Source organism: Rutilus rutilus, assembly GCF_951802725.1.
Source record: "Rutilus rutilus genome assembly, chromosome: 23".
NCBI lineage: Eukaryota > Metazoa > Chordata > Actinopteri > Cypriniformes > Leuciscidae > Rutilus > Rutilus rutilus.
In genome coordinates this window covers 8,613,894-8,685,982 of record NC_140233.1, presented here as the reverse complement: position 1 = coordinate 8,685,982, position 72,089 = coordinate 8,613,894, and the positions used below count along the sequence as shown (strand labels likewise).

General features: G+C 37.5%; 3 protein-coding genes across 3 annotated transcripts; all 3 read right to left on the bottom strand.

Annotated features, from left to right (window-relative positions):
• Positions 1-4,402: 4,402 nt before the first annotated feature.
• muc5.1 (mucin 5.1, oligomeric mucus/gel-forming) lies at positions 4,403-21,846 on the bottom strand. The gene is made up of 19 exons (XM_084397193.1): positions 11,164-21,846; positions 10,855-11,012; positions 10,422-10,596; positions 10,048-10,283; positions 9,687-9,870; positions 9,234-9,414; positions 8,764-8,948; positions 8,575-8,644; positions 8,339-8,469; positions 8,211-8,242; positions 7,929-8,076; positions 7,658-7,750; positions 7,200-7,240; positions 6,951-7,070; positions 6,744-6,842; positions 6,505-6,624; positions 5,802-5,841; positions 5,057-5,174; positions 4,403-4,820 (listed from the first exon to the last, which is right to left on the bottom strand). The coding sequence occupies exons 1-19, from the start codon at positions 21,506-21,508 to the stop codon at positions 4,640-4,642; spliced, it is 12,657 nt and encodes a 4,218-aa protein (XP_084253319.1). The 5' UTR covers positions 21,509-21,846; the 3' UTR covers positions 4,403-4,639.
• Positions 21,847-26,618: 4,772 nt separating this feature from the next.
• Positions 26,619-36,753, bottom strand: LOC311282798 (mucin-5B-like; the record flags this gene model as incomplete). Its single annotated transcript, XM_084396806.1, has 22 exons — positions 36,645-36,753; positions 36,491-36,553; positions 36,112-36,144; positions 32,500-32,764; positions 31,994-32,105; positions 31,812-31,899; positions 31,439-31,518; positions 31,073-31,283; positions 30,574-30,699; positions 30,049-30,166; positions 29,826-29,964; positions 29,539-29,646; positions 29,312-29,381; positions 29,086-29,220; positions 28,808-28,966; positions 28,556-28,650; positions 28,330-28,459; positions 27,989-28,241; positions 27,693-27,733; positions 27,465-27,562; positions 27,046-27,197; positions 26,619-26,805 (listed from the first exon to the last, which is right to left on the bottom strand). Exons 1-22 carry the CDS (start codon positions 36,733-36,735, stop codon positions 26,619-26,621), a joined length of 2,754 nt encoding a protein of 917 aa, XP_084252932.1. The 5' UTR covers positions 36,736-36,753.
• Positions 36,754-42,119: 5,366 nt separating this feature from the next.
• On the bottom strand, positions 42,120-50,454 carry LOC311282797 (intestinal mucin-like protein; the record flags this gene model as incomplete). The annotated part of the gene is made up of 18 exons (XM_084396805.1): positions 42,120-44,123; positions 44,870-44,987; positions 45,117-45,156; positions 46,147-46,266; positions 46,368-46,466; positions 46,646-46,765; positions 46,844-46,942; positions 47,120-47,239; positions 47,338-47,436; positions 47,556-47,675; positions 47,764-47,862; positions 48,439-48,558; positions 48,662-48,760; positions 49,041-49,160; positions 49,255-49,349; positions 49,432-49,609; positions 49,692-49,723; positions 50,358-50,454. 18 exons carry the CDS (start codon positions 50,452-50,454, stop codon positions 43,934-43,936), a joined length of 1,965 nt encoding a protein of 654 aa, XP_084252931.1. The 3' UTR covers positions 42,120-43,933.
• Between the last annotated feature and the right edge of the window lie 21,635 nt (positions 50,455-72,089).

The window sequence follows — 72,089 nt, the reverse complement described above, 5'->3', positions numbered from 1 at the left end:
TACAAGGATGTGACTCTTGACTCATCCACACTATGAAATATAAATCACTTAGCTATTTAATTGTCTAAGTAAAATTTGCCAGTGCACTGAAAATGTTTTCATTATTATTTGTCAAATTTGCTGTTTCTGCTGTTCTAATAATGGAATAGCGGTAACACTTTCATTTGTTAACATTGGTTAACTACATTAGTTAACCTGAATTAACAATGAAAAATACTTCTGAAGCATTTATTAATCTTAATGTTGACTTCAACATTATTAATATATTCAAATCAAAAGTTGTCTCTTAATATTATTTAATGTAACTGAACTAACATGAGCTAACGATAAGCAGTGTTATTTTATTAACTAATGTTAACAAAGATTAATAAACTCTGTAACATATCTATTGCTTATTGTTAGTTAATGTTAGTTAATTATTGTAAAGTGTTACCAGAATAGCTATCAGAATTAAATGGCAATGAGTCATATTCAATTAGATATATCTATATTCTGCATTTATTAAAAGAAATAATGAGAACAAATGTATAGCTGCAAGAAATAAGTATGGGGCCAAGCACACCAAAGCCATAAATGACAAACATTTTATTGAGTATAGCATCCCTAATAATTATTTTAGGCAAGTGGGATTAAAAGCCATAAGTACAATTACTTATAACATCATATAATTGTTATTATTACACAGCTCTGTGGAATACTTGATTCTGATTGGTCAATCGCGCCATCCAGCAGTATGTTCTTCCCCGATAACAGCCGGTAAAAACTGATAACAGGCTCATCCAGGTAACTAAAGTCAGCGCTATACGCTTGCTTGGTACATTTTTTCCTGGTGGAAGTTTTGCGTTTGGTGAGCTAATAAAATTTTAAAACTCAAATCAATATTTTGTGTACAGTTATTAAATTGTCATCCTGTATCGCGGACAAACGCAGCTGCTGCCATTTTGCGACGATTGTTTTGTACACGGTAGTGGATTATAAGACAACAAACAGGTACAATTTTAAAACAGCTTAATCTCAAATCAATATCTCTTATCGCCATAATTATTTATGTACATGATCCCTTACATAACATTTGACCAATTAGTTCACTGTAAACCTGAATAAGTTAGCAGAACTCAAAAAATTTAAGGCAATCGATTGCCTCAATTTTTTTAAGTATTGAAATTCAAAGTTTAAGTAAGCAGAACTTAAGATTTTAAGTTTGTACTTAAAAATTTCAAGCTAAGAACAATTAAAATCAGATTACACTATTTCATACATTTAACTTAAAACCTTCATGTAATCTCAATGTGAACATTTTCATTAGTATTAACTTATAGTTTTAACAAGCTAGTTTGCTAACATACTATTATGTTATCATGCTAACAATAGTATGTTATACAGTACTTGCTGTATGAGTACAACAATATAAAGATTTTATTTGCTCACAAATCAAGCCGCATGCACCACTTGTCACCATGATGGTAACTATCCTAAAACCAACATTAACAGAAATTCTTCTAAATTAGCATAACAAAACATTAATCACTACTAAATCTCCCACTTAACATTAATCTTGCACAAAAAAAAAACACATTATATTACACTTAATTTTAGCATTTACTTTCCCATTCAAGTGCCATCGGCAAAGCATGCTGGGAAATAGACATCCCTGCCGTTTCAGTTAAACTTAAGTTTGTTTAAATTAAAATAAATCATTTCATAAAACTCAAAACAATGAAACAATTCAGTTTACTTAAAATATATCAGTTCTGTGAACTTGAAAGAAAAAGAAAGTGCTAAATACTGAACTAATTAGTTTCATTTAAGTTTGTCCTACTCAAACCAATTAATTATTTTGAGCGTTAGGGTTTACAGTGTTGCGTTGGCATCAAATTAATATAGCCATCAAGGCATTGCTACAGGAACACATCAAAACCTTCAAATTCATTAAGTCGGCATGACTCTGAAGAAACTAAGGAGCCCAGGTTCACAACGATTTAACAAATTAAGGAAAATGTATATTTTTATACATTTTGTTCAATATTTTTTAACCTCTTGGTGGCACTGTGCCCATTTTTCCCAGGTACGTTTGGGGCATGATTCAGATGATATGAACCAAGTTTCTTCTCAATGCACCAAAGCGTTGATGAAATACAATGTTTTTTCATGGCAAAAACAAAATGGCCATCAAGCACTATGGCTGACCCAGGAACACTGGGAATGACAAACTAGTCGTCCTGTGCTTCCGTGCTAACAAATTTTCCTGCCTTCAGAGCAGTTCAGGCTTGAAGTGCCACCTCCATGTTTTGTTTAATTGTGATTATTTTGATTAATAAATCAGCTAAAATGTAATTGATTCAATTTAACATAAATCGATTGACAGTCAACCAATGCTTATGTCTTAAATCAACACCATGACATAATCCAAAGGCATATAGGAACAGTACTTGATTAAATAACCTTTCGGCAGAGTTGTGTACTTAGATCTTCATCCCGGCCCGTTTGACATGTTTGATGGTTAGTTCTTTGAAACCTCTTACGACTGAAGATCTTTCTGGATGCAACAGCAAACATTTGGGAAGCATTTGAATATGTAAATATTTATCTTTTCTGTTTTCACTGTTTGCTTCACGTCAGTACTGCTCATATTGAAAGATTAATTTGATCCAAGTACCATATTAAAGGTTCCTTAAACAACAGACTATGTTAGTCAGGTACACTTTAATATAATGGGTATGTCTTAGTATTACATGTCTGAAAATGTTAATTATTTAGCATAAAATGATTAATCGTGGATGGGTGTGCAAATATATTTGTAGGTCTTGTTTCAGTTCAAGTTGTCTTTTAAAATGTAAACGTTAAAATAAAAGGATGAATGCAATGCATGTTCAGAGACGTCTTGTGTTGGCTTAGATTTACAAAGTAGGCTTTTTACAGTCTAAATTCACTTCAGTTTTTCAGTTTTGAGCTTCTGGGTTTCCTTCACAGTATTTATTGAGTGCATTGCATGGAGGTTTGATGGTAATTTGGTAACATTAAAGGGGTGGTTGATTATGATTTCACTTTTTTAACTTTAGTTAGTGTGTAATGTTGCTGTTTGAGCATAAAAAACATCTGCAAAGTTACAATGCTCAAAGTTCAAAGCAAAGGGAGATATTTGCTTTTAAAGAAATTGCTTTTTAAGGACTACAACAAATGACTACACAACATTCCTCCACGGTTGAACATAAAACACTAAAAGTTTTTGAAATTTTCAGTGCATGTCCATGTGAGTGCAAGCTCTTGAAGCTCCGCCTCCTGTGCCACAAGCAGCAGCTCATTTGCATTTAAAGGAACAGACACAGAACTGTGCGTTTTTGCTCACCCTCAAAACGTGACAACTTTAACATGCTATATAAAAATATCTGTGGGGTATTTTGAGCTAAAACTTCACATACACACTCTGGGGACATCAGATACTTATTTTACATCTTGTGAAAAGGGCATCATACCACCCCGTTAATCCTGTTCCTGGAGATCTGCCTTCAACTTCAACACACCTGTCTTAAAATATCAAATGTTTCTGAATATTTAGCTGGTTATCTGGTTCAAGTGTGTTTGATTAGGTTTGGAACTGAACTTTGCAGGAAGGAAGATCTCCAGAAACAGGATTAGTTATTGCATTAGGTATCATGTACTAAAAGTTAGGGTTATTTGCAACATTTATCCATCAAGGTTAATGTTAATTTATCAATATACTATTGTTCATTGTTATTTCACGTTTGTTCAGAAAGTTTAAAATGAGAAGGTAACATTTTACAGCAAGTCATTTTAGTTAATGATTTAACTAACAAGGAACAACACACTTGTTACAGTATTCATTATTATTTTTTCATGTTCAACAGTTGTTATTTGTTAGTTCATGTTAGCTCAGGTCTATTAAATAATATTAACAGATGCAACTTTTGAATGTAATAATGTAGTAAATGTTAAAATTAACATAAGATAAATATGCTAATATTTATTTACTAAATATTTACTAACATCTAGTTAGTAATGAGAATTGGACCCTAAACTAAAGAGTTTCTGAAATGTATATTAACAAAGAATTAATGAATATTAATAAATGCTGTGAAAGTATTTTTTAAAGTTTGCTGATGCTAACTAATGTTAAAGTGGCATGAATTGAGAAATCCAATTTTCCTTGATCTTTTGAGTCATTGTACTGTAAAAAATCCTGTATGTTTCAGAACTCAAAACTTCCTTGTTAGTCCAAAAACAACTTCTATTGAATCCAAGCGGATAAAACAACTTGTTTCTGATTTTGTTTCAAAGAGAGAGTAAAAAAATACCCCATTACTTCTAAATTATGTTTTCTGATATAAAAATCTTGCTAACATTATTAGTGGATGTCAGAGAATATTATAAAATATAATAATATATAATCCAGTATACTGTTTTATTGCCATTTAATTTTGCTTTATTATAGTCATCATTCATTTCATAAGAAGGAAATGTTAAGAATCACATTTTGCATTGTTAAAAAAGAAACAAAATGTTCAAAAAGCCCAGAAAATGCCCTGAGAGATAATAGTTATAGAACAAAAAGAAATCTTTCACCAAATTATTTTGCAATTATGCAATTTCCTGGAATCACAATTAAACTGAACAAGATCTTTTATCCAATGCTATTCTGGTTTTCACACTCAGTTGGAGTACATTTGCAGGTGTCTATGAAGACGTAGTCATGAAGGATCTCGCTGTTATCTGAACACTTCAGCTTCACTTTTTTAATGTGGGTTTTCGTCTCACGGCAGCAAGAACAGCTGTGCTCCATGATGTTCGCTTCCATTGAATACCTGTGCAGGTTTACAAGAAAACAGTCAGATTATTATTAAAAAAGCTTATCCTAATCTATTTGCAAGGCTTGGATAATCTAAACATATTTAATGTTTGGAGACAATCAAGCAGCAAAATGTTTGGCCTAATACTGCTCTAAGTGTACACTTGGAATTAACATGCATTCAGTATGATCGTGTAAGTGTGAACTATATTTCACAGGTCAGTGATCAATTAGATGTGCACGTGCTCTCACATTGAAACGGTGTCACAGTTGCCACTGCAGGACGTCACTTCTATGGGTTGGATAGACTTGCAGCCATTTACAATAACGTCTTTGGTGTCCTTCTTCACAACACAGTTCTTGTGTTCACCTGATATATTAGAGGTAATAGGAGATCATTTGAATATTACATATTTTTATCAGTTAAACTGGACCTTATTCATGAAAAGCAGAACCAATGTCTGTGTGAATCATTCATGAATGTATCTTAAAATGCTGCGTTATTGTCACGATCACCAGGGAAGTGCCACTTGATTACTATCAGACCATTATCACTCTAGCAAAGACTACATTACCCATAACCCACTGCCCAGACTATCAGCCATTATTGTATTCAGCTGTTGCTTGTTAGTTTCTGCCTATATAAACCTGGTTAATTCAGTCACTCTTCACTTGGTCTTGTTAGTATATAAGTACTGCATTTCTGAGCCTTGTTCTATGGATCGTTGTTATTTCTGTTCCCTGGATATACTTGGTTTTGCCTTAGCCCTGGACATTGTCTTTGTTTGGACTGCTCAGCTGTGTTTCGACCTTCGCCTGGCCTTTGTGTATGTCTGTGGATTAACCCATTAAACTGCGTTTGGATCCTAAACGCTTGAGTCTCGGAGCAGTTATGTTACAGTTATACTGAATGTGACCGTTTACAATAAACACTAGTTCTGCTTGTTTCATGGATATGGACCATCAGGATATTTTGAACAAGGAAACAATTTCTTACATATCTCGCAACATCCATCTGCATCGAGTTGCATTGTTCCCTGTGAAGACAAATAGAGCCTTGTTTAAACGTCAACGTGTCATGCTCATAGTTAAAGTAATAGGTCACTCAGAAATGTACACTGTGTGGCTTCAAACCTGTATGACTTTTTTTCATTCTGCAAATATTTTGCAAATGTGTTTGTCTATGCAAAGTCAATGGGGCCCTAAACTTCCACAGATGAAAAAGTCATACAGGTTTGGAATGACAAGGGTGAGTGGATGATGACAGAAGTTTAATTTTCGAGTGAACTAATTCACTCGTTTTGAGGTAAATTATTTATAACATTTAAAAAAGACATACTTTAGCTTTAAATCTGGTCATCGTATAAAGTCTCTTCAGAAAATTTGGACTAAACCACTCAATTCATATGGATTAGTTTTATAATATCTCTTTATGAACTTTTCGAAGCATCAAAGTGTTAGTTGTGTAGCTGTCAAAAGAGGGACAGAAATCTCTCTCAGATTTCATTTAAAATAACTTAATTTGTGTTTTGAAGATGACCGAAAGTCTTACGGGTTTAGAACGACATGAGGGTGAGTAAACAATGACATTTTTTTTTTTTCATTTTTGTGTGAAATATGCCTTAAGTGTTAGCAGGGAGCAACAGCCACACAAAACAAACAACAAATGCTTCAAATTTTGCTTAAGATATTGAACCCACGGGCACACAGTCATCTTGATCGATGTCAGGGCAGCTTGTCATGGTCTTCTCTATCATGAACGTGCCATTGACTTGAAGACATATCACACTTTCACATTTGTAGTCGAAGCTCTCTCCATCCTACAAAAAAAAAAAAAAAAAAAAAAAAATAGAATGATAGGCTACATGAGGATCAAAGAATAGAGCAGATAATTTGCCTGGTGAACTGAAAGTGTAAAGGAAAGTTTGATCATATATACCTTGAGATTTTTAGTGGTGTTGTCTGCCGCAGTATAAATACAGGAATTTTGAACGCATGTTCCACAGCACTCTCCTTTTTGTTCCACATGCTCATAGCCCTTGGAGTACAAAAACACTTTAATAATTCAGATATTCTTCTTATTAAGAAGTTTCAAATCAGTTGTTTGATAAAATGATGGTTCACAGGCCAAACTTTAAATTATTACCTCAGGGCAATATGGACAGATTATAGAAACACAGGACACAGACTGTGGTCGAGTCTTTGGGTTACTATCCATTTCACAGGAACATTCAACACAAGGCTCAGGGGTGATTTTAGCCCCAGGCTAAAAAAAAAAAAAAAAAAAAAAAAAAAAATTCAGTGTCAGAAAAGTGGAAAATATTATCACTATTTCCTTTTGCTTTATTTTAAATACCAAGATTTTCCCAAATTTACTTTATTAATGTGAACTCACCTGGTACTCAGTGTTATTGTACACACAGACGTCTTTGGGCACTGAAAATCGGAAAAATCCATTTTAAAACTCATTAAATCAGTTCAATAATAATGTACGCTAATTTCATTGTTTTATGAAAAATAAAAAAGGGTCATTCATGTTATGCAGTACATTTCCATGTCTTCATAAAATATTAATCTCTCCATTTGTAAGGATAGAAATCATATTATTTAGCATTGTCAGTTAAGTGAACAATTACAAAATAACATAAGTAATTACATAATAATTACACTACTACTTTGAGCTGATGTCATCATTATTGCCACGTCCTTTTAACGTGAAGAACTGGCCATTTATCTCATATTCTAGGATTTGGACTCAAAAGTTGCTGCTTAACTGGAATGACTCACAAGTCCGTTTTTGTATGACAGCAAAATTAGTAATTATGTTTAAGATTTTAAACCACAGAGACTTACCACAGGGTGGACAGCAACTGCCTTCAGTTTTATTTGCTGCTAACTCAAATCCAACATCACATTTTTTCTGAAGACACAGCTCGAGATCACACACTAAATGGGTTGAGATGAAATGGGGAGTCCTTTTAAATTATTTTTGCATGCATTTATGTACGGACAGTTCAAATGTAGACTGTGTGTGCTATCAGCAGGATGTATTTTTAGTAAGTCATTCAAATTCATTATCTAGGTTGTAATGATGCACCATCAAATACATTTAATCTTGACTCACCACAGGTAGGGCAGCAGTTTTCAATGATTAATTTTTGTTCTGATCGACAGGGCTTTTGAATCGGACAGCTGACAGGCACAGTTTTAACACCAAAGGTCTCATTGGAGCATGTGTATTCAGAACAGCCCATGGTCCATGTATCCCCAGGCTGCAGAAGGAAAAGCAAGTAGATGATGGTTAGGAATCATGGTGATTTTGCAAGGCAAATGCATAGTGAAATGCTTTGGACACCATTGACTTTCTTGAATATTTTTCAAAATATCTTGTTTTGTCTAGACATACCATTCTAGGTAATCCATCAGGGCCGATACAATCTACATGGAGGGAATCAAAACCAAATCAATGAAAATAAGACACGAAGGTGCACTCATCTATAAAACAGGGAAAGTAAATGAAGCAGCATGTCTTACCGCAGTAAGCTGTACATTTATCTATCATTGAGCTAACTTGATATGTGTTATCAGGACAGAAACAGCCTTCCATAAATGTTTGAAGACACTCCACGCTGTGACATTCTTTCTCCACAAACAAATCATTGTACCTAGTGGTGAGTTAATAGAAGCACATCAGACATGAAGTATTATGATTCCAGCACTTGTTAAGGACTGTTGTTTTGTGGATATCCAGTATTGTAGAGTGAGATTACCTTGTGCTGCAGGTTTTTTCAACTTTAGGCCCACAACCCTTGTAGACTTTGTGACTGGGGCACTCATAATCTGTTATAGAAAACAATGACAATCAAGTTTCAGACTCTTCTCAAGTACAACATGTAGAAGATAAATAGCTTTAAAGTACAATAAAAATGTAGTCAAATGGTTAGGTTTATTCTACTTACCACACATTTTTTGGAGTTTATCTGATGTTCTCCAGTCCACACAGATACCCTCCTTGCCACATAGCTGGGCATACGCTTCCAGACTGGTACAACCAGTAGAGTTCTTTCCCATGTGGCACACATCGTATTTGCATGCCTCATAATAATTTTCATAAGGAATGACCTCATGGCATTTCACAAATATACTGTGGAGAAACAAATACAAAACTTTCGATTTCAGGCATCTGAAAGGGATAGTTCACCCAAAAATGACGATTCTGCCATCTTTTACTCACCGTGATGTTGTTCCAAACTTGTATGACTTTCTTTATTCTATTTTCCACAGAATACAGAAAGTCAAAACACATTTGGAACAACCTGAGGGTGAGACAATTCAAAAAAATTAATTTGATGGCGTGGACATTTAAAAGGGAAAACGCTTTGTACTAATCAGTGTTACTAAATGATTAAACTTAGTGGCTTTTCCTTACTCGCTCTTGATGAGTTCACAAATCTCTGGGTTGCAGAAGGGTGGAACTGTAGGTGGAGTTATAGTTGGAGGGATTTTGCATCCTGGTGGGACCATCCAAAGCTGTGCCATGTCCACACACGATTGATCGATTTGTCCATCAGGACGTCTGCAGTCATTTGCACGGTTGTTGTCGCAAACCCCTGAAAAAAAATATTTTAATTATATTAAATCTGAATTTATAGTTTTAAAAGAGTAAGTAGAGAATAAGTAATGTAATTATTCAAAATAAATTCATTTTAAATGAATTTGTTAAAGTTCATTTATAGTAATTGAAAATCTAATTTATTTGTTGCACTGGTAAACATGACTTGAAACTGACACATATTGTACTTTGTACACATCTCACAGACAGAAAACAAATTTAAGTTGTATTTGTAGCGAGTGAGACATGAGATCTCTGATCTGTACTCACCGCACTGTCCCTCTGTATTGCCATTGAAATAGGAGAATGGGAGACTGATCTCAAAGCCTTGATGATTGACCAAAATCTCAACTTTGATTTCAGTGATGTTCACAACTACTGCCATGCCGGAGGTGGTAATGAAGAATTGGTCATTCATGTAAGTTAGTTGTTTCAGTTCATCATTAACATAGACCTGTGTGAAAAAAAAAAAGTCTTTCTGAGTAATGATGAAAATTGTTCTCTAGAGTATGGTGTTATTTTGCAATGTGTCATGATTTGATGTGAAATTTTTAGTACTTTTGTGTTAGATTTGAAATTTTGCTTGTTTTTCTGGAGTCTGTGAATGTTTTGCTGTAGTTCTAAGACTTACCTGGACATCTTTAGTGTTGCTTGTCAGCTTGATTTTATAGGATTTGTAGTTCACAATCACATACTCTGGGCAGGCGAGATTATTTTTAACATCACAATAATAGTTTTTAACATGGACACTGATATTGTATTTCGGGATGATTTCTTGGAACAAAACATATGTACAGTTTCCTTGGAAAGCGTAGTATGTTCCATCAAAAGTTTTGTAATGTGGGTCACCCCAGCCACTGCATTTACCTGTCAAAACCAAGTTACACCATATGTAAACTTAAGGCAATGGCTAGGACAATTGTTTCTTTTTTTAATATTCATGAAATTTACTTAATATAAATATTTGATATTAATGAATTGTCCATGAGCAAGACTTAAACTTACATTCGCACTCATACTTGGAGCAGCATCCATTGTTATAAGGCACCTTCTTAGCTTTAATTCCATTAGTACATTTGGGAATAACATTATCAGATTTGCCACACGTTAGAGGTATTGATGAAACGCTGCCATTTTTACATGTTTTGTTTTTGCAGTCTTCAATCCAGGATTCCATATGCTGAAGGACACAATCAAATTGATGAACAGAGATTATTATTCTTTCTTTTGCTTACCAATTAATACTCCAGTCATCTAACAGAATTATACAGAATGTAATTAATTTTGTGTTGAATACAACAGATATTATCATATCAAATAACCATTACAGACTTGTTATTGTTTGTCTTGAAAAAAAAAAATACATGCAGAAATTTTGTAGAAATTGTACACGTGTTACTGCATTAGTGTACTTCTACTAAACTCCTTTTTATATTACCTTTCTGCTGATATTTTTACAGTCTGGTGAATGTGAAGGTGGAGTTGTAGGTGGAAGGGTTGGGCATGGCTTAGACGTTTTCTCAATACCACAAGAGGAGTTGCAGTAGGCAATGAAGCACCAACCTGCTTTATCCGTTTGATTATAGATTATTGTCCCTATAATTATAATTAAAGGACGTGCGAGGGAGGAAAACATTATGAGATATTTTTTACGTAAGTGGAACCTAAATGTAATGTTAAGGATTAAACAAACTGTAAATTCAGAAAATTAAAACATTTGAATAATTACTGTTAAAGCAGCACTTACCTGGTGAGATTTCTGATTTTAAATATGTGCATTTACATCGTTGAGTTGTATGTGATGTTTCTGTTGATGTAGATGTTACTGTAACAGTTGTAGGTGTTGTTTCTGTTGATGTAGGTGTTATTGTAACAGTTGTAGGTGTTGTTTCTGTTGATGTAGGTGTTGTTACTGTAACAGTTGTAGGTGATGTTTCTGTTGATGTAGGTGTTATTGTAACAGTTGTAGGTGATGTTTCTGTTGATGTAGGTGTTATTGTAACAGTTGTAGGTGATGTTTCTGTTGATGTAGGTGTTGTCGTAGCAGTTGTAGGTGATGTTTCTGTTGATGTAGGTGATGTTTCTGTTGATGGGGATGTTGTTGTAACAGTTGTAGGTGTTTCTGTTGATGTAGGTATTGTTATTGTAACAGTTGTAGGTGATGTTTCTGTTGATGTAGGTGTTGTTACTGTAACAGTTGTAGGTGATGTTTCTGTTGATGTAGGGGTTGTTACTGTAACAGTTGTAGGTGATGTTTCTGTTGATGTAGGTGATGTTTCTGTTGATGGGGATGTTGTTGTAACAGTTGTAGGTGTTTCTGTTGACGTAGGTGTTGTTATTGTAACAGTTGTAGGTGATGTTTCTGTTGATGTAGGTGTTGTTGTAACAGTTGTAGGTGATGTTTCTGTTGATGTAGGTGTTGTTGTAACAGTTGTAGGTGATGTTTCTGCTGAAAGGCTTGATTGATGTGCTGTGATAGGACTACTGGTATTGGACGTTGGCCCAGTATACATAGTGAAAGTACTTGTAGATGTTTCTGTTGATGTAGGTGTTGTCGTAACAGTTGTAGGTGTTGTTTCTGTTGATGTAGGTGTTGTCGTAACAGTTGTAGGTGTTGTTTCTGTTGATGTAGGTGTTGTAACAGTTGTAGGTGATGTTTCTGTTGATGGAGATGTTGTTGTAACTGTTGTAACAGTTGTAGGTGTTGTTTCTGTTGATGTAGGTGTTGTTACTGTAACAGTTGTAGGTGTTGTTTCTGTTGATGTAGGTGTTGTCGTAACAGTTGTAGTTGTTTCTGTTGATGTAGGTGTTGTAACAGTTGTAGGTGTTGTTTCTGTTGATGTAGGTGTTGTTACTGTAACAGTTGTAGGTGTTGTTTCTGTTGATGTAGGTGTTGTCGTAACAGTTGTAGTTGTTGTTTCTGTTGACGTAGGTGTTGTTGAGGTAGTAGTGGATGTGACTGTGGACGTCTCGGTTGATGTGGTCGTTGTATGGGAAATACAATTGCCTTCACCTTCACAACATTTTACACGGATTTCATAATTATAACATAGTGGTGGCATGCCATCTGCGTTGTCTTCATTTGAACAAGAAAGTCCAAATGATGTATTACAATACACTAGTTGACCCAAATCGTCCAGGGACTTTTGTGGATAATTTACTGCCCTACATTCAATCTCTCCAGGGCTTTGACAGGTAATCTTTTCTGAATTCCACAATGCATTGATTGATTCAGTTTCGAATCCTTCGGGTTCTGTACTGGGTATGTTGCTATCAATCCAATCTGACCATTTGCAAATATCATAACATGTAGTTGTTGTTACTGTTGATGTAGGGGTTATTGTAACAGTTGTAGGTGTTGTTTCTGTTGATGTAGGTGTTGTTACTGTAACAGTTGTAGGTGTTGTCGTAACAGTTGTAGTTGTTGTTTCTGTTGATGTAGGTGTTGTAACAGTTGTAGGTGTTGTTTCTGTTGATGTAGGTGTTGTTACTGTAACAGTTGTAGGTGTTGTTTCTGTTGATGTAGGTGTTGTCGTAACAGTTGTAGTTGTTGTTTCTGTTGACGTAGGTGTTGTTACGGTAGTTGGTGAGGTAGCAGTGGATGTGACTGTGGACGTCTCAGTTGATGTGGTCGTTGTATGGGAAATACAATTGCCTTCACCTTCACAACATTTTACACGGATTTCATAATTATAACATAGTGGTGGCATGCCATCTGCGTTGTCTTCATTTGAACATGAAAGTCCAAATGATGTATTACAATACACTAGTTGACCCAAATCGTCCAGGGACTTTTGTGGATAATTTACTGCCCTACATTCAATCTCTCCAGGGCTTTGACAGGTAATCTTTTCTGAATTCCACAATGCATTGATTGATTCAGTTTCGAATCCTTCGGGTTCTGTACTGGGTGTGTTGCTATCAATCCAATCTGACCATTTGCAAATATCATAACATGTAGTTGTTGTTACTGTTGATGTAGGGGTTATTGTAACAGTTGTAGGTGTTGTTTCTGTTGATGTAGGTGTTGTTACTGTAACAGTTGTAGGTGTTGTTTCTGTTGATGTAGGTGTTGTCGTAACAGTTGTAGTTGTTTCTGTTGATGTAGGTGTTGTAACAGTTGTAGGTGTTGTTTCTGTTGATGTAGGTGTTGTCGTAACAGTTGTAGTTGTTGTTTCTGTTGACGTAGGTGTTGTTACGGTAGTTGGTGAGGTAGCAGTGGATGTGACTGTGGACGTCTCAGTTGATGTGGTCGTTGTATGGGAAATACAATTGCCTTCACCTTCACAACATTTTACACGGATTTCATAATTATAACATAGTGGTGGCATGCCATCTGCGTTGTCTTCATTTGAACATGAAAGTCCAAATGATGTATTACAATACACTAGTTGACCCAAATCGTCCAGGGACTTTTGTGGATAATTTACTGCCCTACATTCAATCTCTCCAGGGCTTTGACAGGTAATCTTTTCTGAATTCCACAATGCATTGATTGATTCAGTTTCGAATCCTTCGGGTTCTGTACTGGGTGTGTTGCTATCAATCCAATCTGACCATTTGCAAATATCATAACATGTAGTTGTTGTTACTGTTGATGTAGGGGTTATTGTAACAGTTGTAGGTGTTGTTTCTGTTGATGTAGGTGTTGTTACTGTAACAGTTGTAGGTGTTGTTTCTGTTGATGTAGGTGTTGTCGTAACAGTTGTAGTTGTTTCTGTTGATGTAGGTGTTGTAACAGTTGTAGGTGTTGTTTCTGTTGATGTAGGTGTTGTCGTAACAGTTGTAGTTGTTGTTTCTGTTGACGTAGGTGTTGTTACGGTAGTTGGTGAGGTAGCAGTGGATGTGACTGTGGACGTCTCAGTTGATGTGGTCGTTGTATGGGAAATACAATTGCCTTCACCTTCACAACATTTTACACGGATTTCATAATTATAACATAGTGGTGGCATGCCATCTGCGTTGTCTTCATTTGAACATGAAAGTCCAAATGATGTATTACAATACACTAGTTGACCCAAATCGTCCAGGGACTTTTGTGGATAATTTACTGCCCTACATTCAATCTCTCCAGGGCTTTGACAGGTAATCTTTTCTGAATTCCACAATGCATTGATTGATTCAGTTTCGAATCCTTCGGGTTCTGTACTGGGTGTGTTGCTATCAATCCAATCTGACCATTTGCAAATATCATAACATGTAGTTGTTGTTACTGTTGATGTAGGGGTTATTGTAACAGTCGTAGGTGTTGTTTCTGTTGATGTAGGTGTTGTTACTGTAACAGTTGTAGGTGTTGTTTCTGTTGATGTAGGTGTTGTCGTAACAGTTGTAGTTGTTTCTGTTGATGTAGGTGTTGTAACAGTTGTAGGTGTTGTTTCTGTTGATGTAGGTGTTGTCGTAACAGTTGTAGTTGTTGTTTCTGTTGACGTAGGTGTTGTTACGGTAGTTGGTGAGGTAGCAGTGGATGTGACTGTGGACGTCTCAGTTGATGTGGTCGTTGTATGGGAAATACAATTGCCTTCACCTTCACAACATTTTACACGGATTTCATAATTATAACATAGTGGTGGCATGCCATCTGCGTTGTCTTCATTTGAACATGAAAGTCCAAATGATGTATTACAATACACTAGTTGACCCAAATCGTCCAGGGACTTTTGTGGATAATTTACTGCCCTACATTCAATCTCTCCAGGGCTTTGACAGGTAATCTTTTCTGAATTCCACAATGCATTGATTGATTCAGTTTCGAATCCTTCGGGTTCTGTACTGGGTGTGTTGCTATCAATCCAATCTGACCATTTGCAAATATCATAACATGTAGTTGTTGTTACTGTTGATGTAGGGGTTATTGTAACAGTCGTAGGTGTTGTTTCTGTTGATGTAGGTGTTGTTACTGTAACAGTTGTAGGTGTTGTCGTAACAGTTGTAGTTGTTGTTTCTGTTGATGTAGGTGTTGTAACAGTTGTAGGTGTTGTTTCTGTTGATGTAGGTGTTGTTACTGTAACAGTTGTAGGTGATGTTTCTGTTGATGTAGGTGTTGTAACAGTTGTAGGTGTTGTTTCTGTTGATGTAGGTGTTGTTACTGTAACAGTTGTAGGTGTTGTTTCTGTTGATGTAGGTGTTGTCGTAACAGTTGTAGTTGTTGTTTCTGTTGATGTAGGTGTTGTCGTAACAGTTGTAGTTGTTGTTTCTGTTGACGTAGGTGTTGTTACGGTAGTTGGTGAGGTAGCAGTGGATGTGACTGTGGACGTCTCGGTTGATGTGGTCGTTGTATGGGAAATACAATTGCCTTCACCTTCACAACATTTTACACGGATTTCATAATTATAACATAGTGGTGGCATGCCATCTGCGTTGTCTTCATTTGAACATGAAAGTCCAAATGATGTATTACAATACACTAGTTGACCCAAATCGTCCAGGGACTTTTGTGGATAATTTACTGCCCTACATTCAATCTCTCCAGGGCTTTGACAGGTAATCTTCTCTGAATGCCACAATGCATTGATTGATTCATTTTCGAATCCTTCGGGTTCTGTACTGGGTGTGTTGCTATCAATCCAATCTGACCATTTGCAAATATCATAACATGTAGTTGTTGTTACTGTTGATGTAGGGGTTATTGTAACAGTTGTAGGTGTTGTTTCTGTTGATGTAGGTGTTGTTACTGTAACAGTTGTAGGTGTTGTTTCTGTTGATGTAGGTGTTGTCGTAACAGTTGTAGTTGTTGTTTCTGTTGATGTAGGTGTTGTAACAGATGTAGGTGTTGTTTCTGTTGATGTAGGTGTTGTTACTGTAACAGTTGTAGGTGTTGTTTCTGTTGATGTAGTTGTTGTCGTAACAGTTGTAGTTGTTGTTTCTGTTGACGTAGGTGTTGTTACGGTAGTTGGTGAGGTAGTAGTGGATGTGACTGTGGACGTCTCGGTTGATGTGGTCGTTGTATGGGAAATACAATTGCCTTCACCTTCACAACATTTTACACGGATTTCATAATTATAACATAGTGGTGGCATGCCATCTGCGTTGTCTTCATTTGAACATGAAAGTCCAAATGATGTATTACAATACACTAGTTGACCCAAATCGTCCAGGGACTTTTGTGGATAATTTACTGCCCTACATTCAATCTCTCCAGGGCTTTGACAGGTAATCTTTTCTGAATTCCACAATGCATTGATTGATTCAGTTTCGAATCCTTCGGGTTCTGTACTGGGTGTGTTGCTATCAATCCAATCTGACCATTTGCAAATATCATAACATGTAGTTGTTGTTACTGTTGATGTAGGGGTTATTGTAACAGTTGTAGGTGTTGTTTCTGTTGATGTAGGTGTTGTTACTGTAACAGTTGTAGGTGTTGTTTCTGTTGATGTAGGTGTTGTCGTAACAGTTGTAGTTGTTTCTGTTGATGTAGGTGTTGTCGTAACAGTTGTAGTTGTTGTTTCTGTTGATGTAGGTGTTGTAACAGTTGTAGGTGTTGTTTCTGTTGATGTAGGTGTTGTTACTGTAACAGTTGTAGGTGTTGTTTCTGTTGATGTAGGTGTTGTCGTAACAGTTGTAGGTGTTGTTTCTGTTGATGTAGGTGTTGTCGTAACAGTTGTAGTTGTTGTTTCTGTTGACGTAGGTGTTGTTACGGTAGTTGGTGAGGTAGCAGTGGATGTGACTGTGGACGTCTCGGTTGATGTGGTCGTTGTAGAGGAAATACAATTGCCTTCACCTTCACAACATTTTACACGGATTTCATAATTATAACATAGTGGTGGCATGCCATCTGCGTTGTCTTCATTTGAACATGAAAGTCCAAATGATGTATTACAATACACTAGTTGACCCAAATCGTCCAGGGACTTTTGTGGATAATTTACTGCCCTACATTCAATCTCTCCAGGGCTTTGACAGGTAATCTTTTCTGAATTCCACAATGCATTGATTGATTCAGTTTCGAATCCTTCGGGTTCTGTACTGGGTGTGTTGCTATCAATCCAATCTGACCATTTGCAAATATCATAACATTTAGTTGTTGTTACTGTTGATGTAGATGTTGTTGTAACAGTTGTAGGTGTTGTTTCTGTTGATGTAGGTGTTGTTACTGTAACAGTTGTAGGTGTTGTTTCTGTTGATGTAGGTGTTGTTGTAACAGTTGTAGGTGATGTTTCTGCTGAAAGGCTTGATTGATGTGCTGTGATAGGACTACTGGTATTGGACGTTGGCCCAGTATACATAGTGAAAGTACTTGTAGATGTTTCTGTTGATGTAGGTGTTGTCGTAACAGTTGTAGGTGTTGTTTCTGTTGATGTAGGTGTTGTCGTAACAGTTGTAGGTGTTGTTTCTGTTGATGTAGGTGTTGTAACAGTTGTAGGTGTTGTTTCTGTTGATGGAGATGTTGTTGTAACTGTTGTAACAGTTGTAGGTGTTGTTTCTGTTGATGTAGGTGTTGTTACTGTAACAGTTGTAGGTGTTGTTTCTGTTGATGTAGGTGTTGTCGTAACAGTTGTAGTTGTTATTTCTGTTGATGTAGGTGTTGTAACAGTTGTAGGTGTTGTTTCTGTTGATGTAGGTGTTGTTACTGTAACAGTTGTAGGTGTTGTTTCTGTTGATGTAGGTGTTGTCGTAACAGTTGTAGTTGTTGTTTCTGTTGACGTAGGTGTTGTTACGGTAGTTGGTGAGGTAGCAGTGGATGTGACTGTGGACGTCTCGGTTGATGTGGTCGTTGTATGGGAAATACAATTGCCTTCACCTTCACAACATTTTACACGGATTTCATAATTATAACATAGTGGTGGCATGCCATCTGCGTTGTCTTCATTTGAACAAGAAAGTCCAAATGATGTATTACAATACACTAGTTGACCCAAATCGTCCAGGGACTTTTCTGGATAATTTACTGCCCTACATTCAATCTCTCCAGGGCTTTGACAGGTAATCTTTTCTGAATTCCACAATGCATTGATTGATTCAGTTTCGAATCCTTCGGGTTCTGTACTGGGTGTGTTGCTATCAATCCAATCTGACCATTTGCAAATATCATAACATGTAGTTGTTGTTACTGTTGATGTAGGGGTTATTGTAACAGTTGTAGGTGTTGTTTCTGTTGATGTAGGTGTTGTTACTGTAACAGTTGTAGGTGTTGTTTCTGTTGATGTAGGTGTTGTCGTAACAGTTGTAGTTGTTGTTTCTGTTGACGTAGGTGTTGTTACGGTAGTTGGTGAGGTAGTAGTGGATGTGACTGTGGACGTCTCGGTTGATGTTGTCGTTGTAGAGGAAATACAATTGCCTTCACCTTCACAACATTTTACACGGATTTCATAATTATAACATAGTGGTGGCATGCCATCTGCGTTGTCTTCATTTGAACAAGAAAGTCCAAATGATGTATTACAATACACTAGTTGACCCAAATCGTCCAGGGACTTTTGTGGATAATTTACTGCCCTACATTCAATCTCTCCAGGGCTTTGACAGGTAATCTTTTCTGAATTCCACAATGCATTGATTGATTCAGTTTCGAATCCTTCGGGTTCTGTACTCGGTGTGTTGCTATCAATCCAATCTGACCATTTGCAAATATCATAACATGTAGTTGTTGTTACTGTTGATGTAGGTGTTGTTATTGTAACAGTTGTAGGTGTTGTTTCTGTTGATGTAGGTGTTGTTACTGTAACAGTTGTAGGTGTTGTTTCTGTTGATGTAGGTGTTGTCGTAACAGTTGTAGTTGTTGTTTCTGTTGATGTAGGTGTTGTAACAGTTGTAGGTGTTGTTTCTGTTGATGTAGGTGTTGTTACTGTAACAGTTGTAGGTGTTGTTTCTGTTGATGTAGGTGTTGTTGTAACAGTTGTAGGTGTTGTTTCTGTTGATGTAGGTGTTGTCGTAACAGTTGTAGTTGTTGTTTCTGTTGATGTAGGTGTTGTCGTAACAGTTGTAGTTGTTGTTTCTGTTGACGTAGGTGTTGTTACGGTAGTTGGTGAGGTAGCAGTGGATGTGACTGTGGACGTCTCGGTTGATGTGGTCGTTGTAGAGGAAATACAATTGCCTTCACCTTCACAACATTTTACACGGATTTCATAATTATAACATAGTGGTGGCATGCCATCTGCATTGTCTTCATTTGAACAAGAAAGTCCAAATGATGTATTACAATACACTAGTTGACCCAAATCGTCCAGGGACTTTTGTGGATAATTTACTGCCCTACATTCAATCTCTCCAGGGCTTTGACAGGTAATCTTTTCTGAATTCCACAATGCATTGATTGATTCAGTTTCGAATCCTTCGGGTTCTGTACTGGGTGTGTTGCTATCAATCCAATCTGACCATTTGCAAATATCATAACATGTAGTTGTTGTTACTGTTGATGTAGGGGTTATTGTAACAGTTGTAGGTGTTGTTTCTGTTGATGTAGGTGTTGTTACTGTAACAGTTGTAGGTGTTGTTTCTGTTGATGTAGGTGTTGTCGTAACAGTTGTAGTTGTTGTTTCTGTTGATGTAGGTGTTGTAACAGTTGTAGGTGTTGTTTCTGTTGATGTAGGTGTTGTTACTGTAACAGTTGTAGGTGTTGTTTCTGTTGATGTAGGTGTTGTCGTAACAGTTGTAGTTGTTGTTTCTGTTGACGTAGGTGTTGTTACGGTAGTTGGTGAGGTAGCAGTGGATGTGACTGTGGACGTCTCGGTTGATGTGGTCGTTGTAGAGGAAATACAATTGCCTTCACCTTCACAACATTTTACACGGATTTCATAATTATAACATAGTGGTGGCATGCCATCTGCGTTGTCTTCATTTGAACATGAAAGTCCAAATGATGTATTACAATACACTAGTTGACCCAAATCGTCCAGGGACTTTTGTGGATAATTTACTGCCCTACATTCAATCTCTCCAGGGCTTTGACAGGTAATCTTTTCTGAATGCCACAATGCATTGATTGATTCAGTTTCGAATCCTTCGGGTTCTGTACTGGGTGTGTTGCTATCAATCCAATCTGACCATTTGCAAATATCATAACATGTAGTTGTTGTTACTGTTGATGTAGGGGTTATTGTAACAGTTGTAGGTGTTGTTTCTGTTGATGTAGGTGTTGTTACTGTAACAGTTGTAGGTGTTGTTTCTGTTGATGTAGGTGTTGTCGTAACAGTTGTAGTTGTTGTTTCTGTTGATGTAGGTGTTGTAACAGTTGTAGGTGTTGTTTCTGTTGATGTAGGTGTTGTTACTGTAACAGTTGTAGGTGTTGTTTCTGTTGATGTAGGTGTTGTCGTAACAGTTGTAGTTGTTGTTTCTGTTGACGTAGGTGTTGTTACGGTAGTTGGTGAGGTAGCAGTGGATGTGACTGTGGACGTCTCGGTTGATGTGGTCGTTGTAGAGGAAATACAATTGCCTTCACCTTCACAACATTTTACACGGATTTCATAATTATAACATAGTGGTGGCATGCCATCTGCGTTGTCTTCATTTGAACATGAAAGTCCAAATGATGTATTACAATACACTAGTTGACCCAAATCGTCCAGGGACTTTTGTGGATAATTTACTGCCCTACATTCAATCTCTCCAGGGCTTTGACAGGTAATCTTTTCTGAATTCCACAATGTATTGATTGATTCAGTTTCGAATCCTTCTGGTTCTGTACTGGGTGTGTTGCTATCAATCCAATCTGACCATTTGCAAATATCATAACATGTAGTTGTTGTTACTGTTGATGTAGGGGTTATTGTAACAGTTGTAGGTGTTGTTTCTGTTGATGTAGGTGTTGTTACTGTAACAGTTGTAGGTGTTGTTTCTGTTGATGTAGGTGTTGTCGTAACAGTTGTAGTTGTTGTTTCTGTTGATGTAGGTGTTGTAACAGTTGTAGGTGTTGTTTCTGTTGATGTAGGTGTTGTTACTGTAACAGTTGTAGGTGTTGTTTCTGTTGATGTAGGTGTTGTCGTAACAGTTGTAGTTGTTGTTTCTGTTGACGTAGGTGTTGTTACGGTAGTTGGTGAGGTAGCAGTGGATGTGACTGTGGACGTCTCGGTTGATGTGGTCGTTGTAGAGGAAATACAATTGCCTTCACCTTCACAGCATTTTACACGGATTTCATAATTATAACATAGTGGTGGCATGCCATCTGCGTTGTCTTCATTTGAACATGAAAGTCCAAATGATGTATTACAATACACTAGTTGACCCAAATTGTCCAGGGACTTTTGTGGATAATTTACTGCCCTACATTCAATCTCTCCAGGGCTTTGACAGGTAATCTTTTCTGAATTCCACAATGCATTGATTGATTCAGTTTCGAATCCTTCGGGTTCTGTACTGGGTGTGTTGCTATCAATCCAATCTGACCATTTGCAAATATCATAACATGTAGTTGTTGTTACTGTTGATGTAGGGGTTATTGTAACAGTTGTAGGTGTTGTTTCTGTTGATGTAGGTGTTGTTACTGTAACAGTTGTAGGTGTTGTTTCTGTTGAAGTAGGTGTTGTCGTAACAGTTGTAGTTGTTGTTTCTGTTGATGTAGGTGTTGTAACAGTTGTAGGTGTTGTTTCTGTTGATGTGGATGTTGTGCTTGTAGTTGACATAGTAGCTGTGGTCAAAGTTGTGGTTGTTTTGCTAGTTTCAGGTGTGAAAGTGAAAGTTGTTGGTGTTGGGCTTGTTGGACTTGTTGTGGTTATGCAGTTTTCGTCAATAATTCGTACTATTTCCCCATTTGAATCACACAGAGCAGTTAAACATGTATCGTTCCCATCTGTGGTGTTGTAAATGACAGATCCAGGTGGAAATAACTTCCCGTCATAGAAACATTCATCACATGTTTTAACACACTTCATGGTCTCCTCCCTGAGATATGGCCTCTCAGAAGGGCACTGAAGAAAACAACCTAAAAGTATAAATAAAAAAGCAAAGTAGGAATAGACAGAAAAATAAGATATGGGTATTCTAAAAAGATTTGAGACACGTTGGTACCTAATGTACGTAATAGTGTTATTCAGCATTATTAAGTTAAGTATATGTATTTTTGGGACACTCATACCACATATTTTCAAAATATGCTTAAATGCTCAATTCTTACCTTCAAGAGTAGGAATTTGATCAGAGCAAGTGCTTGAGGGGTTTTTGCAGGTTTTCATGCAGGTTGATCCACAGGTTTTATAGCGCCACTCACATTCACCTGGAGCATTGTAGTAGTCACAGAATACAGCTGCAAGAACAATCACTTGAGTCAGGACGATGTCTATATTTGAGAGTTGTTTCAGCTACAGGCACATTTATGCCCCAAGTGTTTTTTTAAGCTAAAAGATTTAAACTTTTTTAAAGGTCATTTTAAATTTATTTTTGCTATTGTAATCAAATCTATGTGTGTATTTTGTTTCCTTATTCCAGACACACATTTTAAATATTTAAATCCATCCAAAAAAAAAAAACATTTTTAAAACTATGATAAAAATACTCCTAAAGAATTTCATATTTACTGTGTGACAATGATTTATATATTTCTTTTTACAAAAAATTGAATGTCCCTCATTTCCATAATAACCAACAAATTTCAAATGTTATTGTTATTAGTTACCAAGATTACCTAGATAAATGTGTCACTGAAGAATATAAAATACTGTATCAGACATGTTGCGTGAAGAAAAAGAAAAATCAGGGAAAATATCACTTATATTTTATATATATATATATATATATATATATATATATAAATCAGTGGCGGCTGCTGGTCTTTCATAGAGGGGAAGCTCATTTTCGGACTACATCATAAAAATTGTCCATTTATTTATACGTAAATTTCCTTTTCAAGAAAATGCTCTGTGACCCTCTCAAACCAACTAGACGTCTTTTCCAGTGACTTGACCAGTGTCCTCTCAATGGCCAGCAGAGTTAGGTATAATTGTTTAAATGTAATAATATAATAAAGGTATAAATAATAATATAATAAAGTATAATAATACTACTACTAATAATATATTTTAATAATTATTTTTAATTATTACTAATAATATATAATAAAGATATAAATGTATAATTGTGTGAAATGTATTATGAAAATTGGCTAGCAATTTCGACAAGCAAATAAAAAGAAATACGTTGCAGCAGTTTGTCTTTCGACTACACTTGAAAAATCCGCGATGGGACTGAGCTCAAATAGCTTCAGCATCAGCGATTTTTTATTGTATGAAATCGCTTTCAATCAAAAGGAGATGCAGCCTTTCGACAGACCCTCCAATCAACACGCAGAAGCCCGAAGTCCAGGCCAGCCCAGTCCTCATTCACCCCAGAAACGCAGAGCCTCCGTGGGCGGGACATAATCGCAGCATTTATCCAATGACCATCTAGTTTCGAAGCACTGAAAAAAACTGTTCAGAGCAGCCCCATTGAAGTCAAGAGGGAAGCTTCAAGAGGGAAATGCACTGTAACGCTACGGGAATGTATGAGAAGGAAATTGAGTCAGCCGACCTGCTATATGTAACTGATTCTGAACGAACTCGTCTTTGAGATGAACGTGTTCTGATGCATTTTTAGTCAAAAAAATGTTAACACAATAGTACATATTTGACCATTATTTTTTTGACATTATGGGGAAGCCAGGCTTCCCTTGCAGTCTTAAAGAAATCCCCACTGATACTATATGTATTACTATTACTATATACTATGTATATATACTATTACTATGTACTATTACTATATGTATGTTACTATATATATTTCTATTGTGTCTTGTTTCCAATAAAGTTATATATTAGTCAACATATGGAATTTTTTTTTTTATTATTAATTATATTTAACTGCAGTGTTGCAGTGAAATAAGCCTTAGTAAGACCATTGAGTCATTTTCTAGAAAAGCACTAATAAAAAAATAACAACATTAATTTATAGTGGATGACATGACGTGTTTGTGATAATAAAATAACTTGGAGAACAATAAATGCATTCTTCCCCAAGTACATTGGCTGCAGTGTATGTTTATAGGCAAAATAAATGTTAGAAATATTTAAACTTACGGCAAAAATTTGGCCTTCTCCATGCTACACAAACTCCTTTTTTACGGCATTCGGTAGCATAAGCTGCCACTGTAGTACAGAGACAATCACAGTCACCTCCGCTGTCACATGCACAGGTGTCCCTTACACAGGCGTCATAGTATGGGCCAGAGTCCACCTAGAGACAGCAAAGTCAGACACACAGAACCTCACGGGTTATCATGATACAGTAGCTACAGGGTATTACACCAGTACACCAGTTCAATTAGGGTATTTAAGTAGCTTTTATAAATATGCCTTAGAAAAAAAACATTACTGATGTGCATTGTGAGAAACAATGGCACTGACATATTTTAAGATATTTTAAGAAAACAGCTCAAACATGCATTTTAGTGTAGGACTAGGCTTAAGCCTTGTCTGTGAAACAAGGGATAGATGTATTAAATTAAGTTGTAAAGTACTAAGCAACACACATTAAATACATTTCAGTGATGATTGAGCATTTCTTGGCATCACATAGCGTAGAAAGTCATGGGTAAAAACTAGAATTTTAAGAACACAAACAAGGCTTGATTTTGTCCGCAACTTGTTAATTGTTACTTACAGGTGAATGGCAGTCTTTAAAGACAGGGCTCATAATGATTCCACATTGTTTTTCAGCCCAGGAACGCCGGTGGGGATTTGCGTCACAAGGATGCTTCACGTTTGTCACATCCGGGCAGTCGGTTTTCACCTTCCAGCTATTCCCAAATTCCTCTGGATCCGTCACCACTTCTCCATTGTGCTTCATAAAGTCATTGTTTGCATTGCCATCAAAGTTTCCACACAGTCCACACACCTTGCCCTGCCACAGAGATCATGTGGATGTTTAGTTGAGTAATTGAACAAAGGGTAGAAGGTTCTTGTGTACGAGTGTACCTTTAAGGAATGCATACCTTTAATTTGGGATGGAGTTGGATCATCACGCTCGTTTTAGTGTCCCAGATCAAATTCAAAAGATCTTCGACTTCTATGACAACATATAGGACTGCAGAATGGATTTTATATCTGTAATCTGTGCCATTGCCTTCAACAACTTTCACTCCACCCTCCTCAGTTAAAATCATCTCGTATCTCTGTGGGATTTGAATAGTTAGTGACACAATTCATATTGCATTTTAGGATGCTTTACTAATAAACCTGTGCTGACTCTGAGCTATGAAAGAACCTCACCCCAAAGAACAGATTGATGTTCTTGGAGCAAATAGTGTTGGCGGTGGCGCAGGGGATGTTCTCTGTGACCAGGCGGAAGGAGGGATAGAAGTTCTTACCGCAATAATCCTAGAGGGGTTACACACATAATAAAAGTGGAATAAAGTTCCAGATTATAATGCCTCATATAATTAACCCTCATATGCAGTTCATCTGTCTAATTTATATAAAAAGTTGTGTTTTCCATCAGGGCTGGGTTGAAAATATTGATTTTGCGGTTTTAATCAATTCTCATTTTGATGTACAATTTCCATTCTTATTCACAAGAATCGATCCAAGAGTCTACGTGGTTTTCAGTTAATGTGTGAACAAAACTTGACTAACCAACAAATTGCAATAAGTTTTGTTACTTTTGATATGAGACTTTGTCTCATATTTATTAAAACAATAAATTCCATTCTATCGCTCTTTAATGTGCTATGATAGATTGCTAATCAAGCGAAGCATCAGTGCGTAGCGCACGTGAACCAGCCACCTCTTCCTCTACTTCTGTTGTAGCTTGAAATAAACATTAATTAACATCAGAAGGTATGTTGAAACATATGTTGTTTTTATGTAATCGCTCAGTCAGTGTTTTTACCTCGGAAAGACGTCAATACAACAGAGGGTGTAAACAATGTCACGTAATGTAACATTTACCTCAGGAAAGCTGGCCATAGCTCGATGATTAGCTAAAAAAATGGACACTAAGAGCATTTTCCTAAATATATGCAGGATATTTATTTACATATAATTTTTTTTAACCTATTCTTCAATATTTGAATAAATCTGTCAGTAGAACGGACTATATAAAAAAATAAAAATAAATTGTTATTGTTAAAAATGCCTTATGTACAATTTAAATGTTTGTATACAAACCACTTTAATATTACAGTAATGTACCTGCATGGGTTCCTTTGAGATAGAATTATAAAATTTGTTAGTACCCAGCCCTTTTTTTCCATATGATTCTTTCATATTATTCTTAGTGCTTTTGCAGACATAATAGTATTTGTTAGATATCTATAAATAGAATTTTTTTCATTGGCACAGTCAAACATACATGGGCTATGGTGTGTTCACAGTCTCCGTGGAAGGAATATTTCCTGCCATCAAAAGTCTTGAAATGACCTTCACCGTAGATGGTACAGGTGCCGTAGCATGCTTTTTCTGTACAAATCCACATCCCGTCTATGCATGTGCTGAAATATAGAGAACAATTCACAAATTAATACTGATAGAATGATAGCTTTATTGCAGTTATAGAAAATTATTTTTAATAGATTTACTTTTAGTTTACAGTAAACACAATGGATCATGCTATGTGACATCTACACTTGTAGATGTGTGGCCAAACATTTGACTGGTACTGTAGATGTAAAATTATAAAAAAAAGCATGGCACTATGATAACATAGGTTATATCAGTTGCGATTGGCTCACCAGGTGTTACAGTCCTGCTGAACTTGGACTCCAGGTGGATAGTTGACTCCATTGTGGGTACATGTACATTTTTCCCTCTCCACACACCCACCTTTGCCATCAGCCAGAAGGCCGTCTGGACACATACACCCTGATACACACCCTGTGCTCACCTATTGACAAGACAAATTTGTTAAACCAACTTTTCCCTGCAAACTTCTAACGTATTACAAGATTTGTCATTTCATGTTATCTATATCAGGGTTTTGCACCATTTGGAAATGGCGTGAGAATGCCTGCATTTGAATTGAAAATAAGCAAACTGGATTTTTTTTTTAAGTTCATTTAAATATCAAAACTGCTGTGACTTTTCATGTCATTCATCCCTTTTTTTCATGTATTCCATTCATCCATCCATCCATCCATCCATCCCAACTCACGCAGTTATTTGGGTCTTGTTTCTCACATGTCCTCTGACACTCTGTCCCTTTTTCTCCAGGATATGAGCATTTGAAGAATGTCATCGGAGCCTCACAGTCTAAAAACACAACAAGCACAGATTATTAGCCAAAATTATATGACAAAAATATTAGCCCACATCATACGAGTGATGCCTCAAGTTTGAATTTAGAAGGTGGTAAATTGTGGAAGTACTAGTTTTAGCTCACCTGTTTGACTGGAGCACTGCAATATGCCAAGGTTACAGGTGCTGTATTTGACAAAACAGTGCAAAAATGACTAAAAATCCACCATCAAGAGTTAATAATGCAGGTAAATATTGTTATATGGGTGTATGCCTTTGGGACGTGCGACATCTAAAATCATTTTAAATTATTAAAAGCAGCAATTATGCTTCTAATTTAAAAAATATATATTTTTCATTTGTCAGTACAGGGCTGTTGAGTGAAAATGGTAAAGAAAAAAGTGAATGGATACATTATGCATGTTAAACGGCTATTTATACCATTTAGAACCATCTTTGTAGTACACTGCTGATGGCTCTATGGCTTGGTTCTCATTGTAACAAGGACACTGGTCAGCATGTACACAGCTGCCTTCTTCATTGAGGTATGTTCCCGCAGGACAGACACAGCCGTCTACAGGTGTGAAGGACCCTTGGCAGGTGTTATCTTGTCCACTGAGAGAACGGCAGGTGCTTCCACAGCTGGTCACTCCGTAAGAGTACTTCATGTTTCCTGGACAATCTGAAATCATGTCTATATAGCAAGAGACAAACAGAGGCTAATTTGAAACAGAGTACACATATAAATATTTGTTTGAATGTGCACTTTATAATGTTCTCACCACAGGGTTCTGAATCCATCCAGCCCTGGAGAATGACTCCTTTGGCAGCACATGCGTGGGCATAGTTGGACACGGCCGCACACATACACTTCTTAATATCTGCACACTTGCAGGTGTCATAAACGCACGACTGCAGAGAAAAAAACAGATTGAATGCATGCATTGAGGAACACAATTGCACAGTAAATTTCCGAAGAGAAGAGTTTTTTTATTTACAAAGACTTACTTGGTAGTAAATCTCAGGATCTATTTCTGAGTGACATACGGAAAAGGTCCCATTTGGGTTCGTGAGACGGGAACACCAGTCTTTCGCAAGTTTCTCTACGAGAACAAAAACAGGAGATTTGCTTGTTTACTTTGTTTAGCATGGCAGAATTGAAAATGTTGTGATTTTTTTTTCTATGTCAAGAAAATAATGCAATCATCACTGTAACATGAATATTGTGAGCGTGTTGTTCTTATTTAATGCAGTAAGCACCTGTGTCTATATTCAGGCTGCAGGGGTTGTCAAATGTGATTTCAAGATCTGGACAACCGTTTTTCCAAAAGTTAACAAAGGTGGTTGGGGTGCCCTCTATCATGCCTGATCCAGTTTTAAAGTCGTCTGTTTGGACGTCGTTATAGTTTCCACACAGACCTGAGAGGAACATGGTCAAAAGTAGTTCATTAGAAATCTATTTCCTACAAATAAAAAATTACTTTTTCAGAAAACAATATACATATTTAAAATCTGCAGTATTTTTTTTCCCAACTTACCACTCATTTTCCCTTTCTCTTCAGTGCTGGCTACAATATACAACTGCATGACTGGAGCCAACTGGATCTCTAGACGAAGACTCTTCATATCAGCAATAATGAAGGAGGAAGAGGGCTGGAAGATGCTCACAGGACCTGGGACAAACAAAAATTATTGAAAAAGGAAGTTATTTTTATATATAATGATGAAAAAATAAAAAGTTCCCATATATTTGTAAAAACCCACCTATGGTAGCAGGAAGCACATATGGACTGATTCTATTCACTGCAACAGTTCCAGTGGAGGAAAAACTAATCTGTTTTATTAGTAGAACATCAAGAAAGATATATTATTATTATTATTATTATTATTATTATTAAGACTGTATTATTATTGCTCATAGTAGTCAGTATTAGTATTGTTATTAGCAAGAATGAATAAATTATTTATAATTATTTAAACCCAGTACTTACAGTGGTCCCTGAGATGACAAGGGTCACTGAATTTAGACATGTGTCTGTTCGGGTCGGATCACACTTTGCCAGATTTCCCACGACAGCAATATCACTGTCATACGAGTGCTGGAATAAAAAAAGGACTGTATGAACCTCCAAATTATATATAATGATTCAATATAAATTATAATGCACCCGCTTTCCTGATTTTTAAATAAACCATGTGAATAAAAGTACAAGTGAAGACTTTCATTGATCTCGCCCTGATAGAAAATATCTGTGGATCGTCTGATATCCTGACAGACCTTAGTGAGGATGTAGTCACAGTTCCCGCTGAAGGTGAAGCTCTTTCCATCATAAGTGGTGACGTGAGACCCTCCCACAACAGAGCAGATTCCGGGACATTCCAGGTTTGTACAGGTCCAGTGTCCCGCGGCACACACACTGACACAGAATGCTTCAGTGTTAGCATGAGGAAATGTATGAAGGAATTTAAATGTGACTAAAATATTTCAATTCAAATTTTACCATTTTTTACAAGCTTGTTGGTAAGACTCTCCTGATTGATATACTGTGCCATCGTGATCACATGGGCACTGGGTCACAGGAACACAGCCACTCTGACCAATGTCGTCTTCCACGGTGCCTTTACAAAAAGAAAGCATGACAATTGCGTAAATGTGTTTTCTAGGGCATCAGATATATTTTTTGAGAGCTGATGAGTTCATTTAGTGTCTGTACATGCTGGCATTCATTGATTATACACTACCATTCTAAAGTCCAGGGTCAGTAAGAAAAAGAAATGTATACTTTTATTCAACAAGGATGTATTCAATTAATAAAAAAGGACAGTAAAGACATTTATAATGTTACAAAATATTTATATTTCAAATAAATGCTGTGCTTTTGAACTTTATTAATCAAAGAATCCTGAAAAAAAGTAATTGTAACACTATTTCACAATATTACTGTTTTATTGTATTTTTAATATAAAAAAATGCAGCCTTGGTGAGCATAAGACTATAAACCTTGTCTCCTATTATAAATTGTTACCTTCAGGGCAGAAACAGCCGTCCACACAGTGTTCTTTACACATTAGACTTGCGTTTGGATCTTTGCAGGTGTTCTTGCACGGACTTCCACACTCCAGGTATTGCATGTTTTGAGGACATGACTTTGCTGCTCCACAGAAGAACATATGAAAACATAACAAAATTGTTCCTCTAGATAACTGTATAACATTTGTTATAAGAAACAGAGCATTTTTTCTGTATTTACTTGTCCTACAATGGTCCTGCTAAAAAGCTAACACATCAATGCAGAAAATATAATGTGTCTACTTCAAAAGCGTATTTTTTTATTTGTTTTGTTGTGTGTTATTTTAGGCAGTATTAGATATTATTATATAATATATTGGGGGTTTCTTCTTGAAAAGCTTTATTTATTTGTGAGAAAATAAATGTGTTTCATTCTTGAGTGAACTGTTCCCTTAAGTAAAATTTATTTATAATAAATTTAATAACTAATTTCATCTTCCAGAAATGATACTCACGACAGAGCTGCTCTGTCCTCCATGTTCCTGGTTTTCCTCCAGCATGTGTGCACTGTCGTGAAATCTCCGTGAGTGTGTTGCAGAGACAGTCGTGATTGCCGTAACATTGACACAGGTCGCTCACACAGGCTTCTTCAAATGAACCCATGTCCATCACATTGTAACAGTCGCTAAACCCTGGACTGCTGAGATACTCAAGGCAAACGCTTGTCTAGGGGGAAAAATATATAATTTAAGAGGATTGTCTCATTGCAACCAATGTTTCAATCAGTAAATGGTTGAATTTAATATGAAATTTCCCATTGTTTTATTTTAAGAGGGCGCCCAAAATCTGAACAAGAGAACAACACTGATTTTGTCTCATACCTGGTTGCACTGATCAGTGGGTTGAAGTGGAACTTCCTCACAGGTTTCAGCCGATATGGACACCTTCCATGAGGGCGAACCTGAGAAGGATTCAGATGAACACGTTACTCTAAACCTATCTTTAAGTCAGTGGTTCTCAACCAGGGGGCCTCAACACACTTCCAGGGAGGCTTCAAGATGACCCTAGTAAGCCTTTAGGAAGGTAAAGTTGGACCCACTCTTTTTCCATTTGTAAATAATAATAATAATTATTATCTCACTGTTTGTATGGGAGTTTTTAGAGATTCAGTATGTCTATTGGTCACTTAACTTGCTGTATTTAACTCTTTATATGAAAATCTAGGCATTAATGAATTCAAGACATCAGGTTTACCGAGAACAGTGATATCATCGGCCTTGTTGCCGTTGAAGTCTCCACAGAGTCCACAGGTCTGACTTTGATACTTCTCAGGAAGTTCAATCTGGGGAACATCATATAACAACAACTTTAATATCAGAAGTCTGAGATCAAGCTTCAAGATAAAATTATGTGTGCACAGAGATGTTGAATCATACAGATAGAGAGTCTTCCTCCCAGAAGACAGTCACTCCATGTTTGTTTGAGATCTTGACACTTGTTGAACTTCCCTCGATTTTAATTCCGTTATTATAGGTCGGAACAGACACCCTGTCAAAGCAATGTAAAAAAAAAAGAAAAAAAGTCAACATTACTGAAAAAAAAAAAAGTTTTCCAGTCTAAAATTTCATACACTTAAAATAAATTTAGTTGAAATACTGGTTAAGATAAATATTTTATAAGAGAATATATAGAATTAGGTTTTTTTTCCTAACCCCACTTTTTGATTATTTGATTCATTAAAGCATAAACCTCACAAAATGTAGTTACATTTATGCTTAAAATAAGACATTTATTTACAGATATTCTTAATATCTTGCACAAAAAGATCAATTATATATTATTTATTTAAATGAATAAAAATACTGAAATACCAGATGAAAAATGCTCATATTAAGAAAATGTATGTGTGTGCTTTTGCTGTATAGTACTCAAATGAACTCACATTTCTTCTCCCATAGTGATGTCGCCATTAATGAGTTTGATGACCGTCCCTTCCAGCTTTATTGTGACTATGCTAAAAGTGATTGAGTCATTCACAATCTCTCTTTGCATTTGGATGTTAAAGTCAGAAGTTGTGGTGTCACACATCACCGCCAGAACGTAGTTGCACGTGTCTGGCACTTGAAAGAAATGACCATCAAATGTCTTGAAGTGGAAATTTCCCCATGTACTGCAGATCGTGGACTGATGATCAGGATTCGGTTTAGCTGAATCAAGAGAGAAAATGTATAAATGTGTGATTTGTACTAAATACTTGAATACACAATTGAAGGTGAACTTCAAAATTTCTATGCCATTAGTGGCACCAAACAAAATTTGGTTGTGCTAATATTGCTTAAATGTGCTAAGCAATGTTTTGATTGCACCACCTACTTTTTTAGGGAATAAGCCAATGAATAACTTATAGTTGTCTCTCAAAAAATCTTTTAGTCTCCTAAAGTGTAAAATGTTGTATAGGCCTACACAAATTTGCCTTGATCTTTTGACATATAAGAAGTCTTTGTATCATTAAAACATCCTGCAAGTTTCATAGCTTAAAATGTTCTCCTCATTATAAACAGAGCATTTATTTTAATCAAGCTCCAAAACCGACTCGTTTGGATATTGTGAGATCTGTGATATGCATACATTTGCATATGCCTGCCTCCAGAGCAAGACATTGAATAGTTATATAACATCGCACCATAGGCCCTGCCCACTGGCCTACACTGTATGTGAGTGTTGCGTCGTGTCGAAAGCAAACAGAACCCATTATAATCACAGACACTGTCTACACTGGATACAGTTTACAGATCTGCGCTCAGTTTCTGACACTTGAGTCTTTCGACAACAGGACAAATGGAAGAGTGAAAGAACGTTCGCTTTGACGTGTCCAGTTTAAACAACTTGTTTGCGTCTCTGTATAAGTGGATGGTTTATATTAATGGCGTCCCGGATCATGTGGGAGGATTATATGTTTGTTCGGAGCATTTTGTTTTGAAAACGAGGCACTGTGTAATGGAGAGTTCACAAAGAAACTTTTGTTAAAAGATGAAGCAGCTAAACTGTATTGGATCTGACAGCAGCTGCATCACAAACTGTAAGTGAATGATTTCATAATGCTTTGTCTGTAAATGACTGTTAAATTGATAATGTTTTAATAACACATACTCGCAAGCAATAGCAAGTGGGTGTTTATACTGTTTCCTGTGCAATGATATTAGCCAGTCATAACAGTGGCCGTTTACTGACACCCCTTAAAAGAGCCGCCCCTTAAATGGATACTTCACCTCTGGAAAGATGAATGTGTATTTAAATTGGGTCATTTATGTAGTAGAAATGTGAAATTATTTTTGAATTTGGAGAATTTTCTAGAATGAGAAAAGCCAGAAAATGTATTTTTGGCTCATGTGGATGAAAGACAACAACTCCCAGAATGCACTTGCTTGCTGCCCTAGGAGGCCACTCCCAAGCCACGCCTACCGGTTAGAGAGCAGTTAAACAACAAAGCTAAGCTACTAGTGAGTCTCCGTGACAAGTTTGGTGGCGTTTTGAGATTGCCCAAAATGTCCGGGATTCGGTTTTTGCGTTCTACATTCGCCATTCATCATGTTTACTGTGGCGAGCGAGCAGGACGAGGCTGAGGGCCGCGGGAGAACGGCGCGAGGCCGGTGGCGTGATTACTGATGCAGAAACACCGGTCTCGTATCCCTCATGGAGGAGCGGGTATTTTCTTAGCAATGGTAAAACGCACATCAACCGATCACTTGTTTAGCGTTCATGTAAACAGTACATTCAGATTCACCAATTGGAATGAATTCAGTTAGATTGAAACAAAAGGTGTGCATGTAAACAATGAATGGCGACCGCGGAAAGCAAAAGCTGAATCCCGGACATTTTGGACGATCTCGACCGCTGGACATGTCCGGGAAAAAGAGGATGTATGGTAACCCCTACTCAGCTTTCTCCACAGAATAAGAACCCGTTAGCTTAGCTTCCAAATAATAGATGGCTGACACTTTTTGTACATTCAGTGAGAGTGAGTGAGATCCCACCCTCTATAGGCGGGTTGAAAACATGCGGAACTAGCTCCTACTACTGGCTGTAGTTTCTAGCCTCTGGCCAAAAAATCCTCCAGTGACGCAAAATGACAATTATTGCGTCATCTGAGGATTTTTTCCAGACAAAAAAATACATAAATCTCTCGTCTCAGGTGGATATGAGGGAGGAAAGCATGGTAATTCGAAAAAACTACAGGTTAACTACTGATACAAAGCTTAATGCTAAATCCTGAAGTATCCCTTTAAAAACTGAACATTTCTGACAGAGAGTCAAAATGAGGGTTGAGAATAATTGTTTTTCCGCATGTATACATAGGTGGATTAACCATATGGGCAATTGGGCAAGTGCCTAGGGCCACCACGCAAATATTTATTTCTCTTTTAAAACAAGCGGTTCATGCTTAAACGTATTTGTAGCCTATAGGCTATATACCCTTTCATCAGAACATTCTAAATTCCGTGAATGTTTTGTTTAAAGTTTATTATTTTCATTATTTTATACTTGAACATATTACATTAGCGTGTCCACTGGCACGGAGCTGAGCGAGTGTTTTCAATTCATTCCAATGGAAGTTGAGCTTTAAGCTCGTGAAGCTAAACTTCTATATGAAGTGAAAACGCTCGCTCTGCTCCGGCTAGTGGAAACGCACCATTACAGATTCTGGGAGTGTGCTGTACGGTTTTGTAGGCTATGTGTGAATCCACTACAGAGCATCAGCCTTGCACTTTCACGTTGTACTGCAAAAAAGTTGCAGAAAGAGGCAGAGTGTAAAATTTTAAGTTTTACAATTTTATTTTCAGTTCAAAACCATATAGCTATACAGATGTTATTGCCAGACCAGTCTAAAACTTTGGCATGTTTGCATTTAATTTTTCTAGATATTTTGCAGCAATAATATTTGCAATAACATTTTGCAGCATTGTTCACCTTACTCTAGGTGTCAGTGCCGAAAGTTGGGTTGACGTCAAAACCCAACGTCAGATTGATGTTATATTTTGGTTGGAAAAGAAGAACCCAACGACAGACGGACGTCAGAACCCAATGCCAGACTGACGTCAACATCCGACGTTGGACAGACGTTATGTTTTGGTTGGAAAAGAAGAACCCAACGTCAGACTGACGTCAACATCTGACGTTGGACAGACGTTGGATTTTGGTTGGAAATTAAAGTTAGGGTTGACATCAGAACCCAACATCATATTGACGTCATACAGACAGTTTTTGGTTGGAAATGAAAGTTGTAATAATAATAGTAATAATAATAATAACTGAATGTATTATTATGGGCACTCTAGGTGTCAGTGCCCAGGGACACCAAAGAGTCTTAATCTGCCACTATATATTTTTTTTTTGGTGATTTTTTTTTTTTTTTTTACATTATAAGTTAACCTCAAGGAATATATGTAAAAAAATATATATATATAAATTTATATATATATATATATATATATATATATATATATATATAAAAAAAAAAAAATTAAAAAGAAAGAAAGAAATAGTAACATCATACCGGTAGTGACCAGCACACTTGTCGTGGGGAATGCTAAAAACAGAAAAAGACAGACATGTTGTCATTTTTTGTCACATACTTGAAAAATTACATACAATATTCTACAATCACTCTTTCTACAATACTCTTTGCAAATATAAAAAAAAAAAAAAAAGCTAAGCTAAATTGTAATGATTTGGATTGCATGAATAATAGTTCAATAAATCATTCGAAACTTGAACATGCTTTTTGTGTCATAAGTGTAATATGTATGTCCATTTAGACATACAGTACATAAAGCACCAGTTCTATTTGGTATCTGTAAAATAAGTGTGTTACTTTAGAGTTTCTTTATGAATCAATAATTAGTACATCTTATACAGTATAATGCCATATTCACCTGCTTTTGTTGGATAAATATAGTCCATAGAATCTGCCATAGCTCCATAATCGCTCATAAAGTCTTTAAACAAAAAAAGACAGATACAGTCATATTGTGTAGCTAATATTGTGAGCGTTTCTTGCAGTAACTGATCATTTTTTATTTTTCTAACCTGCTTGTACGGACTGCAGCCCCACCAGTAGAACGACCCATCTCAGCATCCACATCTGGGACATCCTCACAGTACCTGTGGAGACATCCATCCTCAAGAGCTAAAGTGTGCTGTCTGTCAGCACTAGCTCTTTTATACTAGCTCTTAGTTTACTTTGGGACCATCTATTCTGTGATCAGAAGGTGGATCCTAGGCATATGCATTATTATGGCATGTTATCTTTCAATTGAATAAGAATAGCTGTGTTTGAGAATAAATATTGTTTATGCAAACCCAGGTGGCAAAAAAAACCTTTGTCACTCACAACATAGTGTTTATCTCTGTTATTATCTCAAATTAAACAAGGATGTGATGGTTGGTTTGATAGTAACTTGGGGACTCGACAATTTGTAGAGACGCACTGTAAAATTCACGCCCTAAATGTTTACCTTGCATTTATATTTAAGGCATTTGAGAGACCCTTGTGCTTCGCCTATGTTATAAAGTTATCTGCTGGAAAAAGTTTTTCGAAAGTTTTAAAAAGATAATCAAGCAATCAATTCTATATTTTTGCATGTTTATAATTTTTTATTTAAAATCAAGTGGCTTCAATCTCTTTATTTTGACATTGCTTCAAAAATAACGATCATAAAACAATAAATCAAATTTTGTTTATCTTGTATGTGTTACTTAACCTATAAAACTGGCAAGATTCATATTATTAATAGTCGTCTTTCTGGATGGTTTGTCATTAAATCCTCTGTAAACACAGCAGGTGTTGTGATGATCGCAGGCGTAATAGTGCAGCTTTAAGCAAAGAGCTTTAAGTCCCATTCACACCAATGACGATAACTAGGCCTATAACTATAAAGTTTTAATAAACCTTCTAATTTTATTAGAATTGGGATGTCCACACCACGACAATTGTGTTTACATCTCGCAATTCTGACTTTTTTCTTTAGAATTGTGACATAAACTCACAATTCTGACTTTTTTTCTCAGAATTGTGTGATATAAACTCACAATTCTGACTTTTTTTCTCAGAATTGTGTGATATAAACTCACAATTCAGATTTTTTCTCAGAATTGTGTGATATAAACTCACAATTCTGACTTTTTTCTTTAGAATTGTGACATAAACTCACAATTCTGACTTTTTTTCTCAGAATTGTGTGATATAAACTCACAATTCAGATTTTTTCTCAGAATTGTGTGATATAAACTCACAATTCTGACTTTTTTCTCAGAATTGTGTGATATAAACTCACAATTCAGATTTTTTCTCAGAATTGTGTGATATAAACTCACAATTCTGACTTTTTTCTTTAGAATTGTGACATAAACTCACAATTCTGACTTTTTTTCTCAGAATTGTGTGATATAAACTCACAATTCAGATTTTTTCTCAGAATTGTGTGATATAAACTCACAATTCTGACTTTTTTCTTTAGAATTGTGACATAAACTCACAATTCTGACTTTTTTTCTCAGAATTGTGTGATATAAACTCACAATTCTGACTTTTCTTTCTCAGATTTGCGTGATATAAACTCACAATTCTCAGAATTGGGAGATGTAAACTCGCAATTGCGAGTTATAAAGTCAGAATTGTGAGAAATAAACTCACAATTGTGAGAAAATGTTTCGAATTGTAAGAAAAAAGTCAGAATTACAAGATATAAATTCCCAATTGCAAGTTTATTTCCCGCAACTCTGAAATTATAACTAGGAATTGTGAGTTTATACCTCACAATTGAAAGAGAAAAAGTCACAATTTTCTTTTATTTTTTATTTATTTATTTATTTAATAAAAGATAATTGCGACTTTTTTTTATCTCACAATTCTGACTTTTTTTTACTCACAACTAGGAGTTTAATTCTCGCAATTCGAAGGAAAAAAGTCAGAATTGTGAGATATAAACTTGCAATAGTTTGAGTTTATATCTCGCAATTCTGACTTTATAACTCACAATTTTGACTTTTCTCAGAATTGTGAGATGTAAAGTCCAATTCTGAAGAAAAAAAATCACGTAATTCTGACTTTATACCTCGCAATCATGAGTTTATATCTTGCAATTGCGAGAAAAAAAGTCGCTTTTTCTTTTTTTAAATCTGGGGCGGAAACAAGCTTCCATAGTTGTGGTGTGTGTGCGCATATCTTTTTATCGCGTATTTAGGATGGGCAGCGGAAAACCTTTTTTTTTGAGGAGGCACTGAAACAACAAAAGTCGAAAAAATTAAGATTCTTGAGATGGACCCTTCACAGACTGTGATGATGCATTTCCACATTTATTAATCTACATTTATAACACTTTATAATACTTTGTGTTGTATTACCTTAGCATGAAATTACAGAAAAATGGTTAACGCTGCTAAATGTTTCAGAAATTATGGCAAATTAATTACATGGCAAATCTTTCTCTCTTATCAATCTCTCAATATTTTATTTTTTTCCTCTTTTGCAAATTCATAAACGCTATAGTATAGGCTATTGTTGTAGTTTCCATTCACCACTATAGGTTAAATGAGTTTACCCAACTATGACTTCTGCTTCTAAAAACCCTGGAAATGTAAAAAAGCATATATTTTTTTTGCTTTTCTTGTTGTTATCGTACTTGATGTCAAAATTTGATGTGTTCACAAATCACTGTCTTTGATTAATTCAAAATATAAGCTAGGCTACAAAACAAGCCATAAATACAAAAACTTTTATAAGCTAGCCCAAACATTTATATGACCATTATTTGATCCACTAGTTAGCATGCCAGCAGAGCTGTGCTATAGGGTATACTATTAAGCCTTGTCACGGTCTGTTTGACATGTCTGAAACCTAATTCTCTGAAACCCGTTACGATTGACTGAAGATAAGACCTATGTTTGTCGTTGTCTCCAGAGACATTTGGATGTTTAAACATTTCCTTTCCATTACCTTGTTGATTCTCTGTCATCATCCCACTTATATTTAAAGTGATATATGGGGATTCAATGTTGATGGTCACTGAATGCACATCAAGGTCCGTGTTTTTTTTTGTTTTTTTATTATTATTATATTTAAAAGACAGTGTAGGTCTACCTAATATAGGTTCAAGCTAAATTGAAATGTTTTTTATTTTATTTTTATTATTATTATATTTAAAAGACAGTGTAGGTCTACCTAATATAGGTTCAAGCTAAATTGAAATGTTTTTTATTTTATTTTTATTTTTATTATTATTATATTTAAAAGACAGTGTAGGTCTACCTAATATAGGTTCAAGCTAAATTGAAATGTTTTTATTTTATTTTTATATATATTATTATTCAAAAAGTAAAAAGTAGGCCATAGTGCGTCACAAACCCCACAAACACTGTGAAAGTGTCAATAGTGATTCATATAAATGATATCTGCCTTCCGAGAAGGAAGGTCTATTACAGTAATTCCTTCAGGAAATGCAAATCTGGTTTTGTTATCGAAAATTAAATCAGTTATAACGAAAGATGTTCAAACACTCTTTGTTTGCTGATGATTTTGTTTGGTCCTGAATCATAATGAGTTTCATAATGTCAGACAGATTAACTTGCCACATGCATTTACCAATTGTATTTTACATAAAGCCTATATAAACATATAAAACAATATTTTTATTTATATAAAATAAAAATGCTCCCTCTGTGCCGGGAGCAGAGCTCATTTGCATTTAAAGAGATACACACGCGTTTTTACTGACCCTCAGAAAGGGACAATGCTGTAAAAAAATTTGTCTGTGAAATATTTTGAGCTGAAACTTCACACACACACTCTCTCTGGGGGACAACAGAGACTTATTTTACATATAAGTATTACAAAAAAAAAGTAAATCTTGGAATTATATTTTCCATTAAAAAAATGCCTATCGAAGTTGTGTCCTCACTCTTTTTAAATTGGGTGACACTTTATTTTAAGGTGTCATTGTTACAATGTAATTATATATTTAAGTACAGTTTAATACTAATTAACTACATGTACTTACTATAGTGTTAGGGTAGGAGTAGGGTTTGGTTAGTTGCATGTAATTGTGCATAATTTACTGTTATTACTAAGTACATGTAACATATGTAACAAAGACACTGTAAAATAAAGTGTTACCATAAATTGTAACCTTTGTTTTGCATATGGGGAATTACTGTCACCATAAATTCAGAAATGATGATCCTCATTTTTTATGGAATATTGCAGTTCTTATTATGAATAATTAATTTGTACACTTTTTTATTTATTTTATTTTTTACAACCTGATCACCACAATAGCAAACCATGATATATTGGACTTCATAGAAAGCCATCATGCCAGTTTCCCACTGCTTAAGTCATGCAGGTCGACACACATGAAATGTACGTAGGCCTAATTGATGCAGTTTAAAGACAGATCCTTTGGATTCACATTTCTGTTGCTGCTACAGGGCGGCACATAATAATGCTTATCATATACACTCAACCTAACATCCGCTTCTTATATTCTGTTTGCTACTGGTGACCCAGAATGAGACGTATGTACTGTACCACTAAAAGGAGAAACAAACCACTAAAAGGATTGTTGTATTAAATTAAATATTAGTTTAAAAATGAGTTGTCTTAATTTGTTGTCTTGTCAATCAGTTGTTGTAACTACAGTTGTCAACTCCGCCCGTTTTTATCAACTCCCTCAGTATATAACACTGTCAGGAGAAGGTTTCTGTTTATTTTGAAATAAATATTTTATTCTTTCTTTTTTTCATTTATTGTTAAAATATTTTTAAAAAATCAACTGAACTACATGATATTATGTGTGATTTACTGAGAATATTGGTTATATATGTTTAATATTCAAAGGATGGTAGAGAATTAAGGGATTTAAGAACTGGATTGTTCATTATAACCCTAACCCAGGAAATTTTTTTAGAGAATGTATTTTTTCACTTTTACTATACACCATTATTACATAACTGAAGACTTTACACTGTTGTTTGATGGATCAAATTAAAATAACACGCTTTTTAATGTGTCTGACGGAGTTGACAGAGTTTAATTTACGTAACATCTATTAAATGATCTGCATAAATACAAATACATTAAATGAAATGTACATTTTTCAGAAAAACCTGTTCCCTTACATGGTTCATTATATTAGACCTTTGTCTACAAATATATCAGTTTATAATAATGTGGTATTAAATAATAAAATCTAATCTTGACTATAATCTTTCCAGCCCAAAACTCATACCAGCAGAGTACACAGGCTTAGTGCGTCATACTGCGCTGTGTATTTTGTCTTCTTTCAGGACTCACACCCTTGTTAGTTTGAGATGACAGCAGCGATAAACGTGCGTGACTCAAAGTTTTTTCCCCATCAAGCTTTCTAATCCTGTTTATTCTCAAACACCTCCAGAACATTAAATGTTGATAGGACTGAAAGACGATATAATTGTGCATAGGCCTAATCAGATTACACTTCCTTAAAGACACTATAAAAGAGCAAGTGCTGACAGACAGACAGCTCACATCAGCTCTTGAGGATAGATGTTGTCTCAACGGTGACAGTGATGATGTCCCAGATGTGGATACAAGCAGATTAGCTCAACTTTGTTCTCAACATGAACACTACAGTAGGCTATTTAAGAAATAAACATGGCATCATGTTGAAATCATATTTTATAATTCTCCATTTCTGAACTCTCCTCCTCCTGAAGACGGAAAGTAAATTACCTCTGGGACAAAGTGAGTCTTCTTCAAGCAATTTAAGAAGCCTGCAGAGATACTGATGATGGTATGGATTCAGCATTCACACAGGCTATATTGTGTGTGATGTGGATGAAAATCTGTGGCCACCAGGGATTTTGAAATTAAAGTCTTCTTACATTATACGTAAATCTGTAATATCTTATGTCTTTATGTAATCAATTGCGAACCAAAACATCAAAGTTTGTTTTGATGTTAGTATAAGCTATTTACTTTTAATAAATGTAATCTGAAAAGAATGTAATATTTAGGGTAGCCTACAGTTTAAAGGGGTTCATTTTTTAAATTATGTACGTAGCCTATCTTATCTTGTTAGACTGCTACTTGGACAAAAGCCCGAAATCGGAGTCAAATCGGTGCTCGTTCACACGAGTGACGATCGCTACAGCTGTACGTGATGAGACACATTAAAGTATCCCCGGTATTGTGGGACGTCGGTTAACTATGATTTTTATTCACAAATTTGTAACAAATTAATCAAAATCTGTTTTTTTTATAATATGATAAATTAAGAACATGTGTGGATAATTGTTTCAGGAGGATTGATGTCAACAGAAACGTACAAAAATAACTGAGGGAAATCTGTCCGTTCAGTAGCTTGACGACAGGGACCTCTTGTGGTAAGATGTAGGTAATGCATTTTCCCCCGGCCAGGTACTGAAGGCTTTATGAATCTAAAATAAACATTTCACAACTAAATCAACAATCTAACAAATTACAGTTTTAGGAGCTTTTTTCACTGTAAATATGAAACCATGTACTGAAGATTACATTTAAGTATGGGCTACAATGCTAGCATACAATGATAAATTAAGAGACCGATAAAATAAGCAAATTTACTTTCAGATCAAAATTGGTACTCCAATGCTTTGTACTATCAATGTATGCAGACTGGCTCTTTTCTAAAAAAAAACAAAAAAAAAACAAAAAAAACAAGAGACTGTAATTGATGCTCTTTCTTATGCTTTATTGTGATTTTAATTCATTTCATTGGAAGGAAAAACAACATTATTATTTCATGCATTACCAACAAAGTTTTTTTTAAACGCCCCCTTCAAGAAATAACTTTACCTCTAGATCAAACCACAAAAAAAAAAAAAAAAAAAATGGTGCAAATATTTGTTAAAATAATTATAGTCATTAATGCACTACAACAATCAGCTTAAATCACTGTTATTGTCATTTTTGGTTAGCCTATATATTTTAAAATCGTTGCTTTCTTAGTATGACAGATCAGCAAGAGTGAAAAGCAGGATCTTTTTATCTGCAGTTGCTCTACTAGACTGCATAAAATGTTTGTAATTTTAACAGCAAAAGACTGTAAAAGTACTACAGTATGATAAAAACCTGTTTATTAGATAATGGCAACTTCCCTTACATTATGGTGAAAACCTGTAATAGATCTAACAGGACATTTTATGTCATTTTACAGTAAAAAACAGTTAAATGTACAGATTTTGGATGTAAAAGCTAACAATCATCTTATAATTTACAGTGAAAACTAGTAAACTGACATTACCTAAACTCCCTGCGTTATATCAGTTAATGAAATGTGCAGGTTTTTACCACAAGTTTACTATGGTTCGTTGTAAAACACTGTGTCTTCTTCACATTTGGGAGGAGTGCATGTGCAGCTGTCAACATATGTGTAGTTATGAGGGATCACAATGCTATTGGCACACTTCAGCATCACCTCTCGACTGCTGGTTTTCTTCTCCTGACAGCAAGAACAGCTGTGCTTCATGATGTTCTCTTCCATTGAATACCTGTGCAGGTTTCCAAGAAAACACCAGTCATATGAGTGTAGATCAGCTGGATGTGAGTTTATCCTATTATACGGTATCCACAAAAAGGTTTGGATGCTTAAGCAAACTGAAAAATGTACGAATTTCATTGGATATCTGACAAAATATCAAACCAAATGGCCAACAAATTAGTTAAATTCACTTTTCTGAGCCATTTCAGAAACTGGTTTCAATGTGATTTCTTTTTGTGGATTTGTTTGTTGTTTTGGGGACTATTATATTAAAATGCAATATATAATACAGTAGTATGGTATTATATACTAGTATATAGCAGATTAAGCCAACAGATAAATTATTATCCAAAATAATATTAACATAGCATGAAAAGTAGCCAGTTTACTGTATTCTCTCTTGGTTTTGTCCTCTCTCACATCCAAGAGCTTCTCTCAACAGTGTTCAATCAATATCACACAACATAATTTTAACAATCTGTTGAATTAATATTTAACAAGCTGATTTTAAATAAATACTGACATCAATACGAAATAATATTGACATTTTTCTCCTTAATTAAAATAAACAACATAAATCATGTTCAGACTTGTCCTGAATTTTGGTAACCCGGCTGCGAACCTCATATAAAATGAATGACAAATAAACGAGTTGTCATTAGTTTTACTCTGTAACTCTAAGACTTTTATGGTTCGTCTGAGAATTTGTTAGAAAAAAAAAAATGTGTGTGATCAATAGGTGTGTAATGCTCTCACATGGATCCGTTGTCACAGTGGCCAGCGCAGGAAGTGACTTCTACATCCTCGATGGAAGTGCAATTATTGACATGCAGACGGGTGAGGTTCTTCTTAAGAACACAGTTGCTGAGTTCACCTGAGAGATAATAGAGGCAGAAATGCATTTTTTGCAGCGCCTCGTACGCTATTTTTAATTTACGTAGCATCTATTAAATGATCTGCATAAATACAAATACAGTTTTTGTTCAAGGAAACAATATCTTACAGATCTCGCAGCATCCATCTTTGTCAAATTGCTCTGTTCCCTGTAAGAACACAAATAACAGAAAGGAAACGTTGCTTAAAATCTTTGTAAAATTCCCTCAAAACTATGGAAGCTTGATGTTAGATATGATTGATCTCAACATCAGAAATATCAGATATATTAGATCCGGCCCCGGACGTCAAATCCCTGCCAGAAGATATCAAGCTTCTATGAGCAAGAGAGTTTGACTGAAAAAGCCAGAGAAAAGCAGAAGATGAAGTGATGATATTAAAAGAGCAAGTTGCGTTTCACTAATCAGTTAGTCTTCATCTGAGTGTCAGTCAATTCTGACTTTGTTTTTCACAATTCTAAGGGGGATAAAAACTGAATTCCAAGATATAAAGTCTCAATTACCTTTTGAGAGTTGATACCTCGCAGTTAATCAATCAATAAAACAATTATCACAGCCATCTGAACAAAATTCCTTTTCCAAAACATATTGTAGATTTCTTTGATTTACCACAATTTACAAGTTTTATTTTCTTGAAACATTACATGAAATTCTCTAACCAAAGGTTCAAACAACTTTAACAACCTTTAAAGGAATATTTCGTCCCATACCATTTTGCCACCTGTATGACTTAGTTATTATGAGTTATTTACTGTAAACTGCAGCAGCATATCCAAGCTGCTCTTTTTCACACAATGAAAGTGAATGTTGACCATGACTGTCAAGCAAGATTTTTAGTGAACTGAAATTTTGTTCCTCACACAAAGACCAGAACTTTTATGATCTTTTTATAGTGCTTTTTTTGTCATTTTATGAGCCCCCATCCTGTTTCATTGCTTGGAATAATATGATCGTGAGTAAATTATGACTATTTGAATGCGTTTCTATGGCTGTGATAATGTTTTGAGATCACGGACAAAAATATGAAATATGTCAAATACGCATGTCTATACTCAAGCAGTAAGAAAGCAACAGGGATATAAAATACAAGCAGAACAGGGGTGTAATGTGTGCTCCTCGAATTACAGATTTTCTACTTACAGAAACACAGTCATCTGGATTAAAGGGTGGGCATTGTTTAACGCTCTCTATCGTCATAAACGTGCCATTCCTTTTCAGGCAGGTAGCATTCATACATTTGAAATTGTACTCTTTTCCATCCTAAACAAAAAGAGAGAAAGGTACATGAAGACTGAAGAACAGAGCAGATTCATTGTCTGATGAACTGAACAAACAAAGAAAAGTTTGGTAATTGAATGTACCTTGAGAACATGTCTGGTGTTGTCTGGTGCATCATAAATACAGGCATCTTGTGTACATGTTCCACAGCACTCTCCATCTTTTTTCACATATTCAAACCCCTTGGGGTGAAAAACAAGTTTATATAGTAGTTTTTAGGGGGGGAAAAACGATGTAAAAAGTAACACAGAATGTAAGCACAAAATAATTTGACGCAAACGTAAATAATTATCAAAAATTTGCCCACAAAAATGCACCCAGAAGTGTTTAACACGGAGTTGAAGCTAGAGCTTCTACTTACAGGCCCACAGTCTTCTGAACTCGAGTAAGGACATTCCGTTTTGATCTTCTCGGTCACAAATAAGCCATTAAATTCATGACAGGTAACAGTTTCACATGTGTAACTGTGGACTTCTCCATCCTAACAAAAGACAGACAGACTCCATGAGGATTGAAGACTAGAAAAGATTCTTTGAACGTTTAAGAATGTTTTCAATACCTTGAGAGTCTGTCTGGTGTTGTTTGGCGCATCATAAACACAGGCCTCTTGTGTACATGATCCACAGCACTGTTCTTCTTTTTTCACATATTCAAACCCCTTGGAGAGAAAACAAGATTGTACAGTAGTTTTAATAATGAGATCCGTGTGTGCATGTATGTATATTTATGTCCCAGCTTGTGATCCTTTCTCTCACACTTCGCTCCCTGACCAACTGTCCTATCTTAATAAAGGCAAAAAAATGTGTGTGGAGTTGAAGCTAGAGCTTCTACTTACTGGCTCACAGTCATGTGAACTCAAGTAATGACATTCTGATTTGGTCTTCTCTGTGATGAACGAGCCATTCATTTGATGGCAGGTAACAGTTTCACATGTGTAACTGTGGACTTCTCCATCCTAACAAAAGACAGACAGAATCCATGAATCCATGAGCAGATTGTTTTTCTAATAAACTGTAATGATGAAGAAAAGTTCGAGAATGTTTTTAAATGTACCTTGAGACTACGAGTGGTGTTGTCTGGCGCATCATAAATACAGGCATCTTGTGTACATGATCCACAGCACACTCCTTCTTTTTTCACATATTCAAACCCCTTGAAGTGAAAGGCAAGTTTATCCTTTTATTAATCAAGTGGAAGCTGTATGAATGTCACTGGTCAACGTGCCACAATGCAACTGATCAACAATGATTGATTCTAGAGCTTCTACTTACAGGCCCACAGTCTTGTGAACTCAAGTAAGGACATTCTGTGTTGGTTTTCACAGTCACAAACGAGCCATTAATTTGACGGCAGGTAACAGTTTCACATTTGTACTTGTACTCCTCTCCATCCTTTAAAAAGACAGAGAGGCACATGAGAATTCAGAGCAGGTTCTTTGTCTGATGAACTGAAAGAATGAAGAAAAGTTTGAGAATTTACCTTGAGAACATGTCTGGTGTTGTCTGGTGCATCATAAATACAGGCCACTTGTGTACATGTTTCACAGCACTCGCTCTCTTTTTTCATATATTCAAACCCCTTGGAGTAAAAAAAAAAAAAAAAAAAGAAGCATTTACAGTAGTTTAATAACCCAGTGGCACCTTTATTGCAGCATTTTAAAAAACAATGACTTTTTTAAGCTCTTATTTTGAAAGAATTACTCTTTCAAAATAAGAGCTTAAAAAAGCTTCAAAATATATAAGAAATAAGAGCTTATATATACATATATATATATATATATAAAGCTCTTATTTCTGTTACACTAATCTTACACTAAAGCAAAACTTAAATAACCAACTTAAAAACACATTTATCAAATGTGTCTAAGACTTGCACAGTACTATACAGTATATATTTATATCCAGAACGATTTTTGTCAGTTTTATTTAAAGTAAACATTATTAAATAATGATAAAAAAAAAAAAACATGTTCAAATACTGATTTAATTTGAAAGGATTTAAACTAACTATGAAGTACGAATAGAACTATGACCAAAACTATATGCTATGTAAAATTAGCACTTGGATGTGAGCACATAATGCTGCATTAAATAAGCAGCAGCCAAAAAAAAAAAAAAAACAAGACGAAGAGTTGAAGCTAGAGATTCTACTTACAGGCCCACAGTTAAGTGTACTCAAGGAAGGGCATTCTCTTATTCTCTTCTCAGTCACAAACAAGCCATTAAATTCATGACAGGTAACAGTTTCACATGTGTAATTGGAGACTTCTCCATCCTAACAAAAGACAGACAGAATCCATGAGGACTGAAGAACAGAGCAGATTATTTGTCTGATGAACTGAAAGAATGAAGAAGTTTGAGAATGTTTTTAAATGTACCTTGAGAGTATGAGTGGTGTTGTCTGGTGCAACATAAACACAGGCCTCTTGTGTACATGTTCCACAGCACTCTCCTTCTTTTTTCACATATTCAAACCCCTTGGAGTGAAAAACAAGTTTACAATTTTAATAATAAAGCAGAAACTGTATGAACTGGTCAACATGCCACAATGCAACTAATCAACAATGAAGCGATGTGACTATCTGACAACATAATGCTGCTTTGGTGCTATCAAAACTCAATGACTCAATGACTGAAGAAATGTGTATAATCAGATTAGAACAAGGGTAGTATCTGATAATGTGCCGAGTCGACTATTCAAAATACAAACTGAACAAGTGTATGATGTGTGGAGTTGATGCTAGAGCTTCTACTTACAGGCCCACAGTCTTGTGAACTCAAGTAAGGACATTCTGTGTTGGTTTTCACAGTCACAAACGAGCCATTAATTTGACGGCAGGTAACAGTTTCACATTTATAATTGTACTTCTCTCCATTCTATAGAAAGACAGACAGAATACATGAAGACTGAGGAAAAGAGGAGACTCTTTGTCAGATGAACTGAAAAGATAGGGAATTTTTTCAAATGTACCTTGAGAACATGTCTGGTGCTGTCTGATGCATTATAAACACAGAACCCTTGCGGACATAATCCATTTGGGCACATGCTGACAGCACAATCTAACTCTAAATGGAACAGAGTGTGAGGAGACTTGACACTTCAATCTTAAAACAAAACTCATTAAAAAAAGAAACAAACTCATCTTACTGCAAACTTGTTTGCTGCAGCATGGATCTGAGGGATCGGTGACACTGACCAGCATGAAGCCGGGCTCAGTGCAGTTCTCAGGGTTCACATCGGGACACTTCTTGGGTTTACAGATCACTGATTGGCTGGCCTTATCACAGATGCAGTCCTCGCATTTATACTTAAAATGCTCATCAAACTATAACAAAAAAAATAATAATAATTGTACTACAGTCATTGGGATGTGGCTATTTAGTTAACAGTTTTAAACCTTGCCGTACCTCACGTGGAGTCCCCGAGGGGTCTATGCATCCTACAAGAAAAAAAAACAAAATATTCCGAAATATTCTCAAAATGGCTCTGGCATGCATGTTGATGTGTTTGATGCAGGTGCAAATTTTCTGTATATCAATATATTGCTTTCCCATTGCCTTTAATAGGCACTACAGCTGGAGTCAAAACCCCAAAGTCCCAGAACAATACAATTGGACCCCCAATCCAGAAGACTAGTCTTAGAGCCTTTGAGGCCCAGATCCAAACCAAGATCTCTTGGCCAAAGAAACAAACTGCCAATTTTACTCAAATGAAAAAGAGAAAATGCATTTATAACAGCATTCATTTCAGATACCCAACAATCATGTTTTGCCTTATTCTCATTGCTTATAATTAGTGTTCCATGTCAGACATGTTCGGTGACTTAAAGAATATAAAAAATATCGTACAAAATAGTGGTTTAGGTAAATACTATCTTTAGTATGCTGGAAATAGACTGAGGGCTCTTGTAAAACCATAATCTGAGATGTTGACCAATCTGTCTGTCAGTTTATCTATCTAGAGAGGTACAGTATTAAGACAAAGACTTCAACTCTAATAGAGATGACAGACAAACACACACACACACACACACACAAACACGCATGCACACACACTCTGTAATGGCTACTCACCACATTTTGACACACATATTCCTGACTCTTTGTTGAAGAGTGTTGTGTTCTCAGGGCAGAAGCATCCTTCTGTGAGCACTGAAATGCTGCTCTGCATAGGTCTGAAATACAAATATTATTTAACCTTTTTACCGTTTATTACACACATTCTGATCACAGATAACATTGCATCCTAGTGATTTTAAACACTGACTGTGAAGTGTGAACACAGACTGAACTCATCTGTCTCTGACTCTGCGCGTTTGGACATGATCAGTCGTAAGTATCAAATTACATTCATATTTGGCCTTACAGTCGTTAAGTGTGTCGGGGAACAGTTAGTAATTTGTATATTCATGGTATATGCATTACACAAATGCATATATCATAATCAACTCATTTAATTAATTTAATATTTTTATTTTCAAATAGTTACATGAAACATTAATATAAAATAACAACAATAGCTTTTTGCTATGGTACTGAAATTAATAAAGATAACTGTGAAATTCTACTGGTTTAAGTACCGACCACTAAAATGTTGCTATGGTGACAACACTACTAGACCATTATATTAATGTGAAAGCTGGATGTATTAAATATAAAATAGACATCATGGCACAAATTTTGCCTTTAAAAAGGCTTGCCTCACTCCTAAGCTGCACAATAATGCAACCTACAATCAGTATGTACTTATCTTTGACTTAATATGCACAGAATTTTGTCTTTTCAAAACGGTCTAAATTATTAAAAGAAAAAAGGACATACCCGTCTCTACATGTTGGTGGTTCAGATGGACCACAAGGCAAAAAGATTTTATCTTCAGAACATTTGATGTCTGAAAAAGAAAAGTTAAAACAATCTCTGAGTTCAAAACTCTACAGCTCCTAAAGAATATTCGGTTACACTTTATTTTAAGGTGTCATTGTTACAGTGTAATTATATATTTAAGTACTCAGTAATAATAATTAACTGCATGTACTTACTATAGGATTAGGATTTGGTTGAGGGTTGATTGCATGTAATTATGCATAATTTACTGTTATTACTATGGTAAGTACATGTAACCTATGTAACAAGGACACTGTAAAATAAAATGTTACCGAATATTCCACCTCAAACAGGAAAATTTGTCTTCAAATCAAAACATACATATGTTTTGTACATATATATAGATAGAGAGATAGATAGATTCAATTAAATCAATCTTACTGCAAAGGCTAGTGTAGTTCCTCCAGTGTATGCAGACACCTAATTGAGAGCAAGACCGTGCGTAGCTCTGCAGACTGGCACACACTGTTGCGGGGTCACAACTATCATGACAGGCTGAAAAGAAGTTTTTAGGGGACATATGGGAATGGCATGCTTCGAACAACCTGAGAAAGTACAAAATGAAGAACAGATGATTGAAAAGGCAAATAACACTTTGGAAGCAAATCTTGTTAAACATTCTTACACCACACAGAACAAACTTACTCGCTCATGAGAAGATTGCAGTCACTATGGTTCAGGTTCTGGCATGATGGTTTTGGCACGGGTGTTGACATGGCTGGAGGTTTAGTGCAATTTTTGCCATTCACACCACTGGCTGGCCAGTAATCCGCCATCTCTGCACAGTCGTTGACCAAGATCCCTCCAGGGATCATGCAGTCATCAGCCTGGTTGTTGTTGCATGTTCCTTAGTGAGAATTGTTTGGAATAATTAAGATTAATAATGCACAAAATCAAACCCCTCCTTACAACAACAGCTGTTCTTTTTTATTTTGTCAAACATAATACACTTTCTTGAGTTGTTGCAGTTAAATAAATATTCAAAAAACTTTTATTTATTTAAATGTATTTTATTGCTATATAAATGAACCCTCATATGACCTCATTATCCTTTCAAACTATTAACCTTTTAGACTATTTCAAAAAAAAAAATTTTATGTGCTAACTTACCACAGTGACCTTGTGTGTTTTCTCCAAAATGCTGGAATGGCAGGTTGATGCTAAAGTCAGTGTTTCCGAATGTTAAATTGACTTTTAGCTCTGGAATCTCCAGGAACAAATTTAGGCCTGAGCTTATAACCATCACATCTTTATGAACATATGGCATTGTTAACACAACATTGTCCTTCAGAGCCTTATAGAAAAACAGACAACCACAAAGAAACCCAACACATTTACAATACAGTACAGAACACTTACTTAAAATATTTTTGCAATCCTAATGTAGGTCTCACCTCCAGACTCACACCTTCTTTTAACCCGTTATTCCTAAGTGTAATGACTTGTTTGTTGTAAGACACAATAATGGATCTGGGACAGGATGCACGCTCACCAATGTCACAGTAGACATTGTCAATGTAGACCTTTAAGTTGAATTGCGGCCTAATTTCCTCCATTAATATATAAGTGCAGTTTCCTTGGTAAGTGTAGTGGAGTCCATCAAATGTAAAGTAATGTGAGTTTCCCCAGCCTTGACAAAAGCCTAAGATTAGAAGAGGGTGAACAATAAACAAAAGATTATGGACCAAGCACAAAAGTTAGCTATTTTTTTCCCCTTTCGAAACGATCTCTCTTGAATCACTCTTTGGGGGAACTCTGTTTTCTCCGAAATACTGAAGCCTGATTTGTTAACGCTTGTGCAGCTGGACAAACTTGCATTTGTTTCCAAGGGCCCTCATAGTGGGTCCTAGGAACAACTTCTGTTCTGCACTTATAGCACAGCGCTATGTTATATTGACCGTTTAGAAAGGGAACACTCTGGTTACTAACGTAACCTCGGTTCCCTGAGATAGCAGAAATGTGCATTGCGTGCTCTGCCTTACTAAACAGTAGCACGCGAGTAGACGCTAACACTTCTCAGTCGAAAGATTCTGATGAAATAGCACTCTTATGCTTATTTAGGCAGTCGGTCCCGCCTGTTTTAGCGGGCTGAAAAGCCATAGGTTTGTGCAGCGGCACACATGGACACTGATATCGTATTTTGGAATTATTTCTTGAACACATAGTCGCAGTTTCCTTGGAACACATAATAAATGATGTGACCAATGCGGGTCACCCCAACTACTGCATTGACCTGTATTGATTTCAGAAAGTTAAACCAAAATAATAAACATCAGTTTCCTAGAGCATGGTTTAAACTCACATGGACACTCATACTTAGTGCAGCAGCCATTGTTATAATAAACCTTCTCAGGTTTCAGTCCATTGACACATGTAGGTATAACAGAATCAGTTGGATCACACTGTACAGGGTTTGTGGTGACATTCCCATTTATGCAGTTTTTAGTCGTACATCCTTCATTCCATGACTCTCCATTCTGTTAAAGATTCAAACAATATTGATGAACAAAGATTAATACAATGGGCTTATCTATTTCAGTGCCATTGTAATTCAACTAAAAAGCATTTTTTGAAAAAATGTAAATTGTACATGAACAAGATTTTTTACCTTTCTGTTGACATCAGTACAGTCATTTGGAACAGTTGAAACTGGAACTGTAGTAGTCTGAGGACATGGTTTCTGTGTTACTTCACTAACACAGCTGGAGTTGCAGTAAGCAAAGTAGCACCAGCCCGCTTTATCAGTTTTGTTGTAGATCACAGACTCTATAATTAGAATAACAGAATGTGCATCATTGATATGCTTACAATTGTTCATGGATTCACAATCACAAAACTGTATGAAAAAATTTGAAATTGTCATTCATGTATTACTTACCGGGTGGGAATGTTTGATTTGCATATGTGCAATGACAGCTCGTTGTGATGACAATTTGAGGTGCTGTGGCATGCGTCATTTTAATTGTTGATTCTGTATGCACCGTGAACATTGTTGATGGTGTTTGTGTCACTAGAGGTGCTGTTGTCAAAGGAGATAATGTAACATATGTTGTAGATGGTGGTGTTCCTGTCCATGGTATTTCAGCAGTAACAGCAGTAGTAATTCCAGGTGATGTAGGTGTTGGTGAAACAGCAGTTGTAGTAGCTGTTGATGGTGTTTCTGTCCCTGAGGGAGGTGGTGTTTCGATGAATGGTGTTTGAGCAGTAACAGCAGTAGTAGAAATTTGTGGTGCTGTTGGTGTTGGTGGAACAGCAGTTGTTGTAGCTGTTGATGGCGTTTCTGTTCCTGTGGGTGGTGGTGTTTCAATGAATGGTGTTTGAGCAGTAACAGCAGTAGTAGAAATTTGTGGTGCTGTTGGTGTCGGTGGAACAGCAGTTGTTGTAGCTGTTGATGGCGTTTCTGTTCCTGTGGGAGGTGGTGTTTCTGTAGATGGTGTTTCAGTAGTAACAGCAGTAGTAATTCCAGGTGATGTGGGTGTTGGTGGAAGAGCAGTTGTAGTAGCTGTTGATGGCGTTTCTGTCCCTGTGGGAGGTGGTGTTTCTGTAGATGGTGTTTCAGTAGTAACAGCAGTAGTAATTCCAGGTGATGTAGGTGTTGGTGGAACAGCAGTTGTAGTAGCTGTTGATGGCGTTTCTGTTCCTGTGGGAGGTGGTGTTTCGATGAATGGTGTTTGAGCAGTAACAGCAGTAGTATAAATTTGTGGTGTTGATGGTGTCGGTGGAACAGCAGTTGTTGTAACTGTTGATGGTGTTTCTGTTCCTGTGGGTGGTGCTGTTTCGATCAATGGTGTTTGAGCAGTAACAGCAGTAGTAGAAATTTGTGGTGCTGTTGGTGTCGGTGGAACAGCAGTTGTTGTAGCTGTTGATGGCGTTTCTGTTCCTGTGGGAGGTGGTGTTTCTGTAGATGGTGTTTCAGTAGTAACAGCAGTAGTAATTCCAGGTGATGTAGGTGTCGGTGGAAGAGCAGTTGTAGTAGCTGTTGATGGCGTTTCTGTTCCTGTGGGAGGTGGTGTTTCTGTAGATGGTGTTTCAGTAGTAACAGCAGTAGTAATTCCAGGTGATGTAGGTGTTGGTGGAACAGCAGTTGTAGTAGCTGTTGATGGCGTTTCTGTTCCTGTGGGAGGTGGTGTTTCGATGAATGGTGTTTGAGCAGTAACAGCAGTAGTAGAAATTTGTGGTGCTGTTGGTGTCGGTGGAACAGCAGTTGTTGTAGCTGTTGATGGCGTTTCTGTTCCTGTGGGAGGTGGTGTTTCTGTAGATGGTGTTTCAGTAGTAACAGCAGTAGTAATTCCAGGTGATGTAGGTGTCGGTGGAAGAGCAGTTGTAGTAGCTGTTGATGGCGTTTCTGTCCCTGTGGGAGGTGGTGTTTCGATGAATGGTGTTTGAGCAGTAACAGCAGTAGTCGAAATTTGTGGTGTTGACGGTGTCGGTGGAACAGCAGTTGTTGTAGCTGTTGATGGCGTTTCTGTTCCTGTGGGTGGTGGTGTTCCGATGAATGGTGTTTGAGCAGTAACAGCAGTAGTAGAAATTTGTGGTGTTGATGGTGTAGGTGGAACAGCAGTTGTTGTAACTGTTGATGGCGTTTCTGTTTCTGTGGGTGGTGCTGTTTCGATCAATGGTGTTTGAGCAGTAACAGCAGTAGTAGAAATTTGTGGTGCTGTTGGTGTCGGTGGAACAGCAGTTGTTGTAGCTGTTGATGGCGTTTCTGTTCCTGTGGGAGGTGGTGTTTCTGTAGATGGTGTTTCAGTAGTAACAGCAGTAGTAATTCCAGGTGATGTAGGTGTTGGTGGAAGAGCAGTTGTAGTAGCTGTTGATGGCGTTTCTGTCCCTTTGGGAGGTGGTGTTTCGATGAATGGTGTTTGAGCAGTAACAGCAGTAGTAGAAATTTGTGGTGTTGATGGTGTCGGTGGAACAGCAGTTGTTGTAGCTGTTGATGGCGTTTCTGTTCCTGTGGGAGGTGGTGTTTCTGTAGATGGTGTTTCAGTAGTAACAGCAGTAGTAATTCCAGGTGATGTAGGTGTTGGTGGAAGAGCAGTTGTAGTAGCTGTTGATGGCGTTTCTGTCCCTGTGGGAGGTGGTGTTTCGATCAATGGTGTTTGAGCAGTAACAGCAGTAGTAGAAATTTGTGGTGTTGATGGTGTCGGTGGAAGAGCAGTTGTAGTAGCTGTTGATGGCGTTTCTGTTCCTGTGGGAGGTGGTGTTTCTGTAGATGGTGTTTCAGTAGTAACAGCAGTAGTAATTCCAGGTGATGTAGGTGTTGGTGGAACAGCAGTTGTAGTAGCTGTTGATGGCGTTTCTGTTCCTGTGGGAGGTGGTGTTTCGATGAATGGTGTTTGAGCAGTAACAGCAGTAGTAGAAATTTGTGGTGCTGTTGGTGTCGGTGGAACAGCAGTTGTTGTAGCTGTTGATGGCGTTTCTGTTCCTGTGGGAGGTGGTGTTTCTGTAGATGGTGTTTCAGTAGTAACAGCAGTAGTAATTCCAGGTGATGTAGGTGTCGGTGGAAGAGCAGTTGTAGTAGCTGTTGATGGCGTTTCTGTCCCTGTGGGAGGTGGTGTTTCGATGAATGGTGTTTGAGCAGTAACAACAGTAGTAGAAATTTGTGGTGTTGATGGTGTCGGTGGAAGAGCAGTTGTAGTAGCTGTTGATGGCGTTTCTGTTCCTGTGGGAGGTGGTGTTTCGATCAATGGTGTTTGAGCAGTAACAGCAGTAGTAGAAATTTCAGGTGCTGTTGGTGTCGGTGGAACAGCAGTTGTTGTAGCTGTTGATGGCGTTTCTGTTCCTGTGGGAGGTGGTGTTTCTGTAGATGGTGTTTCAGTAGTAACAGCAGTAGTAATTCCAGGTGATGTAGGTGTCGGTGGAAGAGCAGTTGTAGTAGCTGTTGATGGCGTTTCTGTCCCTGTGGGAGGTGGTGTTTCGATGAATGGTGTTTGAGCAGTAACAGCAGTAGTCGAAATTTGTGGTGTTGACGGTGTCGGTGGAACAGCAGTTGTTGTAGCTGTTGATGGCGTTTCTGTTCCTGTGGGTGGTGGTGTTCCGATGAATGGTGTTTGAGCAGTAACAGCAGTAGTAGAAATTTGTGGTGTTGATGGTGTAGGTGGAACAGCAGTTGTTGTAACTGTTGATGGCGTTTCTGTTCCTGTGGGTGGTGCTGTTTCGATCAGTGGTGTTTGAGCAGTAACAGCAGTAGTAGAAATTTGTGGTGCTGTTGGTGTCGGTGGAACAGCAGTTGCTGTAGCTGTTGATGGCGTTTCTGTTCCTGTGGGAGGTGGTGTTTCTGTAGATGGTGTTTCAGTAGTAACAGCAGTAGTAATTCCAGGTGATGTAGGTGTTGGTGGAAGAGCAGTTGTAGTAGCTGTTGATGGCGTTTCTGTTCCTGTGGGTGGTGGTGTTTCGATGAATGGTGTTTGAGCAGTAACAGCAGTAGTAGAAATTTGTGGTGTTGATGGTGTCGGTGGAACAGCAGTTGTTGTAGCTGTTGATGGCGTTTCTGTTCCTGTGGGTGGTGCAGTTTCGATCAATGGTGTTTGAGCAGTAACAGCAGTAGTAGAAATTTGTGGTGCTGTTGGTGTCGGTGGAACAGCAGTTGTTGTAGCTGTTGATGGCGTTTCTGTTCCTGTGGGAGGTGGTGTTTCTGTAGATGGTGTTTCAGTAGTAACAGCAGTAGTAATTCCAGGTGATGTAGGTGTTGGTGGAAGAGCAGTTGTAGTAGCTGTTGATGGCGTTTCTGTCCCTTTGGGAGGTGGTGTTTCGATGAATAGTGTTTGAGCAGTAACAGCAGTAGTAGAAACTTGTGGTGTTGATGGTGTCGGTGGAACAGCAGTTGTTGTAGCTGTTGAGGGCATTTCTGTTCCTGTGGGTGGTGGTGTTTCGATGAATGGTGTTTGAGCAGTAACAGCAGTAGTAGAAATTTGTGGTGTTGATGGTGTCGGTGGAACAGCAGTTGTTGTAACTGTTGATGGCGTTTCTGTTCCTGTGGGAGGTGGTGTTTCGATAAATGGTGTTTGAGCAGTAACAGCAGTAGTAGAAATTTGTGGTGCTGTTGGTGTCGGTGGAACAGCAGTTGTTGTAGCTGTTGATGGCGTTTCTGTTCCTGTGGGAGGTGGTGTTTCTGTAGATGGTGTTTCAGCAGTAACAAGAGTAGTAATTCCAGGTGATGTAGGTGTCGGTGGAAGAGCAGTTGTAGTAGCTGTTGATGGCGTTTCTGTCCCTGTGGGAGGTGGTGTTTCGATGAATGGTGTTTGAGCAGTAACAGCAGTAGTAGAAATTTGTGGTGTTGATGGTGTCGGTGGAACAGCAGTTGTTGTAACTGTTGATGGCGTTTCTGTTCCTGTGGGAGGTGGTGTTTCGATAAATGGTGTTTGAGCAGTAACAGCAGTAGTAGAAATTTGTGGTGCTGTTGGTGTCGGTGGAAAAGCAGTTGTTGTAGCTGTTGATGGCGTTTCTGTTCCTGTGGGAGGTGGTGTTTCTGTAGATGGTGTTTCAGCAGTAACAGCAGTAGTAATTCCAGGTGATGTAGGTGTCGGTGGAAGAGCAGTTGTAGTAGCTGTTGATGGCGTTTCTGTCCCTGTGTGAGGTGGTGTTTCGATGAATGGTGTTTGAGCAGTAACAGCAGTAGTCGAAATTTGTGGTGTTGACGGTGTCGGTGGAACAGCAGTTGTTGTAGCTGTTGATGGCGTTTCTGTTCCTGTGGGTGGTGGTGTTTCGATGAATGGTGTTTGAGCAGTAACAGCAGTAGTAGAAATTTGTGGTGTTGATGGTGTCGGTGGAACAGCAGTTGTTGTAACTGTTAATGGCGTTTCTGTTCCTGTGGGTGGTGGTGTTTCGATGAATGGTGTTTGAGCAGTAACAGCAGTAGTAGAAATTTGTGGTGTTGATGGTGTCGGTGGAACAGCAGTTGTTGTAACTGTTGATGGCGTTTCTGTTCCTGTGGGTGGTGCTGTTTCAATCAATGGTGTTTGAGCAGTAACAGCAGTAGTAGAAATTTGTGGTGCTTTTGGTGTCGGTGGAACAGCAGTTGTTGTAACTGTTGATGGCATTTCTGTTTCTGTGGGTGGTGCTGTTTCGATCAATGGTGTTTGAGCAGTAACAGCAGTAGTAGAAATTTGTGGTGCTGTTGGTGTCGGTGGAACAGCAGTTGTTGTAGCTGTTGATGGCGTTTCTGTTCCTGTGGGAGGTGGTGTTTCTGTAGATGGTGTTTCAGTAGTAACAGCAGTAGTAATTCCAGGTGATGTAGGTGTTGGTGGAAGAGCAGTTGTAGTAGCTGTTGATGGCGTTTCTGTCCCTGTGGGTGGTGTTTCGATGAATGGTGTTTGAGCAGTAACAGCAGTAGTAGAAATTTGTGGTGTTGATGGTGTCGGTGGAACAGCAGTTGTTGTAACTGTTGATGGCGTTTCTGTTCCTGTGGGTGGTGCTGTTTCGATCAATGGTGTTTGAGCAGTAACAGCAGTAGTAGAAATTTGTGGTGCTGTTGGTGTCGGTGGAACAGCAGTTGTTGTAACTGTTGATGGCGTTTCTGTTCCTGTGGGAGGTGGTGTTTCTATAGATGGTGTTTCAGTAGTAACAGCAGTAGTAATTCCAGGTGATGTAGGTGTTGGTGGAAGAGCAGTTGTAGTAGCTGTTGATGGCGTTTCTGTTCCTGTGGGTGGTGGTGTTTCGATGAATGGTGTTTGAGCAGTAACAGCAGTAGTAGAAATTTGTGGTGTTGATGGTGTCGGTGCAACAGCAGTTGTTGTAACTGTTGATGGCGTTTCTGTTCCTGTGGGTGGTGCTGTTTCGATCAATGGTGTTTGAGCAGTAACAGCAGTAGTAGAAATTTGTGGTGCTGTTGGTGTCGGTGGAACAGCAGTTGTTGTGGCTGTTGATGGCGTTTCTGTTCCTGTGGGAGGTGGTGTTTCTGTAGATGGTGTTTCAGTAGTAACAGCAGTAGTAATTCCAGGTGATGTAGGTGTTGGTGGAAGAGCAGTTGTAGTAGCTGTTGATGGCGTTTCTGTCCCTTTGGGAGGTGGTGTTTCGATGAATGGTGTTTGAGCAGTAACAGCAGTAGTAGAAATTTGTGGTGTTAATGGTGTCGGTGGAACAGCAGTTGTTGTAGCTGTTGATGGCGTTTCTGTTCCTGTGGGAGGTGGTGTTTCTGTAGATGGTGTTTCAGTAGTAACAGCAGTAGTAATTCCAGGTGATGTAGGTGTTGGTGGAAGAGCAGTTGTAGTAGCTGTTGATGGAGTTTCTGTCCCTGTGGGAGGTGGTGTTTCGATGAATGGTGTTTGAGCAGTAACAGCAGTAGTAGAAATTTGTGGTGTTGATGGTGTCGGTGGAACAGCAGTTGTTGTAACTGTTGATGGCGTTTCTATTCCTGTGGGTGGTGGTGTTTCGATGAATGGTGTTTGAGCAGTAACAGCAGTAGTAGAAATTTGTGGTGTTGTTGGTGTCGGTGGAACAGCAGTTGTTGTAACTGTTGATGGCGTTTCTGTTTCTGTGGGTGGTGCTGTTTCGATCAATGGTGTTTGAGCAGTAACAGCAGTAGTAGAAATGTGTGGTGCTGTTGGTGTCGGTGGAACAGCAGTTGTAGTAGCTGTTGATGGCGTTTCTGTTCCTGTGGGAGGTGGTGTTTCTGTAGATGGTGTTTCAGCAGTAACAGCAGTAGTAATTTCAGGTGATGTAGGTGTTGGTGGAAGAGCAGTTGTAGTAGCTGTTGATGGCGTTTCTGTCCCTGTGGGAGGTGGTGTTTCGATGAATGGTGTTTGAGCAGTAACAGCAGTAGTAGAAATTTGTGGTGTTGATGGTGTCGATGGAACAGCAGTTGTTGTAACTGTTGATGGCGTTTCTGTTCCTGTGGGTGGTGCTGTTTCGATCAGTGGTGTTTGAGCAGTAACAGCAGTAGTAGAAATTTGTGGTGTTGATGGTGTAGGTGGAACAGCAGTTGTTGTAACTGTTGATGGCGTTTCTGTTTCTGTGGGTGGTGCTGTTTCGATCAATGGTGTTTGAGCAGTAACAGCAGTAGTAGAAATGTGTGGTGCTGTTGGTGTCGGTGGAACAGCAGTTGTTGTAACTGTTGATGGCATTTCTGTTCCTGTGGGAGGTGGTGTTTCTGTAGATGGTGTTTCAGTAGTAACAGCAGTAGTAATTCCAGGTGATGTAGATGTTGGAGGAAGAGCAGTTGTAGTGGCTGTTGATGGCGTTTCTGTCCCTTTGGGAGGTGGTGTTTCGATGAATGGTGTTTGAGCAGTAATAGCAGTAGTAGAAATTTGTGGTGTTGATGGTGTCGGTGGAACAGCAGTTGTTGTAACTGTTGATGGCGTTTCTGTTCCTGTGGGTGGTGCTGTTTCGATCAGTGGTGTTTGAGCAGTAACAGCAGTAGTAGAAATTTGTGGTGCTGTTGGTGTCGGTGGAACAGCAGTTGTTGTAGCTGTTAATGGTATTTCTGTTCCTGTGGGAGGTGGTGTTTCTGTAGATGGTGTTTCAGTAGTAACAGCAGTAGTAATTCCAGGTGATGTAGGTGTTGGTGGAAGAGCAGTTGTAGTAGCTGTTGATGGCGTTTCTGTTCCTGTGGGAGGTGGTGTTTCTGTAGATGGTGTTTCAGTAGTAACAGCAGTAGTAATTCCAGGTGATGTAGGTGTTGGTGGAAGAGCAGTTGTAGTAGCTGTTGATGGCGTTTCTGTCCCTGTGGGAGGTGGTGTTTCTGTAGATGGTGTTTCAGCAGTAACAGCAGTAGTAATTCCAGGTGATGTAGGTGTCAGTGGAACAGCAGTTGTTGTAGCTGTTGATGGCGTTTCTGTCCCTGTGGGAGGTGGTGTTTCGATGAATGTTGTTTGAGCAGTAACAGCAGTAGTAGAAATTTGTGGTGCTGTTGGTGTCGGTGGAACAGCAGTTGTTGTAGCTGTTGATGGCGTTTCTGTCCCTGTGGGAGGTGGTGTTTCGATGAATGGTGTTTGAGCAGTAACAGCAGTAGTAGAAATTTGTGGTGTTGTTGGTGTCGGTGGAACAGCAGTTGTTGTAGCTGTTGATGGCGTTTCTGTTTCTGTGGGTGGTGCTGTTTCGATCAATGGTGTTTGAGCAGTAACAGCAGTAGTAGAAATGTGTGGTGCTGTTGGTGTCGGTGGAACAGCAGTTGTAGTAGCTGTTGATGGCGTTTCTGTTCCTGTGGGAGGTGGTGTTTCTGTAGATGGTGTTTCAGCAGTAACAGCAGTAGTAATTTCAGGTGATGTAGGTGTTGGTGGAAGAGCAGTTGTAGTAGCTGTTGATGGCGTTTCTGTCCCTGTGGGAGGTGGTGTTTCGATGAATGGTGTTTGAGCAGTAACAGCAGTAGTAGAAATTTGTGGTGTTGATAGTGTCGATGGAACAGCAGTTGTTGTAACTGTTGATGGCGTTTCTGTTCCTGTGGGTGGTGCTGTTTCGATCAGTGGTGTTTGAGCAGTAACAGCAGTAGTAGAAATTTGTGGTGTTGATGGTGTAGGTGGAACAGCAGTTGTTGTAACTGTTGATGGTGTTTCTGTTTCTGTGGGTGGTGCTGTTTCGATGAATGGTGTTTGAGCAGTAACAGCAGTAGTAGAAATGTGTGGTGCTGTTGGTGTCGGTGGAACAGCAGTTGTTGTAACTGTTGATGGCGTTTCTGTTCCTGTGGGAGGTGGTGTTTCTGTAGATGGTGTTTCAGTAGTAACAGCAGTAGTAATTCCAGGTGATGTAGATGTTGGAGGAAGAGCAGTTGTAGTGGCTGTTGATGGCGTTTCTGTCCCTTTGGGAGGTGGTGTTTCGATGAATGGTGTTTGAGCAGTAATAGCAGTAGTAGAAATTTGTGGTGTTGATAGTGTCGGTGGAAAAGCAGTTGTTGTAACTGTTGATGGCGTTTCTGTTCCTGTGGGTGGTGCTGTTTCGATCAGTGGTGTTTGAGCAGTAACAGCAGTAGTAGAAATTTGTGGTGCTGTTGGTGTCGGTGGAACAGCAGTTGTTGTAGCTGTTAATGGTATTTCTGTTCCTGTGGGTGGTGCTGTTTCGATCAGTGGTGTTTGAGCAGTAACAGCAGTAGTAGAAATTTGTGGTGCTGTTGGTGTCGGTGGAACAGCAGTTGTTGTAGCTGTTGATGGCGTTTCTGTTCCTGTGGGTGGTGCTGTTTCAATCAATGGTGTTTGAGCAGAAACAGCAGTAGTAGAAATTTGTGGTGCTGTTGGTGTCGGTGGAACAGCAGTTGTTGTAGCTGTTGATGGCGTTTCTGTTCCTGTGGGTGGTGCTGTTTCAATCAATGGTGTTTTAGCAGAAACAGCAGTAGTAGAAATTTGTGGTGCTGTAGGTGTTGGTGGAACAGCAGTTGTTGTAGCTGTTGGTGGCGTTTCTGTTCCTGTGGGAGGTGGTGTTTCTGTAGATGGTGTTTCAGTAGTAACAGCAGTAGTAATTCCAGGTGATGTAGGTGTTGGTGGAACAGCAGTTGTTGTAGCTGTTGATGGCGTTTCTGTCCCTGTGGGAGGTGGTGTTTCGATGAATGGTGTTTGAGCAGTAACAGCAGTAGTAGAAATTTGTGGTGTTGATGGTGTCGGTGGAACAGCAGTTGTTGTAGCTTTTGATGGCGTTTCTGTTCCTGTTGGAGGTGGTGTTTCTGTAGATGGTGTTTCAGTAGTAACCGCGGTAGTAATTCCAGGTGATGTAGGTGTTGGTGGAACAGCAGTTGTAGTAGCTGTTGATGGCATTTCTGTCCCTGTGGGAGGTGGTGTTTCGATGAATGGTGTTTGAGCAGTAACAGCAGTAGTAGAAATTTGTGGTGTTGATGGTGTCGGTGGAACAGCAGTTGTTGTAGCTCTTGATGGCGTTTCTGTTCCTGTTGGAGGTGGTGTTTCTGTAGATGGTGTTTCAGTAGTAACCGCAGTAGTAATTCCAGGTGATGTAGGTGTTGGTGGAACAGCAGTTGTAGTAGCTGTTGATGGCGTTTCTGTTCCTGTGGGTGGTGCTGTTTCGATCAGTGGTGTTTGTGCATGAACAGCAGTAGTAGAAATTTGTGGTGCTGTTGGTGTCGGTGGAACAGCAGTTGTTGTAGCTTTTGATGGCGTTTCTGTTCCTGTGGTGGGTGGAGATTTTATAGGTGGTGTTTCAGTAGTAACAGCAGTTGTAATTTCAGGTGATGTAGGTGTTGGTGGAACAGCAGTTGTAGTAGCTGTTGATGGCGTTTCTGTGCCTTTGGGAGGTGGTGCTTCTGTCAATGGTGTTGCAGCATTAACTGATGAAGTAGAAGTTTTTGTTGACGTAGATGTCAATATAGCAAAAGTTGAAGTAGCTGTTGATGGCATTTTTGGTGTTGTTAGTGTTACTGTAGTAGGTGCTGAAGTGAAAGTCTTGGTGGTCGGTATTGTAATTGTTGTTTTAGTAGTTTGTGGTGGAGTTGTAAAAGTAAACGGTGTAGTTGTTTTCATGCAATTTGTAATAGTTCTTATTATTATGCCATTAGATCCACATATAGCAGTAAAACATGTTCCATTTCCATCTGTGGTATCGTACACCACTTCTCCAGTAGTATATATGTTCCCATCATAGGTACACAGAGAAAGACATTCTGCCTCTGTAACACACTTCCTGGTGTCCTCCCTCAAAAATGGCCTGTCTGAAGGGCATTGAGGAAAACACCCTAGGAGTATAATAAAAGGCCAAATGGAATAAACAAGATACACACATTTCTTTTGACTCAATGTTTTTTTACTCTAGGAAAAAATATTCATACTAATGACAGATATATTATTTCACTCATAATTTTGCAGTTACTTTAATTTATTAATTCATATTAATTAATGATCACATTAATTCATACCCTCTAGGAGAGGAATTTGATTAGAGCAGGTTCCTGATGGGTTTCTGCAAGTTTTCATGCAGGTCGATCCACACGTTTTGTAGTGCCACTCACATTCACCTGGAGGGTTGTTGTAGTACTCACAGAATAAAGCTGCAAGAACAACCAATTCAGTCAGTATTATGACAATATTTATAGAAGTAATAGTATTAATGGGAGTTCTGAATGCAATAAACACAATTTCTAACAGTATTGGGACTTACGGCAAATGCTTGGGCTCCGCCATGCGACACAAGCTCCTTTTTTACGGCATTCAGCAGCATAAGCTGCCACTGCAGTACAGAAACAATCACAGTCACCTCCGCTGTCACATGCACAGGTGTCCCTTACACAGGCATCATAGTATGGGCCAGAGTCCACCTAGAGACAGGAAAGTCAGTGGAACTTTTAGGGTAACCGGTTTTGTGTTTTATGCTAAATTGTAAAAAGGTACGATTTTTTTTTTTTCAGGCGTGGAACCAACAAACTCAAGAAGATCAAAAACTTTCTGAATTCACAAAGTTTATAATTGTACATACACGTGATTGGCAGTCTGTAAAGACAGGGCTTGTGATGATGCTGCATTGTTTGATAGCCCAGGCACTCCGATGTGGATTTTTTTCACATGGGTTCATCAAGTTACTCATTTCTGGGCAGCTGGGATTCACCTTCCAACTATTTCCAAATGCCACTGCATCAGTGACCTCTTCTCCATCATGCTTTACAAAGTCATTGTTCGCATTACCATCAAAGTTTCCACACAGTCCACACACCTTGCCCTGTCATAGAGATCATTTGTATGTTAAGGTAAGAGAATGAACAGGAAAGTGTAAAGGATGATTGTGTGTTTGTGAATGTAAGGGTAATGCTTACCTTAAATTTAGGATGGAGTTGGAGCATCAGACTCGTTTTATTGTCCCAGATTAAGTTCAAAAGACCTTTGACCTCTATGACATTGTATATCCCAGCAGTATGGATTTGATATTGGTATTCAGTGCCATTGCTTTCAACAACTTTGATCCCATTCTCCTCGGATAAAATCATCTTGTATCTCTGCAGGATTTAAGAAGACATTGGAATAAAGTTGTCCATAAACAGCATAAATAACTGGATATATTATTCTCTGTCATGATTTAACGATGACATCAAGAACAAAAATGAAACTTAGATTTTGAATGTATTTTTTTATACATGTCCATCCTCTGTAATATATACAATGTCTGCTTAAATTGTATTATTATATTATGCATTTTATACTCAGCTGATTTTGAGCTATGAAATAACCTCACCCCAAAAAAGAGATTGATGGACTTGGAGCAAATGGTGCTGCTGCTGCCACAGGGAATGTTCTCTGTGACCAGGCGCAAAGAATATTGACTCTGGTCTTTATTGCAGTAATCCTAGAGGGGTTGCACAAATGAATTGTGTGTCAGGTCAGAATTAGACTTTTTTTTCCTCTTAAATTAGGAAAGAACCCAAGTTGATGAAAAACATACATGGGCTAAGATGTGTTCACAGTCTCCGTGGAAAGAAAATTTCCTGCCATCAAAAGTCATGAAATGACCGTCGCCATAAATAGTGCAGCTGCCATAACACTCTTTATCTGTACAATTCCACATCCCGTTTATGCATGTGCTGAAAAATAGACAGTAATCGACAGATTAACCCTTTAATGAATTGTGGTTATCACCTATTTTCTTTCTTTTCGCTCAATTTCAGCAAGAATTTAAAGGAGTAATCTTGTACTGATTTGAAAATAAATTATTGTTTTGGGCAAACAAAAATTAGCACACACGTGGTGATGGTATAGCTGTAATATTCTCCCCTACTTCTATCAATGCCGACTCACCAGGTGTTACAGTCCTCTTGAACTTGCTCTCCAGGTGAATAGGTGAGTCCATTATGGACACAGGTGCAGTTTTTCCTCTCCACACACCCACCTTTGCCATCAGCTAGCAGGTCATCTGGACACATACACCCTGATACACACCCTGTGCTCACCTATAGGCAAAACAAATCAAGAAGGTCCAGCAGAGTTAACCCTCCTGTTTTCATAACTCTGCTTTTACAAATCCGTTTGTGGCAACCAAAAATATGTAAACTTTTTAGAAATGTCAGTTATGCTGTCCCAATCAAAACTCACGCAATTGTTTAGGTCTTGGTTTTGACATGTCCTTTGACATTCTGTTCCTTTTTTTCCAGGTTCATAATTTGAGCATTTGAAGAAGACCATCGGAGCCACACAGTCTACAAACACAACAGGCACATAGATGGGAAACTTCATCATACCAGTGATAACTTGACTAGTGGAATTGCAGAATTAAGTTGCAACTTACCTTCTGGACTGGAGCAATGCAATTTGCCAAGGTAACAGGTGCTGTAATATGACAAAATTGTACAAATCAGTAATTACTAATGGTCATCAAGAGTTATCATTCATATTCTGTCAACAATGCATTGGGTATGAAATGAGGAACTCATATACCATGCTTCACCATCTATGTAGGATACTCCTGATTGCTCTATGACCTTGTCGTCTTTGTAACAAGGACACTGGTCAGCATGTACACAGCTGCCTTCTTCATTGAGGTATGTTCCCTCAGAACAGACACAGCCGTCTACAGGTGTGAAGGACCCTTGGCAGGTGTTATCATGTCCACTGAGAGAACGGCAGGTGCTTCCACAGCTGGTCACGTTGTAGGAGTACTTCATGTTTTCTGAACACTTGGATACTTAGCACAGATAAACACATTTTTATTATGATTCATTGTTTAATTTCATTGCAAATCAACAGAATGTGATTTAAATACATGAATTATATAGAACTGTACAAACGTAATGTTCTCACCACAGGGTTCTGAATCCATCCAGCCCTGGAGAATGACTCCTTTGGCAGCACATGCGTGGGCATAAGTGGACACGGCTGCACACATACACTTCCTAATATCTGAACACTTGCATGTGTCATAGACGCACCACTGCAAAGGATGAAACCCAGATGCAATTATATGTCATTCATACATATACAGCTAGTTTTAAAAGAGAAAACTGCAAAAACACTCACTTGGTAGTAAATCTCAGGACATATTTCTGAATGACATTGGGAGAAGGTGCCATTTGGGTTTGTGAGACGAGAACACCAGTCTTTAGCAAATTCACCTGAGTGGAAAGAATAAAGGCTTGACATAGTTCCGTAATATTTGCATCATAAATTATTGCATATATTATTATTTCTTAATGTTTGTAATACTGTGTATACCTGTGTCCACACTCAGACTACATGGGTTGTCAAAAGTGTTTTCAAGATCTGGACAGCTATATGGGTTTTTCTTCCAAAAGTTGACAAAAGTTATTGGGGTGCCCTCTATGATGCCTGATTCTGTTTTAAAGTCGTCTGTTTGGACATCATTATAGTTTCCACATAAACCTGAAATAAGCAATGTGTAGAATTAAAAGTAGTGAATGATTTATACAATGCCTCTAATTCTTTCACTATACTGATACATTTTTAAAATGTTCTTGCACCTTGGTTCTTGTTCTTGTATATGTTTTAATATATGTTTTAACCATTGGCCAATGTGTAATATTTTAGTTTTCTATTTTCGCTCCTTTTCTACCTTCTTGTAACAAAAATGTATTCTAATCACATATTTTTGACAACTTACCACTCATTTTCCCTTTCTCTTCAGTGCTGGCTACAATATACAACTGCATGACTGGAGCCAACTGGATCTCTAGACGAAGACTCTTCATATCAGCAATAATGAAGGAGGAAGAGGGCTGGAAGATGCTCACAGGACCTGGGACAACAAAATAGGTGGTTAAGATACAAAACAACTAGTCAACAATGACTTTTGTTAATGCTAACATACATAAAGGATATCTGCATTTGAAAAATAGAGCCTTGGGTTTTTCAGAGAAATAGGCCTACATGTAATTATGTTTAATTTTATGTTGAATATGCTTATGATAGAGTAATTCCCCATTTTGGACAACCCACCTTCGGTAGCAGGAAGCTGAAATGGGCTGCTTTCATTCAGTGTCACAACTCCACTGGAGGAAAAACTAATCTGTTTTATATTCAAACCAACAAGAAGAAAACAAAATTATGTTTTGTAATTGCATCTTGAAGGATTTTTTTTAGTATAAAAGTAGTGAAGTATGCATTATGTTCAGTGCTGAAAGGAAGTGTGCCATTCTGAACATAGCCACACTATTAACCAGTGCTGTTCTCCCAGGAAAATATTTATGGTTATGGTTATTTAGAATATTTAGAATATGAAATAGTTAAAAAAAGGAAAAATAAACCTTGTACTTACACGGGTCCCCGAGATGACAAGGGTCACTGAATTTAGACATGTGTCTGTTCGGGCCGGATCACACTTTGCCAGATTTCCCACGACAGCAATATCACTGTCATTAGAGTGCTGGAATAAAAAAAGGACTGTATGAACCTCCAAATTATATATAATGATTCAATATAAATTATAATGCACCCGCTTTCCTGATTTCTAAATAAACCATGTGAATAAAAGTACAAGTGAAGACTTTCATTGATCTCGCCCTGACAGAAAATATCTGTGGATCGTCTGATATCCTGACAGACCTTAGTGAGGATGTAGTCACAGTTCCCGCTGAAGGTGAAGCTCTTTCCATCATAAGTGGTGACGTGAGACCCTCCCACAACAGAGCAGATTCCGGGACATTTCCAGTATGTACAGTTCCAGTGTCCCGCGGCACACACACTGACACAGAATGCTTCAGTGTTAGCATGAGGAAATGTATAAATTAATTTAAATGTGACTAAAATATTTCAATTCAAACGTTACCATTTTTTACAAGCATGTTTGTAAGAGTCTCCTGACTGATATACTGTGCCATCATGATCACATGGGCACTGGGTCACAGGAACACAGCCACTCTGACCAATGTCGTCTTCCACGGTGCCTTTACAAAAAGAAGGCATGATACCATTTATTTTGGGAAAGAAAAAAAAACAGTGTTGCAAGCACATCTCTTGATATTGTGTGAAATTACCTTCAGGGCAGAAACAGCCGTCCACACAGTGTTCTTTACACATTAGACCTGCGTTTGGATCTTTGCAGGTGTTCTTGCACGGACTTCCACACTCCAGGAATTGCATGTTTAGAGGACATGACTTTGCTGCTCCACAGAATAAGACAGTTGATATATCAAATACACCATATAGCATCAGGACTGTATGCTGGACACATAAATTTAGTCAAATGTATTCAAACTAGTAGTGTATGTATATTGGGTTTTATACCACAGCATATGACTATTATTTATTTTATTTGTAATCATACCCATACATTCTGAAAATTATAATATCCAGTTAAATCCGGAGCTGTAAATGGAGTGGTGGTGATGGCATTTTATTCCCACTATTTTTTTTAATTTTCTAATAATCTTCCAGAAATGATACTCACGACAGAGCTGCTCTGTCCTCCATGTTCCTGGTTTTCCTCCAGCATGTGTGCACTGTCGTGAAATCTCTGTGAGTGTGTTGCAGAGACAGTCGTGATTGCCGTAACATTGACACAGGTCGCTCACACAGGCTTCTTCAAATGAACCCATGTCCATCACATTGTAACAGTCGCTAAACCCTGGACTGCTGAGATACTCATGGCAAACACTTGCCTGCTAAAAAGAAAAAATTGAAAGCAATGTTTCAACTGGCCAATGAGGTAAAACTAATATATATAAAAATATATATATATATCAGCCAAAAATCTGGTAAAATGATTATAAAACTCCTGATTTGTCTCACACCTGGTCGCACTGATCCCTGGGTGGAAGTATAACGTCCTCGCAGGATTCAGTTGGTGTGGACACCTTCCATGTGGCCGGACCTGTGAGGGATTTAGCTGGTTAATGTCATACTAGTACTATGTATATATACAGCGATCAGGTATTTAGATTTTGTCTGACATTCAAAATAATCTGTAAAGCATATGTTTTTCTAGGTAATTTAGTCAAAACACCATGTTTACCTTTTTCAGAAATATCGTCAGTCTTGTTGCCGTTGTAGTTTCCACAGAGTCCACAGGTCTGACCTCGGTACTTCTCTGCAAGTTCAATCTAGGGAACATCATATTATCAGATAATAAGCATCAAGCAATATGAGCATCAAAGATGGGTTTCAGCAACTTGTTTCCACTTAATCAATGTTTTTGGACTAATTAGTTCAATTAATGGTTCAATTGCTCACTCAAAAGACAGTCACTTGTAGCCACCTACTACATTGCAGCACCAAACTAGAGTTAATATTAGGAAGTTATTTCACAACAATTTACCTCGGGGACCTTAATGGTGGGTATGAACCTGGCAAAACCTGTTGGTTCACTGTGCTTTATGATTTGTCGAACTGATATCCTGTTTGATGTTTAACTTTCCTAGTCTTGCTTATTGTGTGCAAACAAATAGCTTTAAAGTGTGTGCGTGGGATTTCATTATAGGGTTGATTCAGCTTGACTCATTCTGAAGAAGAACCTGCACGGAAACTCTCCTGCACGGTTTGCTTTGTTTTTCTTTACTGCTATCAACAGATTTCATCAAATCAGTTTTACAGTTTTCATTTGAACACATATTTGGCTCATTATCTCACATATTCATCACACATATTGTATTACAGTAAAGGTATTTACTCAGCAAGATAGTAATGTTAAATCATACCAATATAGAGTTGTCCTCTTCCCAAAAGACAGTCAATCCAAATTTGGAGATCTTAATACTTATTGGACTTCCCTCGATTTTAAGTCCATTCTGATTGATTGGAACAGACACGCTGCAAGAAGAAGTGTAAGAAGATTCAGTTAAACATATCTGTATATAAGTAATTGTAGAAGATTTTAGATGCTGTCTGGACACTATTCTTCACCATTTTTAATCAGCATATTCAGAGTTGTCTCTTAATGAATATGAGTTTATGAAAGCTGCACATTGCAGTAGTTACTCATGTAAAAACAAGTAAATACAACTCACATTTCTTCTCCCATAGTGATGTCGCCATTAGTGAGTTTGATGACCGTCCCTTCCAGCTTTATTGTGACTGTGCTAAAAGTGATTGAGTCGTTCACAATCTTTCTTTGCATTTGGAT

Excerpts from the sequence above, each read along its gene's own strand:
- muc5.1 (XM_084397193.1), bottom strand. The coding sequence starts at position 21,508 with ATGCCACCACTATGTTATAATTATGAAATCCGTGTAAAATGCTGTGAA. Across the intron at positions 8,949-9,233 it reads TGTGAACTCATCAAGAGCGA|TATATTTGTGAAATGCCATG; the intron begins GTAAGGAAAAGC and ends GTTTCTCCACAG. Across the intron at positions 8,077-8,210 it reads CTGATGGATTACCTAGAATG|CCTGGGGATACATGGACCAT; the intron begins GTATGTCTAGAC and ends TTCCTTCTGCAG.